At 38.5% G+C, this 72,089-nt stretch overlaps 3 protein-coding genes and 1 long non-coding RNA gene across 4 annotated transcripts; 1 reads left to right on the forward strand and 3 right to left on the reverse strand.

Annotated features, from left to right (window-relative positions):
- Nucleotides 1–300: 300 nt before the first annotated feature.
- LOC115920001 lies at nucleotides 301–2,603 on the reverse strand. Its single transcript, XR_004062111.1, has 3 exons — nucleotides 2,471–2,603; nucleotides 1,475–1,511; nucleotides 301–797 (listed from the first exon to the last, which is right to left on the reverse strand). It is a non-coding gene; the product is annotated as an uncharacterized LOC115920001 (long non-coding RNA).
- A 1,630-nt stretch (nucleotides 2,604–4,233) lies between these two features.
- LOC115918172 lies at nucleotides 4,234–14,869 on the reverse strand. The gene is made up of 3 exons (XM_030974063.1): nucleotides 14,630–14,869; nucleotides 4,787–4,843; nucleotides 4,234–4,395 (listed from the first exon to the last, which is right to left on the reverse strand). Exons 1-3 carry the CDS (start codon nucleotides 14,858–14,860, stop codon nucleotides 4,234–4,236), a joined length of 450 nt encoding a protein of 149 aa, XP_030829923.1. The 5' UTR covers nucleotides 14,861–14,869.
- A 7,354-nt stretch (nucleotides 14,870–22,223) lies between these two features.
- LOC583168 lies at nucleotides 22,224–37,431 on the reverse strand. Its single transcript, XM_030974865.1, has 7 exons — nucleotides 37,295–37,431; nucleotides 29,593–29,886; nucleotides 28,896–28,952; nucleotides 27,389–27,529; nucleotides 26,576–26,710; nucleotides 25,648–25,684; nucleotides 22,224–24,743 (listed from the first exon to the last, which is right to left on the reverse strand). Exons 2-7 carry the CDS (start codon nucleotides 29,869–29,871, stop codon nucleotides 24,451–24,453), a joined length of 942 nt encoding a protein of 313 aa, XP_030830725.1. The 5' UTR covers nucleotides 29,872–29,886; nucleotides 37,295–37,431; the 3' UTR covers nucleotides 22,224–24,450.
- A 23,553-nt stretch (nucleotides 37,432–60,984) lies between these two features.
- Nucleotides 60,985–61,674, forward strand: LOC115919807 (plasminogen-like). The gene has a single exon (XM_030974064.1). The coding sequence runs from the start codon at nucleotides 60,985–60,987 to the stop codon at nucleotides 61,672–61,674; it is 690 nt and encodes a 229-aa protein (XP_030829924.1).
- Nucleotides 61,675–72,089: the final 10,415 nt, after the last annotated feature.

The following is a 72,089-nucleotide window of genomic DNA, read 5'->3' on the forward strand; positions in this document are numbered from 1 at the left end:
CTTTACGTAATGAATAGAGGACACTTATTTTACTTCCATACCACATGTTTTTTTTAATGTAGTTTGCTATCATGTAAGCCACCCCCTTCCTAGAATAATTAGTAATTTATTGTTTTCATCATTAGTTTGACGTGGCTTTAATTTAATGATCCTGTCAGGATAACATTTTTCCTGACTTTATGCGTATCTATCATAATACATCAGCCATCATTTTAGTATATTTAAATTGTTTTCATCTGCTATCTTTTAATTACCAATTGCAGAGATTAAAAATAAAATGATTTTAAATTATAATCACTGTATCACGGCTAACAATCGAAACCACTCTCTTCAGAATATTTAAAAGTTTGTGAGGATGAACTACTTTTTCTCTAAATATTCGTGTGTCTCAGAGTAGGCTTGCATTTTATTTATCAAACATATAGCTATGGCTTGTTATTCCCAATATAAGCATTTACATATCCGGGTAGTTTCATTAATAAGACCCATTTTCTGAACGCATTTAAGTCACCACTTCGCCAGATTTGATGGGTGCAGCAGCTGCTTGTTAGTTGTGCGAGTAAGAAGGAGCCTAGTTTGACAGAGCAGCAGGAGCTTGGTTGTACGGGGCAGCAGGAGCCTGGTTGTCAGGACACCAGGAGCCTGGTTGTACGGGGCACCAGGAGCCTGGTTGTACGGGGCAGCAGGAGCTTGGTTGTAGGGAGCTGGAGCAACAGGCTGGCCAGCAGGGGGATACGCCTGCTGAACGTTGTATGCGGGAGGGGGCTAAACGATTCCAGCCGGCTGAGTGTACTGGTCTGCGTAGAAACAATGAAAATTCAAGGAATTAGTAGTACAATTTCCCTTTTTTACATTAATAAATCCGATAAATAAACTGATTGTATAGTGCAGAGTAACATTAAAATTCAAAGAAAGTGAACGGAAGTTCAATCAAGTTAACGATAATGAAGCGTATTCATAAAAAATAATCACATTCATTTCAGAATATTAACCATAACTGTGAAGTATTATAATATTATCATTCAAACTTGAAAACTTTGTGTAGATGTATGTGGACAAGTCCGAGGTTTTGTTTCCGATACGCTACCGACCACATTTCAACGATTGTAGTATACCTCAAGTTTGTCACACGTTGAACAATATTCTAGTTAGGATCTGACAAGAAATCAAGTAGAATTAATAATTTATGTGTTTATTACGGGGTTTTGTTAATACCATAAAGCTTAATGAAAAATGGAACAGAGAATTACACTTGCTAACATTTCACAAAAAATCTAGCATTTAAAGATAATAAGATGTACCAATTTAGGTATAATATCACATCCCCCACTCCTTAGCTCTGATATTCCTAGTATCACAGTCTATACTTCCTACCGTTTCCTTTCTATATGAACTAATGGAAATACCATGTTTGTTACCAAGTAACTATAGATTGAAGTTGAAACAAAAACACAAACAATCGTTATATACATACCGGTTGTCACAACCATCGGAATGTTCTGGTGGGTGTACTGCAAAGGAAATTGATACAAGTAAAAATAAATGTTAGATACAAAACAAATGAAATAAACAATGATAATAGCAATAGACCTGTTCTACTTTTGTATAGTTTACAATACATGTGATCAACTAATACTCTATTGGACAGCATTATTCTGGCTTCGCATCCTGTTGCTGTAGTGTATATCATATAATCATGGCAATGAATACATTCCATCAGGTACCCATTACTTCAGCTTGATTTAGAGTAGCAAATGTATATTGCCACATGCCATTGGTGCCATATAGGGGTAATCATATCAATTTGCAAATGATGTCCTTTGACAGTATTAAATGTCTGTTGTGCCATGCGAGGGATCGTTCCTACGACCTTCGAGGGTTCGTAGTTCCAGTGAAGTCATACTACTTGTCTGACTGCTATACTAAAGCCAATCATATTGTACTGATAACTGGAAACAAAACAAAAAACAGTCGGACATTATTGTTTTAATCAATCTTCCTGTCTATCTTTTTAATAAGGTCTTGTTGAATATCTGGTTAAAGGAGCGTCTCTGCAAAGTTTTAGACGGAACGGGTTTTAAGGGGATGATGTTGACTAAAGTTGAAAAATTGATGGAATATACTGACATGCAGAGCAAAACAACGACATCAACAAATCCCGGCCATTCAAAGTCTTTTGCAATTGGCATACAGCCCTAAATAAATTTAGAAGGGGTGGCAACACCCCCGTGCCACCTCGACATTCGCTCATGATTGATATTTCTTCCTATATAGGGAGCTTCTGTTAAACCAAAGGTGCTGAAATTCACATGTAATGGAAATAAACTGGAATCAGCTACAAATATAAGTGGTTGTATTTCTCTTGTGACATTGGATTCCAACATGTAAGCGTGGATTTTCCACTCTAAAGGAAACCTGACTCTCCACAAAAGTGGCTGTCCACCCTGTATATTTAGGGGTATTAACTCACCACAGTGGTGGTTGTTGGTGAAGACGAGTGACAACAGGCCATGCCACAACAGCAGAAGGCTGAAGCCATAATGGCTATCACCATTTCTATCAGGCCAAGGATGTTCAACAGATAGGCGGATGCGATGCCTCCTTCCTGTTAATCGAATTCGAATAGTTTAAAGATAAACTCCAGTACTGGTAAAAAAAAATAAAAAAAAAATTCTCACAGAATCAAACGAAACTTACACTGAATGTTCAAGATTACAAATAAATGACATGTGCCAAACAATTTTGGAAGAAAATGTATACTGGCTGAGTAATGAACATAGAAAGACAAGGAAATCAAGGTAGTACTAGCCCCGACACCATGTGTGTTGTCCCATATATAGCTTTCTATGTGAGTGCTTGTTACTTTACCAAGACTCGGTCAAATTTATTATGATTTTGATGACTCCAGAACCTTGCAGTGCACACCGATACTTACATGCTACATGATCAACTGTTTCTGATCCTTTCCACACCTTTTCTTTTACAATGCAATCGCATTACCAGTACTAAAGTTTATCTTTAATTCTTTATTTCATTTATCTCTTTATCTTTCCATTCATTTATTAATTCATGCATCATTTATCTATTTATTAACTTACATTTTCATTGTTTCGTTTATCTATTCTTTCATTCATCCATTCATTCATTCATTCATCCATACAGTATATATATATATATATATATATATATTCATATATAAATAATTATTTATGAATATATTTATTCATCCATGTATTGAAATATTAATTATTTTCCGTCATGGGCTTGATTAAGGACATGCCTGATTAAAAAAAGTTAGAAAACTAGAAATTTAAGAAAATCTATGAATGAAAATCATGATAAAGCTTAATAGATTATAATACTGAAAAGTGGATAGAAGGATGATGACAGAAATGATTTTAAAAAACCTGGACAAAGAAAAACGAATGTTTTTATGCAAAAATATTTATTTAGTTAATGATAATACTGTTTCAAAATATTGATTAGCATTATTGGTAAGTTCTGCAATCGACACAAATATTTCCAGCCGGACCAATATGTATTTCCATAAACACATTGATGTCATTAAGTTCCCCTATTTTAAAAAGTGAATGAAGATCAGAACAATCAGTAAATCATCGATAGAATAATTTCTATGAATTATTAATCACTAAGCCAACCATCCAATATTTATCGGGGAAAGCTTTTCTAAAAAATATCCGAAATCAACTCTTTGCGTGGGATTTTGGATCAAGAGAAAAGTCATAGCAAAGTTTGTAAAGCTAAATTTCTTGATCTGTGTTTAATCATCGTAGGGATATTTAAACTTGTAAAACAATAGTCGATCAACATTTCAGAGACCATTCAAATTTTAGCAACACTATGTTTAAGCTTTGAACAATACGAGATCTCGCACGATTTCGTCAAAGAGAATTTTTTTACTGGTAATACAATATCGTTGAAAAAATGTTACAGGCAGCAGTTTTCTTAAACATTGAATATAAGGTAGAACGAACCGTTGTCAGTTTGTAGATTATCAGTTTTGAAAATCGTCGAAATCAATACAATACGGACTGGAAAGCGCAAAAAACAAAAAGTATTCGACACTGATGGGATACCAGGCACTTGAAACATTTCATCTAAAGAATCGTAGAGATAGATCAATAATGTTCTGAGAGGATAACAACTTTATCTATCAAGAATAAACCATATTGCAACAATCATTTCATGGAAGGTCGTAAGGGAAATGCATTTTTAACATGTAGCCTGTATACATACCACTATTCCTTGATAACTGTAGCCATAGGCATCGTCATTGAGATAGGCACCGGTGAGTGATGCCCCAATGGCACCAACAATCATTTGAGCAAAGGCAACATTTGCCGAGATGATACACATCGTAAGATAGCCAATGATCTAAGAAAACAACATTTTTAGAAATAAATTGTTGAAGAAAAAACAACAGCAAAACAACTGAATAAAATATATATTAGCGGAGCCGATGTATTATTTCATGGTTCTAACATATGTAGTTGCCTATGGTTGAGTGACACTATTATTTCCTCAGCTAAAATCGATTTAACAAGTCTTTAACTGGCCTTGGAATACATTGAGTGCGTGGGTGCGCTGCGCTTGGGTACGCGTGTGCGCGTGTGTATGTGTGTGCGGTATGTGTTTGTTCGCTGTATACATAATTATTATGATTCCTCTAATTTACCCGAGAAACGCGTATATATATAAAGGGGTTATGGGTACTGAATACATATTTCTAAAAGAGAATAAACTAAGAATACAAAAATAAACATACCACGCAAGTGTTCTTCTGCATCGAAAATATTCCTAAGATACCGGTAGGAATGTAGAACTAGGTGAGGAAAATAATTAACAGCCATGAAAATCAAAATTACAAAAGTCAACTGAATTTTGATATATCTCAATATATGCAAAACAACACATGGTTTTTCTCTCTCAAATATTTGCTCTTACATTAAAAAGTATTAATAACAGTAAACAAATTTGTGTGGCCTCCGTCACTTTGTATGCCTCTCCACAATAACAGTTTAAATTTAAACAAAAATGCAAACCATTTTTTTTGTAGCGTGCACTGTGTAGTTTTCTCTAAACAGACACCAACACAATTACACTTTAATACTGATTCGAAAATTAGCTAAATGAAATATAGTGTTACAGAAATTGGATGCTCGAACGATTAAAAGGGAGGTCTGAATTGGAGACTAGCTTTAATTTGGGCGAGGTTTTTGGGAGTGTGTAAAAGTTTGGAGCTGAGGCCGAGGTAGTTTTGAGACAGACAGATTTTGGAGAACTTAGAGTTAGGAGCTGGGAGGATGTTGCTCGGGAGCATCATCAATTAGCCAAAGGGCAAGAACTAGTATAAATGTGAGTTAAGTGTAACTGTTATTAGGTTGTGGCAAGTAAATATATTGGATATCACCACCATGTTTCTTGTGAATAAACATCAGTTACTTAAAAATCATTGTTCGATAACTCCTTTCTCTCAGAGACTGTAGTTACTAATTGTATGTGTGTATGACTTAGCCCTGGCCTTGCGTGAGCATTAATTTAGGCTAGACTAAACATCTACCCCTGCAGTCTTTAAATTCCCCATTTTCTTATAAAAGAATTCCCAAAAGTTATTACACTGGTGTCAGAAGTGGGATTTGAAAGGTGGAATTTTAGAAGATTGTTAGGTCTAGTTAGGGTCTAGGGAATAAGTCATATTTTGATTGTAGTATAAAGTTAAGATAGGTCAATGGCAGTAGCCTACGTTCATTGTCATTGGCATCGTTATGGTGGCCCTGAAGGGACATCGCGAATAGACTAAATCGTGAAAAATATGCGATAAAATTCACGATATCGTCAATTTTATCGCATATTTTTCACGAAGAAATTCACGAAATTGACGATATCGTGAACTTTATCGTGAACTTTTCACGATGAAATTGACGATATCGTGAATTTTATCGTGAAAAGTTCACGATATAAAGTTCACGATATCGTCAATTTTATCGTGTACTCTATCGTGTACTCTCCTGACGGGCGCTTCGTAAACAAAACCAGCCCTAGCTGGGGGAGACAGAGAGAAGGAAAAAAGGGAAAGGGAAAGAAAAGATAAAAGGAAAGAAAGAATAAGAAGAAGAAAAGAGGGAAACGGGGGGGGGGGCGAAGGGCTCTTGCCTCCTCCTCACTCCCCCCCCCCCGCCAAAAAATAAGTAAGGAGAAAGAGAAGGGAAAGGGAAAGGGAAAGAAAATATAAAAGGAAAGAAAGAAGAGGAAGAAGGAAAGAGGGAAACGGGGGAAGGGCGAAAGGCTCTTACCTCCCCCCCCCCCTCCCGCCAAAAAAATAAATAAGAGAGAGAGAGAGAGAAGGGAAAGGGAAAGAGAATAAAAGGAAAGGAAGAAGAATAAGAAGAAAAGAGGGGCTCTTGCCTCCTCCGCCCTCCCGCGCCAACAAATAAATAGGAGAGAGAGAGAGAGATAGAGAGAAGGGAAAGGGAAAGGGAAAGAAAATATAAAAGGAAAGAAAGAAGAAGAAGACGGAAAGAGGGAAACGGGGGAAGGGCGAAAGGCTCTTACCTCCCCCTCCCCCCTCCCGCCATAAAGGGAAAGAGAAGGGAGAGGGAAAGAAAATATAAAAGGAAAGAAAGAAGAGGAAAAAGAATAAGAAAAGAGGGAAACAGGGGCGAAGGGCTCTTGCCTCCTTTCTTTTCTTTCTTTTCCTTTCTTTCCTATTCTCCCTCTTTTTCGTTTTTCTCTTTCTTTCTTCTCTTTCCCTTTCCTTCTCTCTCTCTCTCTCTCTCTCTTATTTATTTTTTGGCGGGGGGCGGGGGGACGAGGCAAAAGCCCTTTGCCCCCGTTTCCCTCTTTTCTTTTTCTTCCTCTTCTTTCTTTCCTTTTATCTTCTCTTTCCCTTTCCCTTTCCCTTCTCTCTCTCTCTCTCTCTCTGATTTATTTTTTGGCGGGGGGGGGGGAGGGGGGGGGGCAAGAGTCCTTCGCCCTTCCCCCGTTTTCCTCTTTTCTTCTTCTTCCTCTTCTTTCTTTCCTTTTATCTTCTCTTTCCCTTTCCCTTTCCCTTCTCTCTCTCTCTCTGATTTATTTTTTGGCGGGGAGGGGGGGGGGGGGGGGAGTGAGGAGGAGGCAAGAGCCCTTCGCCCCCCCCCCCGTTTCCCTCTTTTATTCTTATTATTCTTTCTTTCCTTTTATCTTCTCTTTCCCTTTCCCTTTTTTCCTTCTCTCTGTCTCCCCCAGCTAGGGCTGGTTTTGTTTACGAAGCGCCCGTCTGGAGAGTACACGATAGAGTACACGATAGAGTACACGATAAAATTGACGATATCGTGAACTTTATATCGTGAACTTTACACGATAAAATTCACGATATCGTCAATTTCATCGTGAAAAGTTCACGATAAAGTTCACGATATCGTCAATTTCGTGAATTTCTTCGTGAAAAATATGCGATAAAATTGACGATATCGTGAATTTTATCGCATATTTTTCACGATTTAGTCTATTCGCGATGTCCCTTCAGGGCCACCATACATCGTACACCACTGCACTGCAAAAGCTCTGTGTGTATACGGGGAGCAACGCGTTGTATTGGTGTGTGTGTGTGTAGTAATGTTTTAGGATCGGTGCAGTGCATGTGCTGAGCAAAGGTAAAGTTGGTAGTCCCGCAGGCTAGATACAGCTAGTCTTGCTTTGCAGACCCGATAAGCTACTTTTGTTTGGGGAAGTTAAGATATAACTTAGTAGTAAATTTAGTCACTTTAAGTAACTTATTTTGATGGGATTGTTTTATTTGCCATTTAACTAATTAAATAATTTTAATCCCCTTTAGGATTATATTTTTCTTCATTGGATTTTATTGTGGAAAAGTTTAAACTATACTGAACCTGACGTGAAATTTGTATAGGGATTTTAAATACAGTAGCCTTATAGTTTCCATTTATAAAACTTCTAAATAAAGCAAGAGTAGGCTCATGAAAGTAACAGGGGTTTAGGGTGATACACAGTTGTTGAAGTGACTATCCACTCTCAACCATGCATCGCTCACGGATCTCGTCACGTACGCGTACAAGAGGGAGGGGTCGCCTTTCGAGTCCTCTAGGAGTTGGCGCCCACCTACAAGCGTTTGAGAAGTTTGCGGAAAGTGCCGTCAGTAACCAGGCTGAAATTATAGCGCACCTTGACAGATCTTCCACAGCACAGCAGGGTATTGAAAGGCGTCTGCAGGTGCTGGAAGCCAGAGTTGGAGACCAGAGCCCAGTGACATCACCAAGTGTTCAGAGAAAGCAAGTAGAGGCCTCAATGATGGCAGAGGGAAACGGCAACTAGTCGTGTTCGAGGAGCGGAACACGGCTAGAAATGGCAAGGCTCCTGTCATTACATCCCTGGGTGGAGAAGCAGAAGGACTCTTCCTCAGAGGGGTGATGGTTGGCAGGACACTTTTGAATCAGCATACCCAATCTTCACAAGAAGGTAATTGTGTAGGTGAATGTGAGCGAGTTGATGTTGTCATTGATGTTGAATCTCAAGAGGAAAATGTTGGAGAAGCAGGAGAAGTCACAGGCGAGTTCGCTCCGCGTTTAAGGTCGCTGCCTGAAAGAAGCAGCGTAGGATTGTCTGAGGGACAACCAGAAGAAAAGCGGGAGTTGTTACTGAGACGACAAGACCTGTTCTCCAAGGGATCCATGGACTTGGGACAGACAAGCATAGTCGCACACAAGATAGAGACGGGTGATGCTGAACCTAGTTTACCCCTAGCTAAGAGGGAGGAGGCTGTCAGAGCTATTGATGAGATGAAGTCTCAAGGAGTGATAGAGCCAGCATCAGGAGAATGGGGTTCAATGATTGTACTCGTTAAGAAAGATGGCAGTATGCGTTTTTGCGTGGAATATCGATGTTTGAATCGGGTGACAAAGAAAGATTCTTACCCGCTTCCTCGTATTGACGACATCTTAGATGCATTGACGGGCTCCCAGTGGTTTTGCGCCCTTGACCTGTATTCCGGATATTGGCATCCTCGAAGGAAGAAAGGTGTATCACCTAAATTGATGTCAGACTTGTGAGACCCTTACTCTGTTCTAAAGAAGATAAACGATGTAGTCTACAGGATCCAGTTGACGAAAAGGAGTAAACCAAGAGTGGTTCACAGAGAACGTCTTTGCAAGTACAAGGGACAGAAGGAGCCCTGGCTCCATGTAAGTGATGATAATTGTTCTTTCATTACCGTAGCAACTAGCAACACAAATTAGTACTGAGGAGCATTCCAAGCTCAGCGAGAGACATCAAGTGTGACAACCTGATGATGCTCTGGATGAAGAACCCTCGAGAGAAAACAGTCACGAGCATCAGCATCGTCAAAGGAAGTCTCCCAATAGATATGGTTGGGATTAGCTGGTAACTTTGACAGCTGTGTATCACGGTTATCACATTGTCTATAATTGTAGTGGATTACATTTACACATAGTTATGGATTATTATTTTAAATCAAGGATATTGTTATGGTTAAGGACTTGGTTTTCATTAAATTCCTTGTTTGTTAGGTTTTAATGGTTATGCTTACGACTAGCTGGTTCTTTTCACATTAGCAGAGCTAGAGTGCTTGAAAGTCAGTACCTGTTTCCAGCAGGGATACAGCACAGTTCTGTGTGGGAAGTTTTCAGTGAAGTTGCTGTGTAACTGCTTATAAAACAAATATGGCAGAATTCTTTTTTTTTTTGTATATTGAGATTATAATAAGTTTTTATAATAATATTGCCACAACCTAGTTAGTTGCATTTTCTCTTATTACGGCTATTTATATGAAAGCCAATTTTCTGCATGTGTATACCTAATATACGCATATATGGTTTTACCACTCTGGTACACCTTTTTCTGCAAAAGATGTTATTTTGTTGCAGAAATATCTACTTGGAAGCCAGAATTGGATGGCAGATTTTCTCCATCACGTAGCTGAGGCCTGACGAGCAGATAGTGAGGTACCTTACCGAGGAAGCTTCAAGCCAGGACGCGAGATGCCAGTACCGCAAGACGCCGGGATGCGACTTTGCGTTTTACACCCTGGCCTGGACCTTTTCCCAATAAATTTCAAGGAACCGACTGGGAAAAGTCTATCCATGACAAGATATTGCGCGCGCACGTAGCTCTTCTGCAATGCTCAACGTACGTCCTATATGTCCAGTGTCGCGGTACGCGGTACATGTACTTTTGTATCGAGACGTACGAGTGAGAGAAAAACAACGAATAACAACAGAAGGAAATAGAGAAAAACAATAAATAATTAAAGAACAGAGAGGAAACAAAGAATGTCATAAGCAGAGAGAGAAAACAAAAACTAACTTGAAAGAAAGAGAGAAATTAGAGAAGGAATTAATCAAAGTAAGGAAAGAGAGAAACCAAATAATATTATGGTTTTTGTGGTTTAATTCCGCCTTCTTCAGGGTCTCAATTTTTGACGTGTAGCCTACTTTCAAACCATTTGCTGATTCGGACCCCCCCCCCTCCTAACACACGTGTACACATATCGACACATACACAAACTACACTCGACATAATATGTGTAATGGTAATGTAATACATAAACTGTGATTTAAATATTGCACTCGTACCATTTTCTATTATTGTGGGATCACGTCTTTCATTTTTTAAATTCATGTCATTTGTTTCTAAGACCTAATTTCTCTAATTCTCTTGACCCCTCTCCCTTCATATTTGTTTTCTAAGACCTCCCCCCCCCCCCCTCATCTCTCTTCATATTTGTTTTCTAAGACCCATTTCTCCCCTGCCCCCCCCCCCCCATCTCTATTCATATTTGTTTTCTAAGACCTCTCTCTCTCGACCCACTCTCTCTCTCGTATGTAGCATGTACGATTCGATTTGGAACTGGCGCGCCCGATCGAGGAGCGTAGACTAGACTCATTCAAGCAGTTTCATTGCTATTTACCGGGAAAATGTCCAGGCCAGGGTGTAAAACGCAAAGTCGCCGCCGGGATGCCGTCCCAAAGTATCTTCACGCGTGTTGGATGAGCGAATCTGGTCTCCATGGCAACGCGTGTCGGATGAGCGTATCTGGTCTCTATGGCAACACGTGTCGGATGAGCGTATCTGGTCTCCATGGCAACGCGGTTCGTGTTTATAATGGTGAACAATTTTGATAATGCCATGCAATTTTATGCAGCCTTACGAAATCCATCAAACTTTGAAAACTTTTATAGTGAACACTTGCATGGACTATAAGTGGAATTTCATCTATTGCATTGATCAGAGGAACAAATAATTGGTGACAGGACTTCATTTAGCTGAAGCAACTTTGGAGACGCAAATGAACTTAAGGAGTCAAACACTTATTCCATTGTGCTGCTGAACTTTACGAATAAACCAGTCGAATGCATAACTGAGGGACCAACAATTTGGTGTTATTAGCATTCCTCGATATCGAACTTGTGAAGAGAAACACAAATATTGTTAAGTGTTCTTATACAGGAGGATTTGTAGGAATCACATTACTATGATGTATCAAAGAGAGTAGAAAGAATGAGAAAACTGAAGTGGCTTTCTCGCATTAGGTGTAATCACAGATGAGCGATTAACTCATCTGAACTCGAAATGTAGAATTGATTTGTGCCGTTCTGTAATAACAGATAATAGCAAATGGACGCTTTGCCTTTTTTTTTTCTTCTAAATGACTTAAAGTCATTTTGAAATCTATGGACAATCATGCATGATCATGTTTTTACAAGATCAGGTTATTTTGTAAAAACAATTTTGTTTTGTATAAATTCTTCTATATTGGCAGTTGAAATGAGCGTTTCCGCTTTGGCATATAAATTCAGAGTATTGTTATGTTTTTTTTTTCCAGGGTTGTACTTATGTGTTGTTGGCAACTCTAATTTTGCTAACCAAACCAGTTTAAAATGAACCGAGATATCCCATTTGTTGTTACCAAAGAGGACGAATACCAAACTTGATGGTTATACCAGAATAACCTTTAACTTTTGCCATATTTAAAGGTGATATTGAAAAGAAAAAAAAAAGTGTTTTTGTTTATATCCAGTTTTGTTTGTTCTATAGTGATTATTACTTAAGTGTGCAACAGGCTGAACATGTTGACCAGAGTCACCAGACTGATGTGGAACAACAATTATATTCACGTATGATGTATTTTGTTCTGGTATACTGAGAGTTGAAGTCCAGTTTATTGTATTGATATTTGAAATTTACGATCAATGATATCAGGTAAGATGCATATGCTGCATGCTTTGTCTCATTTTGCATGTGCTTTTATGTATGCATTCGCCACAACCTAAGAATTGTTTTGTGAGGCTGAAACAAAGGTAAGTTATGTATGTTTATAAATGACTGTGCCATGCTAATGTGCTACTTTAGAAATTATGATGATTTCTTTCAGGTTTTCCTATTCTGCGTTTTCCATGCTTCACATTTTTAATGATGTTGTTATTTTTTTAGATTTAGTATTTTACATTTCTTGTTATCTTTATTGTTGTTTTACTGACAGGTTCCTGTTTTGAAGTTCCTAGTGTTGAACGAGACGTTCAAAGTTAAGGAGGGGGCAGTGTTACAGAAATTGGATGCTCGAACGATTAAAAAGGGAGGTCTGAATAGGATACTAGCTTTAATTTGGGCGAGGTTTTTGGGAGTGTGTAAAAGTTTGGAGCTGAGGCCGAGGTAGTTTTGAGACAGACAGATTTTGGAGAACTTAGAGTTAGGAGCTGGGAGGATGTTGCTCGGGAGCATCATCAATTAGCCAAAGGGCAAGAACTAGTATAAATGTGAGTTAAGTGTAACTGTTATTAGGTTGTGGCAAGTAAATATATTGGATATCACCACCATGTTTCTTGTGAATAAACATCAGTTACTTAAAAATCATTGTTCGATAACTCCTTTCTCTCAGAGACTGTAGTTACTAATTGTATGTGTGTATGACTTGGCCCTGGCCTTGCGTGAGCATTAATTTAGGCTAGACTAAACATCTACCCCTGCAGTCTTTAAATTCCCCATTTTCTTATAAAAGAATTCCCAAAAGTTATTACAATAGTTTAGTTTTAATATTTGTTTCTCTTCTCAAACCAACCATTTCTAAAGGTATTGCATAGTTATCGAATCTGTCTGTGTAAAACCTCATGCCAAATGAAGTAAATTCTCCTAATCAGAATCGAATGGTTCGAAAGCGTTTTAGGCCTTAAAAGTGTTCAAGCAAATTTTCATTCAGTTTATTAGAAAATGTATTTGAAATAATTTCAGGAAATATGAAAGATTATTACCCGTATCAGACATCTGAGCTGGTCATTTACAAAACCGTATTGCCCTAGTTTTCACTAGCAGTGGGAACGTAGGGGTATATTCTTTGTATTTTCCTTGGTCTCCCTGCGCGTATTGACTTTACGTGTAGAGACGAGTGAAAATATACCTTGGTATTTTCCACGGTCTCGCATCTTGTATTGACCGCGCCGTATTTTGTCATTTTCATTGCGCATCTATTATGCGTACGAGAACCTGCGCACTTTGCGCGCACTCTATTGTGACGTAATAATCACACCAAATGCACACTGTTTGCAGTGTATCGAAAATGTTGTCAAGTACTGGATGCACAGTGCTGGTTTGACAAAGTTTGTTTAGTTCTTGAGATTGTCATGGTGGATTTCTGTATTTGCTCTAGATGTCTGATTTGGATAACAATAAAAATATTGACTGGCTTTACTTTCAGGGTATATCAGAAATATTGACCGCGCTAAGACCATATTGCCCTCGTCTTTCGACTCGGGGCAATATGATCTGAGCTTGGTCAATATTTCTGATATACCCCTCAAGGCCAGTCAATATTATATAATTACAGAATTGTCAAATGTGGTAAATGTATACAATGACACAATATAAACAAAAACGAAGGAGTTTCGACAGGGTTATTAGGAACATTTACTAATTTCATCAAATTTTGGTAACACTTTTAAATTTCATTTTCAGAAGAACATTTTCTTTTCTTAGACCTTAACTGAACGAAATTTGTGGAGCAGGAGGCGAAGGTGCAAGGAAGCACATGCCTGTGCTGAATGTGGATAATATAGGCCTAAAATATATTACAGTAAACCTCATACATGTATACTTAGAAACACATGCAATAGAAATATCAGGAAAGAGAGAAGAAAACAAAGAAATATATATATACATATTGCAGGAGACGCTTAAATTCGACTAAATGACGAAATGCATGCTCATACAATGTGGATTTGAATACCCTTTTGTACAGTGGGTATAAAAAAAGTGTACCGAAATTCGTTAAATCTATTTCATGATAAATAGTATTTTTGTTATGTAATTCATAATATTTCTGCCACGAGTGATTGAGCACCATGGTCTTTAAAAAGTTTGACTCATTACGCGTGACTGTGAAATGGCGCAGCGGACAAGTAAGCACCTTTCTTAATACGCACTGTTTATCCCATAGCAATCATGCGTGATGGTAGGATTATGCAATCAGTCGTTGAAATTAATGTTCGCACATTTTACAGGGTAAGTTTCTTATGTTGATTTTTCTTGAGTTCTTGCGAAAATGTTAATCATGTATGGAAACAATGGCATACTCTGAAGAAGAAAAATTAAAATGGCGACATACCAGAACACTTGCCCAAATTCCCAGTGCGACATAGCCTAGCCCGGTGCCGAGGAGCAATTCGAAAATGGCGACGGCGGCGCTCCCGATACCAAGGGAGAGCTGCAGCCAACCAGTCACTCTCCCGGTGGCTCCGTTAAAGTTCGGCGACACACCGCTCGACGAGTTAGGGTTCTGCACCGTGGTGGCATAGCTTGCTGGAGCGGGCTGGGTGGGATCAAACGTGGCCTGCATATCAGAGGTAACTTGCTGTGTAAGGTAAGAAAGTTTTGTAAAAACCAAAATGTAAACAATTTTTAAACCGAAAACCTTAGCGGTTTTAGGAGCTAAATTATACAATAAATTAACCTATCATATTAAAAATTGTAAGTCGCTGCAAAGTTTTAAAAGAATGTCAAAACTTTTCAGTTTCCCTTGTAAACATCTTTTCACGTTAATTTAACCTTTATTAATTACATTTCCTTCATTTAGTTTTCTCAATGTGATAGTTGTATTTTTCCCCTTATAATTGTTAATGTGTGTGTTTTGTTACCTATGTTTAATCTTTCTTTGTTTTCCTTTGTCTTATCTATATGAATTTTAGTTGAATTGTTGTATATGCCATGTATATTTTACCTTTGTATGTATGTTTTGAATCCATGTTGTTATTGTACATGTTTTGATGTGAATGCAGGGCTCTCTGGGAGAGCAGGTCCAGAAATGGACTTGAATGAGACCACCCTGTTGAAATAAAACTATAATAAAATAAAAAAATAAAATGAAATAAAGACTGAACATAAGTTTAGAAGACCAATAATAGGGTTAAAAATACACATATAATAATAATAATCATATTCTTTTAAAGTCCACTCCAAATTGTATTAAGTTAAAACCGAAAATGGATTTTTTTTTTTTTTTTTTTTTTTTTTTGGCCAATTGATCGTGAGCCCGGCAGCCACTGAGCAGCGCCAGATCGACTTTGCTCTAACCCTTTATTGTTGAACTCCAACCAAGGTAGCAGCACCTCCCGTCTTTTAACGTCTTTAGGTATGACGCGGCCGGGGTTCGAAACCACGACCTTCCCGATTGTGCGGCGGACGCTCTACTGACTGAGCCAACACACCGGTACTTGTATTTGCCATTTGAGGACTGTAGGATAGTTTTCCCTGTGAACTACCACCTCCTCACAATCTTGACAAGGAAGAAAAGAGGCGAGAATTCCAGAAGGTACAGGTTTCTGATGGGTACTCCTTATGCGCTATGAGATTTTGTTTAATGAATTAAAAATAGCAGTCAAAGGCAAAAATGAAATCGAATTTACAAAAGATTAAACATCGACATTAGAATACAATATATTGAAAACTGGTGAGATAGAATACCGCAATAGGCTTAGAAATATACATAGGAGGTATAACATTGCACACAACAAAATAAACAAGGAAATGGAAAAGACTGGGTAATGAAAAGGACATATGAGGACAAGATAAAGCTTGAAACAGAAGAATAGGGAGAAATTAAAAACATCTTTGTTTGATTAAAATCAGTAGAGAGACGGCTGAAATATTTATAAATATAGTTATTTCATGAAGTGCCTCAAAAAAGTAAAAATCCTTGAGTGAATTATTTTTCCATACTCATTTTTCCCAATGTTCTGTAAGTCGCGGGCGCGCGAGCGTGCGTGAAGTTATCGACTGTAAAATCGACTTCACGCACGCTCGCGCGCCCGCAACCTGTCCCTTCGTCGGTATATGCACTATGAACATGTCTGACAAAGAAAGCGGACAAAATAAACAGTTCCTCAGGTAGACAAAGAAACATCCCTTCACTGCTATTATGTAAAAATGTGTAGAACAGGTGTCACATGCATATTCACCTGTTCTTCACATTTTTACATAATAGCAGTGAAGGGGTGTTCCTTTGTCTACCTGAGGAACTGTATATTTTGTCCGCTTTCTTTGTCAGTCATATTCATAGTGATGGTACACGTACATGCAATTGATTTGTTGTACGTTTTAGTAGGCTCCACGCCGGTTTTATATGTAAAAAATAGATACGAAAGTACACTAGCGCCAAAACCGTTAGGAAAACTAACAATGAAGTTTCGATTTCCCATCATAAATATCTTGATAATCTGACAGCGATCGGCTTGTAAAAGTCGTGGGATTCCTGACTGACCTAAAGGTTTATAATTATGATTGCAGCATGAGCTGAACCCAGGATTTTGTTTCAGAATTTGAGGAAAAGGTCAACCTAAAACACAACTGCAATAAAAGGACCACAATTGATTATTTGACTTGTTGATTTATATTTTCCCTTAGATATTTCACTAGCCTCGAAAAGAAAAGAAAACATCGCCTACGGATCAACCATGAAAAGTGTTCAAACATAAAACAGTGGTAACAATAGATCATTTATAATGCGTCAGCCATTTTTACCACTGTGTGGGAAGTACAGAAAGGGGAGCTGTGTGACACAAATATGTGGCGTACGTTTTAACAACAAAAGATGAAATGTAAATATCACTAATTATAGCATATGGCGTCAAAGCGCATTGCCATCGTAGTATGACGTATGCATTCATTGGCGACAAGAAATATGGTGCATATTTACTTGCATGCAATGTGTACCCTTAGGTTTGTGAGGCGATGGAGATTTTTGCCACCGCCATATATCAAGTAAAAATAAATAGAAAAATGTGTTCTTTTCATGTTCTTTCCTCTATTGCAATTTTCTTGTTTTTGTATTTATTTTAATTTTATTATTCTTGTTTTTTCTGTGATTTCCTTTAATAAATTTTGGTTTAATGTATCGTCTTATTTGATCGTCTATTCACGGCCTTCAATGCTGAAAAGCAGCTAATTTCTCGGTGAAAAACAGTAACAATAAATTTAACCCCGTGAAAACATCATAAAATTGATCGGTTATAAACATGCCAGTGCTCTTATTATTGTTATTGTACCCCTTTTCTTTGTACATTTTAGAATGTCCAACGTCTTGCTCTGGTGAATAAATGATAGTTAAATGATATAAATATGTAAAGCGCTGTTTTTCCCCCAAAAATGCCTTTAGTTAAACATTCATATATTAAAACCAGTGGCGGATCTACGGGGGGGGGGGGGTAGGAGGTTTAACGCCACTCCATATGGAAACGTTGTATCATCCGCTCAATCTGATTTGCGTGCATAGAACAAATAAGCATTTTTCCTTGAGAAAGTGAAGTTTTCTAAAATGTGCGTTTCTTTCCAGCTTTGGGGCGCCTTGGGTAGCATTTCATAAAGTATAATATAAAACGACCATATACAAATTTTCTGTACTTTTGTCGGAAAAATACATTTATCCAGCACAATGTCGTCTCTTTTTGCACTGGAGAAGAGCAAATAGCGAGTTTCAATCACACTTTGAACGCTCTCGCAAGCTCTCACTCGTATCACTGTGGTCAAGCGACTTTGGGGCAAGCGGTTAATGAAAATAGTAATCGTTAGCTTTCTTCTGGTATTAAACTTGTTTTGATTGATTGTATAATTTTGTCGGAATAAAGGAAACAAAAAGGCTTGACCAATAATTTATCAGCGTCTGAATTGACCTTTTGACCTTGAATTCCCTGATGCAAGCGCACTAATGACGTCAACTTCGCTAAATCGGTGTCTTTCATCGTAAAATGCTACACTTTCACAATGTTTATACATCTGTTTTAATTATTAGTAAGATATATCATATTTTGTCTGATATCACTGAAGTTTTGGGTTTTATTAAATGAGTAATTTTTAAATAAGAGCCATTTTACTGTTTTAATTTACTGGATCGTACCATTAAAGTCGCAGGGTAGAAAGATGCATTTTCCAACCGCGCCAAATTTAATTTACGTTCCGGCATTCTGTTAAATGGGTTCGTGTTGTAAGAATCCACTGCTTTCTGCTCCACCAAACGTGCACATGCGGAGTCGTTTATCAACTAAATTATTCAAATTTATGGATGCTTCCCTCCCAGGTGTTTGTTGTTGAAGCATTTCATTCACCTGTTATCATTCTTTGTACTCCAATTGCCAGAACGCAAATTACATTTTGGTTTTAGTTTCATCGGAGTCGTTTATAAACTAAATTATTCAAATTTATGAATGCTTCCTCCCCAGGTGTTTGTGATGTTTATGCATTTCATTCACCTGTTATTATTCTTTGTACTCCAATTGATAGAATACAAAATGCATTTTGGTTTTATAGTTTCATGCAATAAGTAAGTCAATAAAAGAGTATGTTCGGCACATTAAAAACAATGTGTGTCCCTATTGTACAATGTAATGTGTCCCCTCATTTTGTAATAGTTAATTTACCCATTCACATAATGGAACTACCTGCCCGATGAAGCCAGTGGCCCGTGACCCCTGAGCACTCAACATCGTGTGGGAGTCAGTTTGTGGTTAACTTCTTTTATGAGACAAATACAAGCAAACGTTTCCATATGCCCCTTCGGGCTGCCAAGTGAAAATGTGATGTGCATAGAAAAACGCTATCATATGTCCAGACCCACACAGAATTAGTAGATGTTAGTAGATGCTAGGAAAACATCACTTGGTCAACCCCCCCCCCCCCCAGCAAAAAGATAGATCCGCCCCTGAAAACTAATATTTTACATGCTATACAGTACCGGTCAAGTCTTTGGTAATTGAAATATTTATATATGTGCCTAATTACACAAAATTTGTAGGTCTGAGTTAACAGAAGCTACTTTAGAGTAAGCATGGTTGAGGATGGAGGATATTGTGTAAAAATGGAAGGAAAATTCCAGAGACCAAGATGTCAACAAATTCCCACAATTCTCCTTATCTGAACCACGGGGAGATGACTACCATTCATACACCGAAATCGATATATTTGTTAACATACATTCATCTCCAAATAATATAACCAACATATTTTTTTTTAATGAGTTGAAACGTAAGCGGAGCAAGCAAGAGATTTATCGTGTACAGTACGGAATATTGAAAATGCTCAATGCTAAAAAGAAATTTCTTGTACAAAACTAAACCCAAGTTACCCTACACAATGAAACGATGAACGAAATGGTGCTGATATGATTCTGTACAGAATAATTTAAATGAAAAGTCATAAAACGGATTATCATTCATTCTAGCACCAATATTCTAAACAGCTGCAATGGAGTGAGTATTATTTTCGGCACAGTTTAATGCTTATTTTGTCCCAAATTTTCATAATGATCTGGAATACATGAGGTCACCTATATCATTCAGTAATTACAGAGGTGTCGAGATGTACAAGCCTACCTACACCATGACCCTTCTGAATTTTCCAATTATAAAAAAAATACAAAAATTCGCGACCTTTAATAGTACTTATACAATAAGATTTCTAAAACTCATTGGAAGCACATTTACTATACAAGAACAGAATAAGTATTGTTTAGTATAACAAATTTGATGATTTTTATTCATGATCAACAAAATATCAAATACTTAATACGCGTTCTCTATCATCTCTTGCTAACGGTTATTATGATATATTTTGTACCTTCTGAGGATTCTCCTTCATCAGAGCCGTATCATGGGGAGAACTACACCAGATGTTAAATTCGCATCCTTACCATTGACATAACTGTGTACCTAATATTTCCAATAAGCCTACATAAATGTTCCCATCAACAAAATGGAGACTAAAAGTAGATTAACAAATGATAATGATCTCATAATTTAAATTATATCAGCAGTAAGATGATACTTCACAACATTCATTAATACTATTTCAGTCAAAACACCCGCACTAAATTTTGCTGGGATTATTGCGCCAATATATATTTTTAAAAACAGATAAGACTTACCTTGGGTGTCTCTTCAAAATTTCTGCCTCAAACCAAGTCCTTTAATGATGCTGTATAATCACACAAAATGCAGTAAAAATTATATATTATTATTTATATAAGGCTTCCAAGTGGTACAATAAATCACTGAATTCAATGTCGTTTGCGCACTACTCGGATGACTGACTAATATCGTTTTCGTATTGCTCAGTCATCCGGAAACTTCATCTAACGATATCGGTATCGATATCACACACAAAAAAGACATATTACCGAGGTAAGTCAAATTTCGTTATTTCGCTAATCAGCCTGATATAGATAATAATAATAATAATAATAATATATTGCTTTGTTTGCGCATGATACAAGAATATATTTCTCTCGCTTTGACATTATTGGATCGTCTGCGACTCGTTCTATATTGTCATAGCTCGAGCAATTTATTCTTGTATCACACTCAAAGCCATGCAATATTATATGAATAATACTGCGAGCGATATTTACAGAAGAAAAATGGACCCGGTTGTGGATGGAGTGAGTGATTTTATACTGACGTATTCGAGCAAATATTTTGATGAAATGGAATGCATTGGGTAATGACGAATAAACATTGGACGGATGATCAGTGTAGTGGGCGACAGACCTGCGGTAAATTCATCTTTAATAACATATTGATATATGATTCTGGATGTATCATATTCATTCCCATTTGGTTCGATTTCAAAATTCTATAGAAGAGGTTAATTTAATTGTTTACCCAGGGAGTTTCCACTCCGAACTCTCTGATTTACCACTACCTCGGATTCGTGTATGTATGAAATGTTGCAATCTCCAGAACCCTCCCGGCTCACCCTCTTTCTCTCTCTATCTCTCTCCCTCCCGCTTTCTTGTCTACATTTCTATGTCTTCATTGGTCTCTCTCTCTCTCTCTCTCTCTTTTCGTCCCTCTCATTTTCGTATCCTCTATTGCCACCCTACACTTCCTTTTCTTTCTAGGTCCCTTCATGTCAGAGATTCCTGGTCTCTCTCTCTCTCTATCTCTTTCCCTTCTCCCTGTCTCTCTGTCTTTCCCTCAATCGCTCTGTCTTTCTTGGTCTCGACCCCCCTCTCTCTCTCACTCTCATCCCCCCTCTCTCTCTCTTTCTCCCTATCTTTCTCCCTCTAATCCCTCATCCTATTTTTTTTCTTGCAATTAATCTGCCTTCCTATGTGTGTGTGTCTCTCTCTCTCATTCTTTATTGATTTCTCCCTCTCTTTTCCTTGATTCCCCTGTCTCTCTTAGTGTCCCTATTTCTCTCTTTCTGTCTTTCTCTTCATTCCTCAGTCTGTTTCGGCCTCTCTCTCTCTATCTCTATCTTTGTCCCTCTCTTTATCTTATCCTCTAGTTTTAGCTTTAATTCCTTTTTTTTTCTTTTCTTGTTTTGTGAGCATGTCTCTGTCCCTCTCCTTCTCTCATCCTCTTTTCTTCCCTCCATTTAGCGGCGGATCCGGGGGCTCGGCTCCCTACCGTGGGAAAAACATGTAAATTATTTGTTAATAAAGAAAGACCCCCTCGACTGGTGCTCAAGGGGAGAGGGGCGATTTTCAAATTTTGGGGGCAAAAATAAATAAATTAGTGCTCCCCCCCTTATTACCGGCTGGCTGTTTCGTCGCTCATTAATTTCTCACGAAGTGGGCCCTCTCTTTAGCTCCCTCCCCTGTCGTCGACTGGATCCGCCCCTGCCTCCATTCCCCTCTCTTCAAAGATGTCTACTCTCTCTCTCTCTCTCTCCGTGGTCAAGTTAGTGATGACTGGTTGATACGAAATGATCAAAATCGAAAAGTTTATTGTACAGATGACACGTTTACCGCAGGCTGTACCTCAGTGAATGATACACCAAGCATTAAAAGTTATATCAGATATGTTGCATTAAGCTCGAGAATATTACACGAGTCGAAGACGAGTTCAAATATTGACAAGCTGAATACAATATCTGATATACCACGAAACCAAGCCATTATTATTATTATTATTATTATTATTATTATTATACATTAAAAATTGAACTACAGTGAAACTAAAAGGAATGAAAAGATCACTTTTTTTCATAAATGTTTATATTCTAAAAACAGTTCTATAAAATAAAGATTTAAAATAGTGAAGCTTCGAATTTTACAGCTGCTCCAATATTTCATCTACAAAAAACATAGAAAAACAAATATGAAATGTGTCTCTTACAATACGCGCCTTGTACGATTTGAGAATTTAAGTAAATATAAAAAGTCTCAAAAATGATATTTCAGAAAGTAGAAGTTTCAGCTGAAGGTATTTCGTGTGCCCCGGGAACCTAAGCATATAATACGACTTCGGATATAGCAAGAGTCATTTAACAAAAATTAAAAGATGATAAGAATGAGCACGGAAGAAGGCAAGATGTAAGGTGTTGTATTGTTCAATGCATCGTTTATGTAATGTCAACGAATCTAAAGTTCAGATTGTTTTAAAATAACATATACTAATTTTAATCGATGTGATTTTTGAGTTCTTCTTTTTGTTCATTTCTGTCTGTTGTACTTTTGTATAATTCGCCTTATTAAATTCTAAATTCAAACAGAAAAATACAGTAAACACAGTACACAACTTAAATTACCCACCTTTTTATTTGTAAAAGGAATCTTTTCCCTTTTCATTAGTTTTCTTGTTTTAACATTTGTCATGTTAATGGCACTTTGTTTTGCGTTTCAGACACTGAACAACGATAATTCCGAAAGACAACGATTCTAAAAGAAATTGATATTCTACAGAATAGAGTTGTAGACTTACATAATGGCGCGTTTATTATCATTCTAAATAAACTACTTCATTAATTCACTACACGCAGGATTATGAACTTATTTGAAATTTCATGCCACGTACGCATTGATTTCTCTTATGTTTAGAATCCAGCAAAGACCAATTTCACACAATTATCTGAAATTCTTTTGACTTCAAAGCATCTTTTGTCTTAAATTCTCATCGATCTTCGTCAACTTAATTAATTGACGAATTGATTACTTCCAAAATGACAGTCAAAAGATCGAAAGGCACAACATTAATATATCATCAGGTAAAAAACCCTAAGGCTACTTATTTCCAAGGTTATAGCGTTACAGAATTAACATAAAAACAAACGGTTTCAATCTATATCGAAGTTAAATTAATATTTCTTCAATATTTTTTTTACAATTTCTAATGCTCTTGTTTGGTCCTCTGAATTAACATTTTGATGATTTATAAAGCACTTGGGGGGATATCAGCCCATTTATTTTAAATGCAGTATGCATAACTTTTCGTCTACAAGTTGGCTGGTTACATATTTTTCGCACTGTGACATTCAGTTGTTTTATGCTGTTAATGTTGTTTGTTGTTGATATTTTTGTTATTTTAGCAGATCTTTCTGTGCAGTCATCAAGAGTAGTCAATTGAAGCCCAGCCGCCTAATAAATAGTAACAAAAGGGTTCTCTATTTCTCACGTTGGGTGGAATGATGGGGGGGGGGGGGGATTTCAGCTTCACGTAATGAATAGAGGACACTTATTTTACTTCCATACCACATACTTTTGTTTAATATAGTTTGCAATGATATATCATTTAAGCCACCCCCTTGCTAGAATAATTAGTAATTTATTATTTTCATCATCAAGCATTAGTTTGACGTGGCTTTAATTTAATGATCCTGTCAGGATAACATTTTTTGTATTAACTTTATCTATCAAAAAAGATCAGCCATTATTTTAGTTTTTTCCCCATCATCTGCTATCTTTTATTTACCAATTGGAGAAATTAGATAAAAAATGATGTAAAATTATGATCACTGTATCACAGCTAACAATCAAAACAACTCTCTTCAGAAAATTAAAAAATTGTGAGGATGATCTACTTTTTCTCTGAATATCCGTGCGTCTCAGAATAGGCTTGCATTTTATTTATCAAAAAGTTAGCTATTGCTTGTTATTCCCAATGTAAGCATTTAGATATCAGGGTAGTTTTATTATTAAGACCAATTTTCTGAACGCATTTAAGCCACCACTTCGCCAGGTTTGATGGATGCAGCAGCTGCTTGTTGGTTGTACGGGGCACCCAGAGCTTGGTAATGTGGGGCACTAGCCTGGTTGTACGGGGCACCAGGAGCTTGGTTGTACGGGGCAGTAGGAGCCTGGTTGTACGGGGCAGCAGGAGCCTGGTTGTACGGGGCACCAGGAGCTTGGTTGTAGGGAGCTGGAGCAACAGGCTGGCCAGCAGGGGGATAAGCCTGCTGAACGTTGTATCCGGGAGGGAGCTGAACGATTCCCGCCGGCTGAGTGTACTGGCCTGCGTAGAGACAATGGGAATTTAAGGAATTAGTATTATACTTTCCCTTTTTACATTAATAAATCGCGATTAATAAACTGATTGTATAGTGCAGAGTAACATTGAAATTCAAAGAAACTGAACGGAAGTTCAATCAAGTTATCGATAATGAAGCGTATTCATAAACAATTAAGCACATTCATTTCAGAATATTAACCATAACTGTGAAGTATTATAACTTGCAAAACTTGTTAACTTTTTGTACATGTATGTGGACAAGTTCAAGGTTTTGTTTCCGATACGTTACCGGCCATATTTCAAAGATTGTCGTATACCTTAAGTTTGTCACCAGTTTATAAAATTTTTAGTTGGCATCTGACAATAAATCAGGTATAATTAATAATTTCAGTGTTTATCATGGGTATATTCTAAATACCATGAAGCTTAATGACAAATGGGATAGAGAATTACACTTGCTAACATTTCACACAGAATCTAGCATTTAATGATAAAAAGGTGCATCAAATAAGGTATTATGAAACATTTTTCCCAACCCTCAAAAAAAAAAAAAAAAAAATGGAAACATAACTGTTTAGTACATTCTTCTATGTCTAAACTCATAATGAGTGTTCTTTGATTCTTTGTACTACCGATAACCTTAATTTCTTTTCAGGACAGATTCAGTGGATCGCTATATACATGTATCAGTGTGTTTGAAATATTGTATTAATCATTTCCGCTTGTGGACCATTTCAAAAATCACATGGTTTAAACTCTATTTGATTAGGCTCTGATATTGCTAGTATCACAGCCTATACTTCCTACCGTTTCCTTTCTATATGAACTAATGGAAATACCATGTTTGTTACAAAGTAACTATAGATTGGAGTTGAAACAAGAACACAAACAATTGATATTTACATACCGGTTGTCACAACCATCGGAATGTTCTGGTGGGTGTACTGCAAAGGAAATTGAAACAAGTACAAATAAATGTAAGATACAAACCAAATGAAATAAACAATGATAATAGCAATAGACCTATTCTTCTTTTGTATATTTTACAATACATGTGATCAACTAATACTCTGTTGGACATCATTATTCTGACTTCACATCTTGTTGCTGTAGCGTATAGCATGTGATCATGGCAATGAATACATTTATCAGAAACCATTACTTCCGCTTGATTAAGAGTAGCAAATGTATATTTATGTCTTGCCACATGCCATTGGTGCCATGTAGGGGCAATCATATCAATTGGCAAATCATGTCCTTTGGCAGTATAAAATGTCCGTTGTGCAATGCGGGAGCTCAAACCCGCGACCTTCGTAGGTTCGTAGTTCCAGTGAAGTCATACTACTTGATTGCTATTATACTAAAAAATGGAAACAAAAAATATGATATTTTTTGATTTAATCAATCTACCCGTTTTATCTTTTTAAATAGGGTCTTGTTAAATATCTGGTTAAAGGAGCGTCTCTGCAAAGTTGAAAAATTCCTGAAATCTACTGACAAGCAGAGCAAAACGACAACAACAAATCCCGGCCATTCAAAGCCTTTTGCAAATGGCATACAGCCTTAAATAAATTTAGTAGGGATGGCAACACCGCGTGCCATCTCGACCTTTGCTCCCTATAGGGAGCTTCTGTTAAACCAAAGGTGCTGAAATTCACCTGTAATGGAAATAAACAGCTACAAATATAAGTGGTTGTATTTCTCTTGTGACAATGGATTCCAACATTTTAGCGTGGATTTTCCACTTTAAAGAAAAGGAAAATAACCTGACTCTCCACACAAGAGAGTGTTTGTCTACCCCTGTATATTTAGGGGTTATAGGACAAATAACTCACCATAGTGGTGGTAGTTGGTGAAGACGAGTGACAACAGGCCATGCCACCACAGCAGTAGGCTGAAGCCACAATGGCTACCACCATTTCGATCAGGCCAAGGATGGCCAACAGAGATTCAGATGCGATGCCTCCTTCCTGTTAATCGAATTCGAATAGTTTAATTATTTATTAATTTATCTATTTATCTACCCATACATTTATTGATTTATTTATCATTTACCTATTCATTAACTTATATTTTCATTGTTTCATTTATCTATTCTTTAATTCATCCATTCATTCATTCATTCATCCATTCAGTATATATATTCATATATTCATAGTTATTTATTTATATATTGATTCATTCATGTATTGAATCATTTATTCATAATAAAAAATTCAAATAAAGTAATTTGAAACACTATAAATTTAAGAAAATCCATAAATGCATATGGAAACATAAACAATAGCCAATGGAAATCATAATAAAACTTAATTTCGATTATAATACTGAAAAGTGGAGAGAAGGATGATGGATGAAATGATTTTAAAAAACCGGGCCAATAAAAACCGAACGTTTTTATGTAGAAGCATTTATTCAGTTAATGATAATACTATTTCAAAATATTGATTAGAATTGAAAACGACAAAAAGCATTTGACACTGATGGGGTAACAGGGGCATAAAACATTTCATCTAAAGAATCATAGAGATAGATCAATAATGTTCTGAGAGGATAGCAAGCTATATATCAAGAATAAACCATATTGTAACAGTCATTTTATGGAAGGGCGTAAGGTTTAATGGGCAACATGCAGTCTGTATACGTACCGCTATTCCTTGTTCGGCAATGCCGGCATAGTGAAAGTAACTTAGATGAATACCGGTGATTACTGCCCCAATGGCACCAATAATTATTTGAGCGAAGGCAACATTTGCCGAGATGATACACATCGTAAGATAGCCGATGATCTAAGAAAACAACGTTTTAGAAATAATTTTTTTTTTGAAGTAAAAAAAAAAAGCAAAACAAATGAATAGAGTATATATTAGCGGAACCGATGTATTATTTCATGGTTGTAACGTATGTAGTTGCCTACTGTTGAGTAACACTACACAGTAAAAACGCTGCTTAAAAAAAGTGATGTTCACTTACAGTTGTACACTATCTTAAACAACAGTTGAACAAATTGCAAACAATGTTGCTCGAAACGAAAGTAATTTTGTTAAACATTCGCTGTTTAAAATTTAATGACTGCTATATTTGCTATACGAGAGCTTTTCGACAGTGTTGTTTACATATGACGTCATGTGTCACGTGCCAGTAAAGTGCGTGTTGGCTAAACGATTTATTTCACATCATGGCCGACATTCGACCAAGCTACCGACGCGCTTCTAAATGGCTTATTGAAATCACTTTTCTATTAACCAATTTGAAGTTTTTAACTTATAGCGTAAGTTCACAGTTAAAATGTTCAGTATCTGTACGCAAATGTCAGAATATAGGTAGACTTCAAATCGTCGCGTCATGCAGTGCGGCACTGATCGCGCACTCGGTTATAACGTGTGCTAAATTCCTTGCCATAGAGATTGCATGCATCCCTATATGCAGTTTATACGTGCGTGCATGCGCTCTCATGCAAAATGGGCACTGTTTTGGCGCTAATTCATACATTGCAGAATTACCCTACTATATTGTTAGTCTTCATATACCCATATAGAGACAAGAAATAGTGGTGCACTTATTCAGAGTATCAAACCCAAATTATACCCATTATACAAACCTTTTGTTGTAAACAACCCCCACTGAACAACAGCTCCTCAGTTTTAAACAACTTTCTTTAAACAACCCAGTTGGTGTAAACAACCCCCACTGAACAACAGCTCCTTTTTAAACAACCGTCTTTAAACAACACTGGTTGTTTAAATTGTGATTTTAAACAAGTTGTTCAAAATGTTGATCTACTAAGTGTTTAAACTTTAAACAACTCGAGATGCTTAACATTTTAAACAACTCTCAGATCAGATCACCCGTTAATCCGAGGTTGTTTAAACTTTTAAACAACTTGTTCACAAAAATGTTAACTGTGTATCATTTCCTCAGCTGCAATCGATTATACAAGTTTGTAACTGGCCTTGGAATACATTGAGAGTGTGGATGCGCTGGGCTCGGATGCGCGCGTGTGCGTGTGTATGTGTGTGTGTGCGGTATATGTTGGTTTGTTGTATACATAGAATGAGCCCTCGATTAACACAAGAAACGCGTATATGAAATGGGGTGATGGGTAATGAGTACATATTTCTAAATGAGACTAAAGGAAAACAAAAACATACATACCACACAAGTGTTCTTCTGCATCGAACATATTCCTAGGATACCGGTAGGAATGTAGAACTAGGAGAGGAGAATAAATAACAGCCATTAAAAATCACAATTACAAAATTCAACTAAATTTGTATATATCTCCATGTATGCTAAACAACCCATGGTTTTTTTTCTCTTAAAAAATTGCTAATATGGCCTCTGTCATCTTTTATTCCTCTCACAATTACAATTTGCTGAAATAAGATAAATATTTTAAAAAGTTCAAACCATTTCTTTTTAGCGTGTACCGTGTATTTATCTCTAGACAGACACAATTACAGTTTGATACTGATTTGGGAATTAGTTTTAACAAATTTTCAAATCATGGTCATGATTTAAAAGTCGTTATCTTTCGTGCCTGTTTCGTGACAATTTTCTTATATTTTGGGGAGTATTTTTCCTAACAACGAAGACATTAGTGAACATGCACTTTCTCACAGGTTTCACGGCAAACAGCTGCAGAATACAAGCGCATGCCGACGATGGGGTGCGGGCGCGCGCGTGTGTGAAGTTAGCGACTGTAATCTCAGATCCTCATCCATTTCATGCAGGTAATTCACATTGTGAATTGAAAATAATCATTTAAAAAAAGGGTTCTTGCCAAAGTGTTAATCACGTATGGAAACAATTGCATGCTCCAAAGAAGAACAAAACAAAAATGGCGACTTACCAGAACACTTGCCCAAATTCCAATGGCGACAAAGCCTAGTCCGGAATAGATGCGGGAAAAGATGACTAACTGGGCAATGGCGACGACGATGCTCCCGATGCCGATGGAGAGCTGCAGCCAACCAGTCGCTCTCCCGGCAGCTCCGTTAAAGTTCTGCGACACACCACTCGATGAGTTAGGGTTCTGCACCGTATTGGCATAGCTAACTGGAGCGGGCTGGTGGACGAAAACAGTCTGGCCCGGGACTCCGGGCTCGGTGGGATAAGACGTGGCCTGCATATCAGAGGTAACTTGCTGTGTAGGGTAAGAAGGTTTCGTAAAGACCGAACATGAGTTTTGAAGACCAATAATGTTTGCAATTTGAGGACTGTAGGACAGTGTTCCCTCTGGACTACCACCTCCTCACAACATTGACAAGTGAGAAAGGAGGCGAGAATTGAGTGATTGATTAATTGAACTTTGATTATTACTTTTTTTAAACATGCATTTAAAATAGCAGCCAAAGGCTGAAACAAATTCAATTTACAAAAGATTATTAATTACATTAGAATACAATACATTGAAAATTGAAATACAGTTATATGCATAGTAACGTATTAAGTAGGAATAACATTGCACCTCAAAATTAACACGGGAAGGGAAACACACTGAGAAATGAAAAGGACAGACGAGATAAGCTTGAGATAGAAGAAGAGGGAGAAATTTAGGTGAAGTAATCAAAAGAATTTAACCCGGAACAATTATAATTTAGATTCATTGGCAGTAAGGTTTTGAGACATTATTGAATCAACATTGGTATTTTGAATAACGACATAATTTCAACAAATGATGAGACATACTAATTGGAACACAAAGATATTGCAAGATAGCGAATACAAGTATTAATCGATAAGTATTGCAATATATGAGTCCTATATTCATTCGGCGTTTGATATAAATAATTTCGAAACCACATCCGACCCGTGGCTGTATATGCATGAATGAAAAACACACAGAAATCGGATTCATTTCAACAGAGCGCATCAATAATACATTAGTATAATTACGTGGGCAGAAATCGGCCATCACTACTACATACAACAAACTACGCCCTCATTGCTCCAGTAAACTACCTCAGACAACTACTCCTAGCACGAGTACCTTAAGATCATTAACTCCCTGCATGGTCACTGTTGGCTATGTAAAGGGCGCAAGTAGCTGCATGTAGTGCAGTCCCGCTTTAAGATATATCACAATGTTCTCCTTGGACAAACAAGAAGGTAGTGATCCGGGGATAAACTTATTAAGATGATTAAATCAATTATCCTAGAGGTAGGTCTATTGTTTTTTGGGGGGTAGTTGCACGTTATTGTTTAAGTTATTAGTTGTCCTACTGGAAGTAGATCGGGGGGGGGGAGGAGTAACCAGAGGACGATTAACGGAATGTTACTAATCCCAGGGTTACTAATCCCTCCTGGTCAAACTAGTGTAGATCAAACTAGTGTAGATGGGCTTTAATGGGATAGTACTAGAGGTAAATCATTTAAAGGCTTCTTAGGTGATTCGCTACATTTAAGGTGGTGTACCTACTGTCAATCAACACTATTTAAACGCTTTCGTTTGCCATTTATTTTTACGAATGATAGCCTATGATAACAAGTTAGTTTTCTAGAAAGTCCAATTTATATTTAAGTAATAGAGAGACTACATTTGTTAAAGAACATGTCTACACTCAGTCACTCACACTCGTTTCATAGGTACTATTACTCGATGTAAATTAATTTCCCTTTCTGTCTCTGTCTTTGTCTATTCTTCTCTTTCGTTTTGATATTCATTGTGGATTTTCTATACGGCGTATTCGGAAAACAAGACTCATTTTAATTCATGCCTGCTTGTGTTACTGTTGTGTTACTGTTAACATTTTCTTGAAATTAACTATGTCATTAAATAAGTAGGCTTTACAAATGTTTTACTTCAGTATTTTGTTAATATAAAACAAGATTTGAAAGAAAATTAATAGAATGATTTTGAAAGATTGTTGATATCCCCGCTATCTGTGAAGTGACCTATTTTAATAAATGATAAGTAACAGCATATATCTGCAACATAAAAAAAGAATATCAAATCATCACTACCACACAAAGCTCCTATGCGGAAATGTCGACGAAAACTGAAATGGTACATCATCTGTAATTAAAGCATATGGCGTCATAGCGACCTGCCATAGTAGGATGACATATGTATGCATTAATAATGGCGTGCACAAGTGCATTCGAGTGTACTACGACGAGAAATGTACATTAAATGCATTGTTTGTTCAACAGGTTGAATCAAAAATATTGTGCATAAGCAGTATAGAAAGAGATAAGGGGGGGGGGGGGCAATAGTAGACTGGCAAGAATAACATTGTTTGATCATCATAACCTTCATTTTAATAACCATAACTTTTTTTTGTTACCGTTCAAGGTAATAATCTCGTTCGTTTATCTGTCCGTTTAAAAAAACAATACATATATTTCAGTAGCCTACTAAAAAATAACACCCATGGCCTAGGGAATAGTATTTATTTGCATGTGCACCCAATTATCGTACAATAGGAGGTAAAATATCATTATAGCATGATTTTTCTACTCTATGATTTGCATGAGCTATGAAATCATCCTTTGATCATAGTAAAATAACGCGTGAGAGCCATTTTTGTTTGTGTGCAAATGTGGCGGCCTCGCAGACTTTAGTTCTCCTATACCGTGTGAGTAAAAAAAAAAGTTTACACCTAGAAAATTGCTAATTAATTTAAAAATCATCCATGAACATTAAATTATTATGCATCTTATGAAAGAGTATTTTATCCCAAATAATTTGGTATCATTTCTTGTGGTATGTGTTCACGCTTGGATGAACAGGAGGCAGGCGCGGATCCAGAATTTCTTGGGGGGGGGCCCACTTTTTTTTTTTGGGGGGGGGGGTCCGAAAAAAATCGTAACGACTCAGCCAGCCGCTAAATAAGCGGGGGGGGGGGGGGGGGGGTGGAGGGAGAGGACACTTTTTTTTTTTGGTCTCGAAATTTGAAAATTTGACATTTTGTTCCGTTGGGGGGGGGTGAGGTCACCTTTTTTAGGTCAGCCATTGGCATATTTTTTTTTTTTTTTTTTTTAATTAAAAAAAAAAAAAAAAAAAAAATCACAGAAAAGGGGTGGGGGTTTCTCCAAAATACACACATAAAAAACCGAAGGGAGGGTCAACCCCCTAACCCCCTCCCCCCCCCCCCCCTTCCGTACGTGCCTACTCGTCTGAAAATAGTTTTTCCCGTCCCGCGCAAAGCGCGGAAGCTTTTACGTTTCATTAAATCATTAGAAAAAGAAGACGATTCGTTGTACAGTTTTTATGCCTCCGTTACGAAGTAGCCAGAGGCATTATGTTTTCGGGTTGTCCGTCCGTACGTACGTTCTTGTGATCGCGTTATCTGAAGAACCGATCGATGGATAACTGCCAAACTTTGGTCATGTATGTATCTTGCAGAGCCGATGAACTGATTAGATTTTGGAGTCACGAGGTCAAAGGTCAAAGGTCACAGGGCTCATTAGGTATGCAAAAACAGCTCGTGATCGCGTTATCTAAAGAACCGATTGATGGATTCCTGCCAAACTTTGGTCATGTATGTTACTTGCAGAGCCGATGAACTGATTAGATTTAGGGGTCATGAGGTCAAAGGTCAAAGGCCACAGCACACATTATGTATGCAAAAACAGCTTGTGATCGTGTTATCTCAAGAACCGATTGATGGATTCCTGCCAAAATTAGGTCATGTATGTTACTTGCAGAGCCAATGAACTGAGTAGATTCTTGGTTCATAAGGTCAAAGGTCAAAGATCATGGGCTCATTATGTATGCAAAAATAGCTTGTGAACGCATTCTCATTAGAACTGACAGATGGATTACTATTTAACTCAGGACATCTTGCAGAGCCAATAAACTGAGTAGATTTTAGGGTCATGAGGTCAAAGATCAAAGGATCATATATGTATATGAGAAATTGCTTGTAATCACGATATTCTGAGAACCTGTCAATGGATTACAATTGAACTTGAATTCGAAAAATGTCTTCTGTTTTGGTTTGTAAAATTGCTCTATGACGGAGGCATCATTTTCGACTGCGCGCAGTCGAATTCCATCTAGTTTACTCTTAATCCTCGTCTTAATTCATCCCCCTCTCCCGCGCAAAGCTCGGAAGCTTTTACGTTTCATTAAATCATTAGAGACAGAAGACGATTCGTTGTACCGTTCTTGACTCTTAATCCTCATCTGAATTCAGTTTTCCCCTCCTCCCTCCCGCGCGAAGCGCGGAAGCTTGTACGTTTCATTAAATCAATAGAGAAAAAAGACGATTCGTTGTACCGTTCTCGAAAATAATCCTCGTCTGAATACAGCTTTTACGTTTCATTAAATCATTAGCGAAATAAAACGATTCGTAGTACCGTTCCCGAAAATTATCCTCGTCTGAATTAATTCCCCCCTGCCCTCCCCCGCGCGTAGCGCGGAAGCTTTGACGTTTCATTAATTCATTAGAGAAAGAAGACGATTTGTTGTACCGTTCTCGACTTTTAATTCTTGTCTGAATTTCAAATATGTTCTTTGTCTATTCCCTTTTCTTCCTACGTCCTCTTCCTTTACACTCCTCTCTTTTTTGGCCGGTGTTTATTGGGGGAACACCCCACCGCCCCCCTGGCTACGCGCCTGCTGTCAGATGAACATATGTTGATACCTTGTCCGCCCCGGAAGCTCAGGGGTTTAAGGTTTTAATTTATGGTCAGATTAGCATTCAGGGGTCCGCCTTAGCGCCCTAGACGGGGTCCAGGGGAAGAGACCCGGAAGTTCAGGAGTTTAGGCATTTAATTACGGTCAGATGAGCATTATTTTGATACCTAATTGTTACAATGGCAGGTCACTAATTGGCTTGGGGTTCAGGGGGCGGAGCCCCGTAATCTCAAGGGTTTTAGACACTCAATTACTGTCAGATGAGTATCGAGGGGCCCGCCTAAGGGCTCTTGGTTGGGTCCAGGGGGCAGAGCCCCAGAAGCTCAGGGGTTATAGGCGTTTAATTACGGTCAGATGAAAATTGTTGATACCTTATAATTTGTGACACTAGCAGGACACTATTTTGCGTGGGGTCCAGGGGGCAGAGCCCCCAGAAATCAGGGGTTTTAGGCATTAAATGACCGTCATATGAGCATCTAAGGGCCCGCCTTAGGGCCCTAGGTGGAATCCAGGGGGAGAGCCCTTAGGATTTTAGGCATTAATTTTAATCATGGTCAGATGAGCATATTTTGATATCCCATTATAATGTGACACTGGCAGTTAACTTTTTTTTTCTTTCTCGCTCTCTTTCTTTCTATTTCTCTTTAATATACTTTTCCAAAGAAAGTGTGGGGAGGGGCTCGAGGATCCCGATACCCGCCGTTCCGCGGGCCCTGATATGTAGGCATCTCAAGAAGCATTTTCTTGGCCGTAAATTAAGGAATTTGTCTTTTTCCAACAAACGCATGAAGTGAGGAAAAATTATCTCATTTCAACATTATTTGTTAACCACCGTTATGGAATTATAAATAAACCACGTTTGAAGTCTATTTCTCCAACCCCCCCCCTCCCCTATCAGTATGCCAGTGCCCCCCGCCCCCCCCCCCCCCCCTCCGATCTACACCTTGTTGGCGGGAAAATTGCAACTGATATCCCTTACCTTTCTTCATTCTCTTTTTTTTCCTTTCCCTTTCTCTCCTCTTTCACTTTCCCTTCCTTATCTCTCTTTTGGGTTTGCTGGGGGGGGGGGGGAGGGGCACGGTCATTTTGGTCCCCAACCCGCTCCACACATTGTTGGCGGGATTAACCGCAACTGATCTCCGCTTCTTTTGTCCCTTTTCTTTTTTCTTCCTCTTTTTGTTCCCTTTTAGCTCTCCTCTTTTTCTTCTCCTTCCTTCTCTCTTTTTTTAGCGGGGATGGGGGGAGAGGGGAGGTTAGGGTCTTTCCCCCCCCCCCTCGATCCACAACTTGTTGGCGGGAAAATTGCAACTGATATCCCCCTTCTTTTCTTTTCTTCTTCCTATTTTGTCCTTCCCTTTATCTCCTCTTTATCTTTTTTCTTACCTTTTCCTTTCCTTTCTCTTTTATTTTTTTATTTGGGGGGGGGAAGGGGGGAGGCAAGTCCTTCCCCCCCCCCCGATCTCCTTCCCTCTTTTCTTTTCTTCTTCCTCTTCCTTTTTTTACCTTTCTTTCCTCTTTCCCTTCTTTTCCTTCTCTCTCTCTCCTTTTTTTTTGCGGGGGGGGGGGGGGCCAAGGCACGCTCGGACCCCCCTGGATCCGCGCCTGACAGGAGGCATTGTTTGCGAGAGTGCAAAAATCGACTTGCGCCAAAGTGATGCCTACAGCATGTTTTATATTGGGATTAGCGGATTGAGAAAATGAATTGAATGTATCAAATGAGATGCATATGCACTTTGCAGAAGCAAAGTCACACACGCAAACACACACACACACACACGCTTAAATGTTCGTTGATATTGGATATTTGATATGTGTGGTATAACCAATTTTGTTAGGGATTTTATTTGGATCTGCAAAGACCGAATTAATACCCAAATCCCACTTGTTTTATTCAAGCATCACATAAGCAATTTTGGCGCAAGTCGATTTTTGCTAACATGAAAGATGAATTTCAAATGCCAAAGATGTCGACAAATCCCCATAATTCTCCTTTTCTGTAACCAATGTGAAGTGACTAGCATTCATACACCGATATCGATATATATTTAACAAACATTGATTTCCAATCAATATAAACAACATATTTTCTTTTTTATGAGTTGAAAGGTTAACGGAGCAAGCAAAGAATTCATTCGTGTACAGTACGAAAAATGCGAAATGCCTAAAATAGAAATCTCTAGTAGAAAAATAAGCCAAACCCTACACAATTAAAAGATTGCCGAAATGGTGCTGATATGACTCTGTACTGAATAATTTTAATGAAAAGTCACACAGCAGATTATCATTCAGAATAGCACCAGTATTTTAATCAGTTATAATGGAGTGAGCATTGTTTTCGGCACAATGTAATGCTTATATTGTCCCAAATCTACATAATGGAATACATGAGTATACCTATTTTAATTTGTAATTTCATAGGTTTCAAGATTTACAAGCTTACCCTACAACATGACCCTTTTGAACTTTCCCATCAAAAAATATTACAGATAAATCACGACGACCTTTGAAAAGTACTATAAAAGGGAAGTAATCATTTTGTTTTAACTCATTGGAAGTGTATATACTGTACGAGAACGGAATAAGTATGGTTGTATATTATATCATAAATTGGATGATTTTCATTCACAACCAACAAAAATATTCAATACGTAATTCACATTCCGGCTCTATCCTCTTTTGCTTATGTTATTTATGACTCCCTGATCGATATTGCGTATTTTCTGAAAATGGATACAACCACACAAGCTGGATCCTCACCATTAACACCTCTGTGTACCGAATATGCACCCATCAACAAAATGGCGACTTCAAGTACAATTAGAAATGATAATGATCTCATGATTTGAATCATATCAGCAGTAAGAACATGCTACACAGCATTCAATAATACTATTCCTGTCCAAACAAACCCCAATTTAAATTGTGCTGGAACTATCGCGCTAATGAATGAAAAACAAATTAGACTTACCTTGATTGTCTGTTTAAAATGTCTGCCTCAAACCAAGTTCTTTAATGATGCTGTATAATCGCACGCACTACTTTTATCTTACTGCGGGTGGTAATTACAATAGAAAAATGGATCTGGGTTGGGTATCGAGTGACATATCCTGCGGAGTGAGTGGTTTTATTCTGACTCATTCAAGTTTCGTGTATATGTATGATCGAAGTGTAGTCCAGCCTCTGTACCGTTTCCGTTTAGCATACCCATCAGCTGATAAAATTACACCCTCAACGTTGAAAGTAGGCCTAGCCATTCCTCTAAATCTGGACCTCGAATACGTGTAGACGGAAATTTGGGGATTGCGCGATCAGTGGTCAGATACCGCGCTGTGTGTGCATATAGATGCATGTGATAGAAGAATAAAAACAAAGAACGCCTGAATCTGGACTATATGAAGTGTTGCAATCGATGATCTTCTCCACACCCACCAACCCCCTCCCCCCCCCCACTCTCTCTCTCTCTCTTTCTCTCCCCTCTCTATCTATCCCTCTCTTTCTCTCTCCTTCTTTCTTGTCTCTATTCCTCTGTCTTTATTGGTCTCTCACTCTATCTTTTTCTCTCTTATTCTCTTGTACTCTATTTCTACATACCATTCCTCTATTTCTCTTGACATGTGTGTGTTTGTGTGTGTGTGTGTGTGTGTGTGTGTGTGCGTGCGTGCGTGCACCCATGGTGGAAAACGCGACCACATATAGGACCTTCATGGCGAGGACAGACAGCGAAGTGCGGACGTCCTCGTTTCTCCGAGGACGTCCTCGTCCAGGGGCGTAAATCCCGGGGATGGGGGCTGCATCCCCCCTGGTTTGAAGTAGGGGGGATGGCCTCTACAATCATCCCCCCTGATATTACAACAACAAAAAAGAGGGAAAAAAGGAAGAAGAAGAAGAAGAAAAAATGTGATTATTTCAATTGCAGCATAATGCATGAGAAATGAGTTATTTTGTTTATGTATAGCTTACACGTATACATTATGTCACGATAAGGAAACGTCAAGGCTTCCGCGCTTCGCGCGAGAGGGGGAAACTGAATTCAGATAAATAGGGCTTATTAAAAGTCGAAAACGGTGCAACGAATCGTCTTCTTTCTATAATAATTAAATCAAACGTCTAAGCTTTTCGCGCTTCGCGCGGGAAGGGGAAACTGAATTCAGACGAGAATTAAGAGTCGAAAACAGTACACTCAATCGTCTGCTTTCTCTAATAGTTTAAGGAAACGTCAAGGCTTCCGCGCTTCGCGCGAGAGGGGGAAACTGAATTCAGATAAATATGGCTTATTAAGAGTCGAAAACAGTGCAACAAATGGTCTTCTTTCTATAATAATTAAATCAAACGTCTAAGCTTTTCGCGCGGGAAGGGGAAACTGAATTCAGAAGAGAATTAAGAGTCGAGAACAGTACACCCAATCGTCTGCTTTCTCTAATAATTTAATGAAACGTCATAACTTCCGCGCTTTGCGCGGGAGGGGTTAACCGAATTCAGACAAAGATTAAGAGTCGTGCACGGTTTAACAAATCGTCTACTTTCTCTTATAATTTAATGAAACGCCAAAACTTCCGCGCGGGAAGGGGGGGCCGGAGGGGGGGGGCCGGAGGGGGAACTGAATTCAGACAAAGATTTACAGTCGAAAACAGTACACTCAATCGTCTGCTTTCTCTAATAGTTTAAGGAAACGTCAAGGCTTCCGCGCTTCGCGCGAGAGGGGGAAACTGAATTCAGATAAATAGGGCTTATTAAGAGTCGAAAACGGTGCAACGAATCGTCTTCTTCCTATGATAATTAAATCGAACGTATAAGCTTTTCGCGCTTCGCGCGGAAAAGGGAAACAGAATTCAGACGGGAATTAAGAGTCGAGAACAGTACACCCAATCGTCTGCTTTCTCTAATAATTTAAGGAAACGTCAAGGCTTCCGCGCTTCGCACGAGAGGGGGAAACTGAATGCAGATAAATATGGCTTATTATTGAGTCGAAAACGGTGCAACGAATCGTCTTCTTTCTATAATAATTAAATCAAACGTCTAAGCTTTTCGCGCTTCGCGCGGGAAAGGGAAACTGAATTCAGACGAGAATTAAGAGTCAACAGTTCACCCAATCGTCTGCTTTCTCTAATAATTTAAGGAAACGTCAAGGCTTCCGCGCTTCGCGCGAGAGGGGGAAACTGAATTCAGATAAATAGGGCTTATTAAGAGTCGAAAACGGTACAACGAATCGTCTGCTTTCTCTAATAATTTAATGAAACGTCATAACTTCCGCGCTTTGTGCGGGAGGGGTAAACCGAATTCAGACAAAGATTAAGAGTCGAGCACGGTTTAACAAATCGTCTACTTTCTCTTATAATTTAATAAAACGCCAAAACTTCCGCGCGGGAGGGGGGGGGGAGGGGGGAAACTGAATTCAGACAAGGATTTACAGTCGAGAACGGTACAGCAAATCGTCTCCTTTTTATAATAATTTAATGAAACACCAAAGCTTTCGCGCTTCGCGCGGGAGTAGGGGGGGATTCATTCAGACAAGGGTTAACAGTAGAGAACGGTACAATAAATCGTCTTCTTTTACTAATAATTTAAGGAAACGTCTAAGCTTAGGTAGGCCTATCACCCACATACCCCTAATGAGCGAGTGCGTGTGTGTGTGTGTGTGTGTGTGTGTTTGTGCGTACGCGATCGCGCGCGCTTGCGTAAATTAGTGTGGGCGTGTGCTCCTGCTAGTATGTGATGGCTATCGCCGATCATCCCCCCCCCCCCCCACTCCTCGGTACGGATTTACGCCCCTGTCCTCGTCGGTCCCAAAATTCAAAGAGAGTACTCAAGGATCATTTTTTATGACTTGTATAATCCTAATACACTGAAAAGAGAAAAGTCATCAATTAAGTGGTTTAGTTCCTACGGAGCGTGTTACTTATACACAATCTGCAAGGACTTCAAGTTTCGCCAAAAAAAATGTGTGTGTGAACCTCGGGGCCCTAGTCCCAAGTTGTGCACTGCCCTGCACATTACATGAAACACAAGTCCCAGCATGCAGCATGTTACGCGCCATCACTGCGCGCTACTCTAGTGCAACAGGCAAGCCCACTGCCGGTCCTGACGTGGTCTGCTTGAAATAAGTAGGGACTTTTAGATTTGCACGTCGACAGCTTTGACTGCAACGTGTGGCGTCATTTTAAAGCACTGCGCATGCGTCACGTCGTCTCAGTCGGCGATCGAGAATGCGTCAACCTTGATTTTCCTAAATCTAGTACCGCGTGCGCATAAAATGTACAGTTCCTCAGGCAGACAAAGAAAAATCCCTTCCCTGCTATTATCTAAACATGTGTAGAACAGGTGTCACATACATATTCACCTGTTCTAAACATTTTTACATAATAGCAGTGAAGAAATGTTCTTTTGTCTACCACAGCAATTGTTGAGGGTAGAATGAGGAACTGTATATTTTATCCTCTTTCTTTGTCCGTCATGTTCATGTTCATTTACTTCCTGCATGCATGTATATCGTCAAGTGCAATTTAAAAGATGTATAATTGTAGTCAACATGGGCAGTTGAGTACGTTGACACGCATGATCAGTCGGCGTTCGTCGTGTTCTCGTCCACTCAATCTAAAGGTCCCTAGTGTCTCACACCCCTGGGCTTGCCATGGCGACGAGGATGTTGAAGAGGAGGTTGGAAGGCAATCACAGCAATGTAAGTACCATGTTATAACGTCATGCGAATAGATGATATTATGTGGTTAAGCTTGTTTTCCTAAACTTTGTTTTGCCGATCGAGTTTTTCATCTCCGGCCAAGTTGAAGGTAGCTCCCTTTTAAGTGGTCCCAAAAACCCTAATTCATGTAATACATAGTCATGGAGTCTAAATAAATTCTTAAGACTATAAGTATATGAAGGGAAGTTATAAGACCATCATGAACTGTTTTTTCTCGGGTATTTATTGGTTTGAAGAGAATAGCAGATATAGCCTTATTAATTAAGTACATGTTTTGTTTTGTTTCATTTTGATTAACTGCACTAGATCTATCTTTAATCAAACTGCATGAGCCCATATTTGTTGCTTATTGTTTCTTGATACACATGAAATTTTTGTCATTTGTAATGAATATCTGTAAGACAGTGACATCAATTTCCTTCGAAAGTGTCTACTTTGCAGTTCACACACAAGCTTACTTTTTCCCTTTGATTAATTTATCAGATAAAAGTTTTCCAAAGGGTCTATTTTTTGTCTCAAAGAACCTACAAATATAAGTTTTGTTGCCATCACATGCGCATAACGATAAATTCATTTTTATTTTATTTTAAGTGTTAAAGGTAAAATATTTATTCTTTTATATTCATAATTGTAATGGATTATATTACGGTGGCGTGGTTGTTGACATCAGGGATGGTAAGTTCATACTTAAGGATGTTTATCTTAGAAGGTAGCGATTAATGCCAACTATCAACAGTTAATTCGGTTGTTTATTAGTACCTGCAAAAAGAATACCCTAGCTTGAATAGTGCAATAATTAAATTAGAGCAAACGTGTGTGTTCATGAGTTCAAGAGTGATTTTTAATCTATATATCAAAATATGTATTGTTATCAGAAGTTTTTGTCCCCCTCCCCCCTTCCCCGTTATTTTTGTATTATTTATATTTTTCAGCTGATCAATGTAAAACATTGCATAACATTTAAATTGAGGAGGATGTGTTTTGAGTACTGCTACTTTTGAAACATATTTATTTCTGTTGATTTAATGAACAGGCTGAGAAGCTTCAAAGGCAAATAGAGGTACATATTCCACCGATTGTAATTAATATTCTTATATAAAAGCGGAATAATTAAACGGCTTTTTATGATTGATGTGGTGAGAAAGAAACTAACAGATTTCTTCATATAAAGATTGCTATGTTTGTAATAGGATCCATATATGTATGGCAGTCCAATCATTCATTCACGTTTTTCCATAAACATAAAGAAAAACAAGGCTTTTGAAGTCAAGCGCTTAATAAGTAATCACTAGGTACATTGCATAATGTTGCCCAGATATGACTTGGTTCACTAGCCCTGGAAACTGCTTTTGTTTGAGGGGGGATTCAGAACCAATAAAGACGCATCCCTCTGTCATAAAGCTTAGCACATGTATGTATATACATGTTTATGAAGATTATACAATTAAATTTTGAGGTCAAAGGTCAGAGGTAATACCTCGAGGTGCTTTAGAATGAAACTTGTTCTTGTATATATCTGCATGAATAACTAAATGTATGTGAATATCACCTGACTAGGCTTATTGGTCTTAACCGGTCGAAGTTCATATATCCTTGGTCAGTGAATTGTCCTTTATAGATAAAGCAAAATAATGTGCAAAAAATAAAGATGGGGAACTCAAAATGTAAGGTGGATGAATAATGTTCAACTGTCAGTAGTTAAAAGAAACCTCCCCCAACTTGATGAGATGTATGCCTGCCCTTTGATGTACAGTATTCCTTACGAAATTGTACAAAAGATAAATGAAGATATTCTTGGCATGACGTGATGCCTTTTAGAATGACATGGGAGCAGTCATTTTCTTGAAAATTTGACGTACCAGGTGAAGTTGTACATGTTTAATTCAACAAGCTTTAGTTGGAAAGACTTTTTAAATCATTAACAAAACCTTTTCTTTTCAATGAGGAAAATCATAGCTGAGAAGAGAATATATAACAGGGGAACAATTGTAACTACCAGTAGTTCATTTTAAAATAGTAAAATATGGCAGTTGACAAATCTATTTCATTTATGAGAAACCTTCACCCCGGAAGAGCACAAACTTATTTATGCGTTCTGGCAATTGAAGTACAAAGGATAATAGCAGGTGAATGAAATGCTTCCTCGCGTACGCAGGATTTTTTCAAGGGGGGGGGGGGTTAACATTGATAAATCGGGCCGAAAATTTCGCAACAACTCAGCCAGCCGCTGAAAAAGCGGGGGGGGGGGGGGGGAGAGAGGACACTTTTTTTTGGGGGGGGGGGCCTCGAAATTTGATAATTTAACATTTGGCTCCGTTTGGGGGGGGGGGTAAGGGGGGGGGGTAAGGGAATAATTTTTTTTGTTTTTGTTTTGTTTTAATAATTTTAAAAAAAAATCCAAAGGGGAGTGATGGGGGGGGGGTTTACACACAAAAAATACCAAAGGGGGGTTAACCTCCTCCCCCCCCCCCCTGTGTACGCGCCTGCTCACCACACACACCTGGGAAAAGCATTCATAAATTTGAATACATTTAATTGATAAATGACCTCAGATGGTTTATCACGTTATCAAGAAAATAGCGATGCCCATGTCATGTACATTTTTTTACTTTTTGCCTCTCTTATACACTTTGGTAGGGATCCTTGTAGATTAATGGGCAAGAATATAATAAATCTCTAAGAATAAAAAAGTCATTTCCTGAGGTGAAGTTTCACGTAAGGTTGTTGAGTAATAATGGAACGAGTCCGATAAATAAACAAAACGAAATAACACGGATCTAAGCTTCGAGTAAATGTATGTATCTATACAATATAAATATCTGAACTTCATTGCTACAATTTTCACAATATCACAAGTATTCTAAGCTCAAGATCTAATCTGTTAGGGATTTTAAATATTATTTCTCAATTTTTAATTTGCACAATTATTTACTTTTGCTTTTAAAAGGGACAAGTCACCTTTAGGGATTCCCAATTTAACAATTTACATGCCTCTGTTGGTCACCTAAATAAATCTCAGATGGCTTAAGGTGATACTATCTTGGGTCGAGGCAGCTAGAGGCCAATTATTATCTGTGGACTGCTTAACAAGCAGATAAAATGTGGTTTTTGTGTGTTTTAAAGATATTTCAAGTATTAAGTATGCAGATAATATGTTTACCTGTCATATGTGAAAACATCTACCTGTTAAGATGAAACGTCTAATTAAATTAGATTTTATTGTTGTCTTGTTTTCCTACTCTTTGTTATATTTAGGTTAGAGCTGATTCTACTGAGTCTCCTAAAGAAGGCAAGATGGCCAAGGAAAATTATGTTGGTCTGTCCGCACAAGGCATGCTGGCCAAAGGCGATGCTGTCGATCAGTATACAGAGGTCATGACGGTAAAGGGCGATGCTGTTAAGCGGTCTACAGAGGTCATGTTGGTCACAGGCGATGCTGTTGAGCAGTTTACAGAGGTCATAACGATCAAGGGCGGTGCTGCTGAGCAGTCTACAGAGGACATGCTGGCCAAGGGTGATGCTGTTGAGCTGTCTACAGAGGTCATAACCAGCATTGAAGATTCCGTTGAGACATTTGCAGAGGGCATGATTGCTATGGGTGATGTTGTTCAGTCATCTACAGACGGCATGGCAGTCAAGGATGATGCTGATAACTTTTCTGATGGATATGATGGTGTCGAGTCTTCCTCAGTTTGGGTACCTAATAACTATGTCACTCTAGGCAGTCCCATTCCGATTCCAGGGAACTTCCATGCATTATCTCTCCGTAGCACTGGTAGCAACAGTGACAGCGAGTATGCACCTTTGTCAACAATGAGACAGACAGTAGCAGTGATTATACACCTCAGTCCGACAGCGTAACAGACAGCAAGACAGACAGTGAGACAGACAACGAGACAGACAGGGAGACAGACAGCGAGACAGACAGGGAGACAGACAGCCAGACAGACAGTGACAGTGAGTCTGAGAGTGACAGTGAGCATTTGCTACTTTCCAAGCATTTGCCAAGAAATCCAGTTGGTTCCACCTACTCAGAAAAGAAGACACCAGTGATTTCAAGGGGTGATGTGTCTCAAACTGTAACAAAAACAAATAATTATGACACAAGAGAGAACATACCAACATCAAGTGATAATGTTACATCTACTAGTACTTTATTTGATAGGGCTAAGTCACGTGATATAACAGTAATGCCAAATTTGAATGGAGGGCATAAAAATAAATGGGACAAAAAGCAATGTTGTTACTACTGTTGAGGCCAGCTCTTCTCCAAACTTCCAAGACACTTGGAGAATATAGGCATGCATACGAGAATGAAGTCAATAAAGTTATGTCACTCACAGGAACAGCTAGACAGCAACATCTCAAGAGGCTTCGTAATATGGGAAATCATCGTCACAATTGTGAAGTGTTCAGAAAAAGGAGTGTCAGTCTCATAGTTGTATATCGTCCATCAAACCATGCAGATCCTAACATATACGGCCCCTGCCCATATTGTTTTGGATACTATCTTCGCCGAGATCTATGGAGGCATGAGTGTCAAGAAAAGCCGGTCAAGGTAGAAGGGAAAAGGAACGGAATGTTGCGACATAGTGATCTCTTGAAGGCACCCCAAACGGAATAAGTCAGGCTGTGAATGAATTATTCAATGACATGAAGAGAGACCAAGTGTTTCAAGTTTGCAAAAGTGACCAACTGCTCCAGGAATTTGCAAAGCGAGAGTACATGAAAGTTGGCCGTGACAAGGTCTTGAAGGACCAGCATAAATTACATCCGTGCAAACTTACGAGGATTAGGGAGGCTCTTATTGCAGCTTAGAAAGCAAGTTGGCAAACCGAATGCATCTCTTCAAGATTTCCTCTGTCCCAGCAAGTTCCAAGAAGTTTGCAAAGCAGTGCATGGTGTTGCTGAGTTTGATGAAAAGACACATTTCTACAAGACTCCATCTTTGGCCCTCAAACTTCGGCATTCTTTGACGAAATTGGCAGTCATCTTGAAAAGCGTCGCCATCGAGGGAGGAGACAAATCTGTTGTCAGTGAAGCAGTTGACTTCCTGTTCCTGTGCGTTTCCAACTGGAATGTTTTTGTATCAAAACATACCCTACGCACACTTTATGAAGCGAAGAAGATCGACCTAGAGGTTCTGCCCACAAATGAGGATGTTGTGAAAATGGGGAACTACCTAGAAGCCAAAGGAAGTGAGCAAATATACACACTGAATATGTGCCAAGATGAGACCATTAGTAACAAAGCCTGGGACAATTTGAATGAGGTTATGATGTTCAACCGCAGAAAGGCCGGACAAATCTCAAAGATGAAAATAGCAGAGTACAGGCGAAGCTGTAAGGCCACGGAACAGAGGCAGTACGAGGAGTACGAACAGCTCTCAAAGATGGAACAAAGCCTATGTAAAATGATAGATGTTGTGGAAGTGACAGGGAAAGAAGGGAGGCATGTGCCTATCTTGCTCACACCAACATTGAAGGAGAGATTGGAAATCCATATTGTAGCCAGAGAAAAACTTGTAACAGAAACCAATAAGTATGTGTTTGCTAGGGCAAATTACCAGAGTAATGGGCACATCAGAGGATCAGACTGTGTGAGGAAAATATCTACCGAAGCTGGGCTGAAGAACCCACATTCCCCCTGCTCAAAAGAGTTGAGGAAACAGGTCGCTTATGCAGCACAGCTTTTGGCTCTGAGACCAAATCAGGTTGACCTTCTTGCAGGTTTCATGGGGTACAATATAACAGTGCACAAAGAATATAACCAACTACCAGACCCAGTACTGCAGGTTACCCTGTTGTCCAGAATCTTTCTTCTCATGGAAAGGGACAAACTTGCAGCACAAAGGGAAAATCGCTAGAAGCCTTGGGTGTGTTCATCAAAGAGATCAATGACCCTGCGGCAGCTGTTGGTGTATCAGCTACTGTTGGTGATGAGGCCACTTCCAGCTCTGATAATGATGAGGCTGCCTCAAGCTCTGATGATGTTGGTAGGTGAACATCTATGCTGCTGTTTTTGTTAATGTTATGGATCAGATGTCAACAATGACAATGCCTTCTTTTTTATTTCAATTATGCCTCTCTAAATAGTGGTGTCACTGAGGTTACTTTAGTCACCAAAGTTTACTCATTTTGTACGTTATACATTTAAATGTACATGTATTTGACATTTAACCAATACAGTCTGAAAGATTTGTGGGAGTTTCATTGGCTGACTTCCATTTCTCCTGAAACAGTTCACTAGTAAACCCTCCATGTGTCTTGTGCATAATTGTTAATTAGATATATTTAAAATCTATCTTGATGTCTGTATATTAATCTTGTCTTATTGGAGTGTTGCCAATTCGATACTTCTACAGCAATGAACAAGAAGAAAAAATCGAATAGCAAATCATTATAGAGTAACTTCTGGGTTTCACTCTCATTGTAAACTTTTTGCATTTACTTTGAGAGCATCTATGATTTTAGGTTTAATTTTCTCATAACTAATAAAAAAAAGATAATAATACTGTATCATACATGGATTGATAATTTCGTGCTTTCTTTAATTACACCATTGAATGACATGTTTTTTGCAGACTTCATTGCGGAAACTACACAGAGACATCAGACGAGGCAACTTGCAGTGAAACGAAATAAACCAAAACGTCAAAAATCTCGTGAGTTTATTTCCCATTTTAAAGAAGTAAAACACCATTACATTATTTTCCAAGGTCGTCAAAGTTTGCAAACAATTGTATCAAACTAATGGGGCCATTTTGGGCTTGCTGCCCAGGTAAGCTAAAAGAGCATATTTTATCATTGTTAATTTTACAGCATTCTCTACTTAGAACTCTTACAAAGACGGTATACACATATGTTTTCCCACGAAAAGCTTCTTGTGTTAGCTGTTTTGTTTTTGTCTACACGTCTAGTGCTTTTAAACTATTTGCTTTTTTGCTTTTTTTAATTTTAGAAAGACAAATAAAATCAGTAGAGAACCTAGAAAACGCATCAAATATGGGAGAGAAAATTGTCAAGTGTCATGTAATCACATATATTAACCATCATTATATTGTGCAAAGCCTTTGGCCTGAGGTTGATGATGTGCTTCAGGCGAAATTTAAAAAAAAAATCGTGCACACTTAAATTCCATATATTTCGCCTTTAAGCTAATTTCAGTTTAAAAATCTTCTGTTTCTTTTTGTATCTGTTATGCTCATGTTTCATTCAGATGCCGTTTCATCCTGCACAAAACGAAGTACCTCCCATACATCAAAGCGCAAGTGGAATGAAGTTGAGATCAGAGCTATAAGAACCTTAAGTTGTGTCCTAGCACTTCGCCTACCAGGAAAGTTGGAAATCGAAGAATTGAAGAGCAAGTATCCTATACTTAATGACCGTACATGGCGCAACATCAAAGATTATATGCAAAATAATAAGAAAACTCTTCTTAAATATGTAAAGTAATACAATTTGCGATTTTCATTATTTGTGACATGTTCATTTAATCATTGAACTCCCAGAAACTGACATTTATCTCACCTTGTCACCTTGTCAGCATGTCTTGTAGAATGTGTGTATTCCATTAGTACCCTTCTTTAAGTAGTACATACATAATTAAACAAATGTTGATGGCATTGTTAGAGACAATTCCTTTTAGGTCTCATAAAGCATTGGGATAATAATTTGATTGTCTTACAAGTATTTTGTTGCCCTTTTTTCAAACTGGAATTGAATGTACTCACTCAGAACCTTTTGAAAGAATCTCTCTGTTTTGCAAATGACTTCCTTTCTTCTTATCTTTCACTGGATGCAGTTATTTGTACCAGTTCCCCTCCCTCACAACAAGAACAAACAAAAACAAATCCTTAAGAAGTTTTTGATACCTTATCTACAAATGAAACTCTAATAATTGTTACAGTTGTACAGATTATTTTCTAAATTTTGTTTTTAAAAGTTATTTGTTTGATTAGGTAGTTATGTAGAAAATAAGCGATTATGTTGTAAAAGTCAAAGAATGGTTGCTTTCAAGTTTATTTCCATGAAAAGGAACTATATCAATGCAGCATGGGTTTGTTGACCTAGTAAGCATTTAATATATATATATGTATTCTCTCGTCAAAGCCAATGACTCAAATCAAATGCCGCTTACACCAAAATGTAGAAGAATGGAGCATCAAGTTTATATCATAATTGTACAGTACATGTATAATGATACAGATAAATAGCCTAGACATACCACATGGTCACTTGCTTTTAATATTATTCACATGGTTGCAATAACAATCCTAGGAAATATTCTTTTTATGACGTTGCTTATTAATTTTCCTACTCACCTGTAAGGCTTTAAGACAACAGGCTCCTTCCTATATTCAGGATTTAATGCACCCTTATACGTATACCTTTCTACTTGCCTTGAGATCCCAACAGCACAATCTTCTTCAACTCCCGAAATCCCAGACTAAGTACTGTACTATGGTAACTGCATATTCAGTGTAATGGCTATTTCCCTTTGGAACAGTCTCCTACAATAAAGCCGGGATGCCGGTTCTCTCTAATCGCTTAAAAATCTTCTAAAATATACGTTTTTCAGTAAATGTTATTATTTAATTATTCAATATAATTTCAGCTATGACGTTTGTTATACAGTGCGTCCCATAAAAAAATGAAACCGAGAATTATCGATGCTTTATCACAACTTAGTCACATTATAATTAATAAATTACACATGTTTGGAAAGCTTAGATCCTCCTTTTTCATTTGATGCAACTCATATAATGCATATTTCACGCATGAGTGATTAAAAGCTATTTGAAGGAAGGAAACCAAAAAGTCATTTGGCGGGCGCTATCTGAATTTCAAAGAGAAAATCACAATTCTAGAAAGTTGAGTTTCTGCCCTTTCATATGACACCTCTGTCAGGAAAAATAAGCAAGGAATGACAAAGTTCTGTTTGTTTGAAGTAGTGCTTGCATTTCCATAATTTTATTAAACGAATTCGTTTTTACTGGCTGTCTGCCGTAGCAAGAAACGGAATTAACAAAAGACTTAACTCCGTTTCGTTGAAAGGTAAATAGAGCATGCAAGAAATTAATAAGTGTTCAGTATGGAAAATGGAAATGGTTATTGCTAAATAGAAATCTCTCTTATAAAACTAAACCTAACCCTACACAATGAAAGGCTGACTTAAATGATGCTGATATGACTCGGTACTGAATATTTTTAATGAAAATGTCATACAACGGATTATCATTCAGTCTAGCACCGGCATTTTAAACAGACATAATGGAGTGTTGTTTTCGGCACAATTTAATGCTTATATTTTCCCAAATCTTCATAATGATCTGGAATACATAAATATACCTATTTCAATTTGTAATTGTATAGGTTTCAACATTTGCAAGCCTACTCTACAACATGACCCTTCTGAAGTTTCCCATCACAAAATATTACAATAATTCACGACGACCTTTGAAAAGTGCTATAATAGGGAAGTAATCTATATTTTTAAAACTTATTTGAAGTGCATATACTATAATACAAGAACGGAATAAGTATGGTTGTTTATATATCACAAATTTGATGATTTTCATTCACAATCAACAAAAATATTCAATGCGTAATTCACATTCCGGCTCTATCCTCTTTTGCTCATGTTAGTTATGACTCCCTGATCGATATTGCGTATTTTCTGAAAATGGATACAACCACACAAGCTGCATCCTCACCATTAACACATCTGTATATCTATTATGTACCCAGCAACAAAATGGCGACTTGAAATAGAATTAGAAATGATAATGACCAGCAGTAATAAAATACTACACAGCATTCAATAATACTATTCCTGTCAAAACAAACCCCAACATAAATGTTGCTGGGACTATCGCGCTAACGGATGAAAAACAGATTAGATTTACCTTGATTATCTGTTTAAAGTGTCTGCCTCAAACCAAGTCCTTTAATGATGCTGTATAATCGCACACACTACAGCAGGTATTATCATACTACGAGCGGTAATTACAATAGAAAAATGGATCCCGGTTTTGTAAGGAGTGAGTGGTTTCATTCCGACTCATTCAAGGAAATATGTGATGAAATGAAATGAATTGGGGTAATGACAAATAAACATTGGACGGATGATCAGTGTAGCGGGCGCTCCACTTAATAACATATTGAAATATGGTTCCAATATATCATAACAATCCCCATTTGGTTAGATTTCAAAATTCGAAGGTAGAGGTAATTGAATTGTATACCACTTTATCAAGGTTCGTGTATATATATGAAGTGTTGCAATCGACGATCTTCTCCACACCCCACCCCCCCCCTCTCTCTCTCTCTCTCTCTCTCTTTCTCTCTCCTTCTCCTTCTTTCTTGTCTCTATTCTTTTTTCTTGGTCTCTCTCTATCTTTGTCTCTCGTGTTCTTTTATTTGCTGGCAACTCTGACTACCATTTAAATAGGTGTTTTAAGACACCTAATAATTACTAATTTTTCAAACCTAAAAATCACGGATGCTCAGCTTAGATTAATAATCCGTTTGAGTCACGAGATCATCACCGCGGAACTGCTGGCAACTTTGACAACCATTTAAATAGGTGGTTTATGGGCGCGTTCATGCTTGATTTTGACGGCCAGAATCAGGCATCTGTTACGCGTTTAGTTTAAAACACGATTGCGTTCATGCTCACTTTTGTAGAATCACCGAAAAACGGTGATCACGATCGCCGATCGTAAACTCACAAAAAGATGCGTTTACAAATTGTAAACGCGTTTAAATGGGGTCAACGCACTGACCTTAAGTGGGTCTACGTAGCATGCACAGTGAAGGTTTGCGAATCAAGCTGGAAGACCAATTAAGGCCACACAAGGAGAATTGCCTGGGGGAGCCAGAGAAGTAAGCATGAACAGTACATCGTGGAACTGCGATCACGATGAGCGTTTACGATGAGCGTTTCAGATCGCTTATTCTGCCTTCAAAATCAAGCATGAACGCGCCCTAAGACACCTAATAATTATTTATTTTTCACACCTAAATATCACGGATTCACAGCTTAGATAAGTAATCAGTTTAAGTCACGTGATCATCACCAAGAAAGTTATGGTAACTTTGAAACCATTTTAAAAGGTGTTTTAAGACACCTAATAATTACTAATTTTTCACACCTAAAAATCACGGATGCCAAGCTTAGATTAATAATCCGTTCGATTCACGAGACCATTACCGCGGAACTTATGGCAACCTTCACTGGCGTACTGGTGGGGGGGGGGGCTTGGGGGGCGCCAGCCCCCCCCCCCCCCCCCCAATAAAATTGAACCATGACTTATTTTCACAAGTGATATATAAATGTTCCTGATATCACATGATTTTCAACAAAATGCTAGTATCTCCATTATTTCTTGCAAACTGACCCATTCCCAAACAGCCAGGAAGAGCATATGTTTTGTTATAGTCACAAAGGGCCTTTTGTGGCCACTAACAGTAACACTAGTAAACAAATTCCTTTCCAGAAGCTACTGTGCAAAGCATGCCGGGATATAACATGATACCCACCTCTCGGGCTGAGCATGCACATATTTGCGAACGAACGTTCGATACTTACATCGTGTAACACATAGGCGCCGGAAGTGGGGTGGCAGCGGCAAAAACGCCCCCCCCCCCTTCCAAAAAAAAAAAGTAGTAGAGGAATAAAGATGGTTGTATTTTTAACCCAAAAGAACATAACATTAATAAAAACCTGAATTAAATCACAAATAAAATTCCATTCAAAGAAAAGGAAAGTTTAACAGGAATTATATCTCTAAACATTGCGCATGCCACCTACATTATTTTATCAATGGATCAAATGAATTTTGTAACAGCGATAGGCGCATATCGTGGACATATTGTGAGAGAATGGGAAAGCGTGTCTGTTTTTTGTTAAAGGGGTGAGAAGACATGAGCCCCCGTACACTGGTGTACAGTCTAATGGGGGGGGGGGTATTTCTTATTCGATACCAGTGATTTACATATGTTGCTGAAATGACATGATTTTCTGGTATTTTTCTCAATGTTGGACCCACCAAGGGCCCTCAGGCGGCCCCTGGATGCTCATCTGACCGTAGTTGAATATTAAAACCTCTGAGCCTTTGGGGGCTTAGCCCCTTGACCCCCTGCCAAGGCCCAGGCCCTGGACCCCACGCCAATTTACGCTCTACCTGATTGTTAATACTCCACTTTGAAAAACGTTCCGCGGGGCCTGCATGTAACGTGTAAGAGTGGTGGTGATGCAGATTTTTCTTCTGCCCCCTTCCAAACGTGTTTGCTCAGTACGTCACTGCCCCTGGAAGGTGAGCCCCCTCGAATGTTTGCCCCCCCCCCCATCCCAAACTGCTTCCGGTGCGTCTGATGTAACACTGCAAATATACCGTTAAGGGGCCCAGTGGGGGGAATTGAATTCAGACAGGATTAAGAGTAGAGAACGGTACAACGAATCGTCTTTTTTCTCTAATAATTTAATGAAACCGCGAAGCTTCCGCGCTTTGCGCGGGAGGGGGAGGGGAGCAACTGAATTCAGACTAGGACTAAGAGTCGAGAACGGTACAACGAATCGTCTTCTTTCTCTAATAATTTAATGAAACGCGAAAATGATTTCAGACAAGGATTAAGAGTAATAATTAAATGAAACGACAAAGCTTCCGCACTTCGCGTGGGAGGGGGGGGGGGGTGACTGAATTGATACAAAGACACGATAAAACGAATCGTCTTCTTTCTCTAATAATTTAATCGCGCGGAATGGGGGAAAATGAGTTCAGACAAGGATTAATAGTAATAATTTATTGAAACGTCAAAGCTTCCGCGGGGGAGGGGGGGGGGTACTGAATTCAAAAAAGGATTAAGAGTCGAGAACGATTCAACGGTACAATGAATCATCTTCTTTCACTATACTTTATTGAAACGTCAAAGCTTCCGCATTTTGCGCGGGAGGGGGGGGGGCTGAATTCAGACAAGGATTAAGAGTCGAGACAGGTAAAATGAATCGTTCTCTTTCTCTAATAATTTAATGAAACGTGAAAGCTTCAGCGCTTCGCGAGGGATGGGCGAAAAAGAATTCAGACAAGGATTAAGAGTAATAAATTTATTAGAACGTCAAAGCTTCCGCGCTTCGCGCAGGAGGGAGGGGGAACTGAATTCAAACAAGGATTAAGAGTTATAATTTATTAGAACGTCAAAGCTTCCGCGCTTCGCGCAGGAGGGAGGGGGGAAACTGATTTCAAACAAGGATTAAGAGTCGGGACCGGTACAATGAATCGTCTTCTTTGTCTAATAATTAAATGAAACGTCAGAGCTTCCGCGCTTTGCGCGGGAGGGGCGAAACAAGGATTAAAAGTCGAGAACGGTACAACGGATCGTCTTCTTTCTCTAATAATGTAATGAAGTGTCAAAGGTTCCGCGCTTCTCGCGGTAGGGGAAAACTGAAAAATAACTTAGTTCCTGGCCCCGGGTTTTATAGGCTTAAATTTGTAGACATTTGGACATTGGCACTTTTATATTTGTCGGTAATTGGTGGCTCGTTTTGTCGGTAATCGGTGGCCTCTACACCCCCCCCCCCCCTCCTCCCCACTGAAAAGGATCTAGCCACGCCCCTGATATCGACACAGATTATACACTCGAGATAACTTTTGCAAGTTCTACTGGTGAAGTACCGGACCACCGTCTTGGTGCATTGTGCCGCATCAAAGCATAATCTATACAACGTCTCACGACATGACAGATCACTTTTCTCTAACTTTTAACCAATCAAAAGGCCTCTTTTTTCCAGGAATTGCAAATTGCAAAAGATCCCTAATCTTGGAAGGGGTAGGAGAAAGCATTTTTACGTCATATTACTCCAGGAAGTGCCTGAAAATGTGTCTAATTTGGTTCTAAAATTGCGAATGCTTCTTACTCGGAACCCCCTCCCAGACCCATCCCCTGTTTGGTCGCTCCGCTCCCTCGCCGTTAAAGCCTCGTTCTGTTGCTTCACCGTTTTACATATATTTCACCCCATGCCATTTTGTGACCCCCCCCCCCCCCCCCACACACCTGGTAAGAAATCACTGGATTCGCCACTGATGCCCATACCCTTTAAGCTGCTGGGGCTCCGCCCCTTGACCGCAGCCGGGGCTTTGACCCTACACCCCACTTTGAGAAACGTTCAACGGGGCCTGCATGTTAGAGTGGGGTGATTCAGATTTTTTTCGTCAGCCCCCCCCCCCCTTCCCCCCCCCCCCCCAACCGTTTTTGCTCATTACGCCACTGGCAACCTTGACTACCATTTTAAAAGGTGTTTTAAGACACCTAATAATGACTAGTTTTTCACACCGAAATATCACGGATTCAATGCTTAGATTAGTAATCAGTTTTAGCCACGTGATCATCACCAAGAAAGTTATGGTAACTTTGAAACCATTTAAAAAGGTGTTTTAAGACACCTAATAATTACTAATTTTTCACACCTAAAAATCCCTGATGCCCAGCTTAAATTAATGATCCGTTTGAGTCACGAGACCATTACCGCGGAACTTTTGGCAACCTTGACTACCATTTTAAAAGGTGTTTTAAGACACCTAATAATTACTAACTTTTCACACCTAAATATCACGGATTCACAGCTTAGATTACACTGTTAGAACGGTGTTTAAAATATCACTGTTAAAAAGAATGTTGTTTAAAAAAGTAAACAACGTTGTTCAAAATCGAAAAATCAGTGCTCGATTGACTTAAACAACTATGTATTAAAAGACAAAAATATTTAATTAAACAGAGTAGTTTAAAAAGTCCGGGGGGCGTCGTTGATATTTTCTCGATACGCGATTGCTATTTGCGCACACACATGCGATATGCACAAAGTACGTACATAATACATGCATGCAAGCATGCAGTGCTAGTGTGTGCACTGCAAGTGCTAGTGCAGTGCAGTGCAGACGAAAATGGCGGAACAAGGGCAAGGCGACGACTTGGTTCTTCTCGGCTTCGCCGATGGGGTTTAGGTGAAGTTATAGAGACAAATAATAATGTTGTCTGTCACTGCCATGAATATGATGAACAAATGTTGAAGTAAATTGGCAACAAGCTCTGCATGTTGCAGTGTATAAATCGTTGTGATTATTGCAGGAGTGGTTCCAGTAGGTCATTTCACAAATTCAAACAACCAGATAATAACCATTAAACAGTTCTGTTTAAAATTTAAGCAACTTCTTTTTAAACAACCCAGTTGTGCAGTAATACTGAATAAACAACAGTTGCTTAGTAATTTAAACATTATTGTTTAAAATTTAAACAACTTGCTTTAAACAACCGAGTTGTGCAATTTTATTACTAAACAACTGTTGTTTAAAAGGTTTCCTAATTTTTAAACAACTAAGTGTTCAAAATGTAAACAACCTTAATTTGTTTAATTTTTAAACAACGTTGAGCGATTCACCGGTTAACTCGGGGTTGTTTAAAATTTTAAACAACTTGTTTAATTTTTTTCTAACAGTGTAGTAATCAGCTTGAGCCACGTGATCATAACCAAGAAAGATATGATATTTTTGAAACCATTTAAAAAGGTGTGTAGGACACCTCAGAATTACTAGTTTGATATAACCAGAGATTCACGGACAGAGCAATAAGACGATTAGCTGGTGTAAGTAACGTGATTATTACCATCAACCTTGGATAACCTGTGAAACCAATCGTGCTTAAAAGACCAAATAATTACTTATTTATCACCACCATCGGTTAACGGACAAAAAACTCGTTGCTTGGTCAAGTGGTTATTTGGTCATAAACACTTGATTTACAGAGGTAAGTGGAATCACGTTACTCCAGTCGCGTGATAAATTGGTGGTTTTAAGGTAAGATGAAAACGTCAACAGGAGTACCTTTTTTGTTTAAATGAAGGCACCTGTCGATAACGTTTTAATCTATTTTAAAATGCACCATACTTTAAAATCCCTTAATAAAATACACTCCCAAAAGAGGTTACTTTTTAGTGTTTTGTTTATTGGGCGGGGCACCCAGAGCTTGATAATGCGGGTCAGCAGGATCCTGGTTGTCCGGGGCAGCAGGAGCCTGGTTGTACGGGGCACCAGGAGCCTGGTTGTACGGGGCACCAGAAGCCTGGTTGTACGGGGCACCAGAAGCCTGATTGTACGGGGCAGCAGGAGCTTGGGTGTAGGGAGCTGGAGCAAAAGGCCGGCCAGCAGGGGAATACGCCTGCTGAACGCTGTATCCGGGAGGGAGCTGAGCGATTCCCGCCGGCTGAGTGTACTGGCCTGTGTAGAGACAATGGGAATTTAAGGAATTAGTAGTATAATTTCCCTTTTTACATCAATAAATTGCGATTAATAAACTGATTGTATAGTGCAGAGTAACATTGAAATTCAAAGAAAGTAAACGGAAGTTTAATCAAGTTATCGATAATGAAGCGTATTCATTAAAAATTAAGCACATTCATTCAGAATATTAACCATAACTGTGAAGTATTATAATATTATCACTCAAACTTGCAAAAATTGCCAACTTTTTGTACATGTATGTGGACAAGTTCACAGTTTTGTTTCCGACACGTTACCGACCACATTGCAAAGATTGTAGTATACCTAAAGTTTGTCATCAGTTTACAAAATTATTAGTCGAGATCTGACAAGTAATCAAGTAGAATTAATCATTTCAGTATTTATTATGTGGTTTTTTCTAAATACCACAAAGCTTTATGACAAATGGGACAGAGAATTACACTTGCTAACATTTCACACAGAATCTAGCATTTAATGATAAAAAGGTATAATGAAACATTTTCCCCACCCCCCCCCCAAAAAAAAAAAAAAAATACCGAAAACTGGAAACAAAACTATTTAGTACGTTCTTCTATATCTAAATTCATAATAAGTGTTCTTTGATTCTTAATACTACCGATAACTACCGATAACCATAATTTCTTTTCAGAACAGTTTCAGTGGATCGCTATATACATGTATCAGTGTGTTTGAAATATATTGTATTAATCATTTCAGCTAGTGGACCACTTCAAAAATCGCATGGTTTAAACACTATTTAATTAGGCTCTGATATTGCTAGTATCACATTCTATACTTCCTTCCATTCCCTTTCTATATGAACTAATTAATGGAAATACCATGTTTGTTACCAAGTAACTATAGATTGAAGTTGAAACAAAAACACAAACAATTGATATTTACATACCGGTTGTCACAACCATCGGAATGTTCTGGTGGGTGTACTGCAAAGGAAATTGAAACAAGTACAAATAAATGTAAGATACAAACCAAATAAAATAAACAATGATAATAGCAATAGACCTGTTCTTCTTTTGTATAGTTAACAATACATGTGATCAACTAATACTCTGTTGGACATCATTATTCTGACTTCACATCCTGTTGCTGTAGCGTATATTATGTGATCATGGCAATGAATACATTTATCAGAAACCCATTACTTCAGCTTGATTAATAGTAGCAAATGTATATTCATGTCTTGCCACATGCCATTGGTGCCATGTAGGGGCAATCATATCAATTTGCAAATGATGTCATTTGGCAGTATAAAATGTCCGTTGTGCAATGCGGGGGCTCGAACCCGCGACCTTCGTAGGTTCGTAGTTCCAGTGAAGTCATACTACTTGATTGCTATTATACTAAAAAAATGGAAACAAAACATATGATATTTTTGTTTTAATCAATCTACCGATCTATCTTTTTAAATAGGGTCTTGTTAAATATCTGTTTAAAGGAGCGTCTCTGCAAAGTTTTAGACGGAACGGGTTTTAAGGGGATGATGTTGACTAAAGTTTAACAATTCCTGAAATCTACTGACAAGCAGAGCAAAACGACAACAACAAATCCCGGCCATTCAAAGCCTTTTTGCAATTGGCATACAGCCTTAAATAAATTTAGAAGGGGTGGCAACACCCCCGTGCCATCTCGACCTTTGCTCCCTATAGGGAGCTTCTGTTAAACCAAAGGAGCTGAAATTCACATGTAATGGAAATAAACTGAGATCAGCTACAAATATAAGTGGTTGTTTTTCTCTTGTGACAATGGATTCCAACATTATGAGGGTTGAGTTTCCACTGTAAAGGAAATGAAAAATAACATGACTCTCCACAAAAGAGAGTCGCTGTCCACCCCTGTATATTTAGGGGTTATAGAACAAAATAACTCGCCATAGTGGTGGTTGTTGGTGAAGACGAGTGACAACAGGCCATGCCACCACAGCAGTAGGCTGAAGCCACAATGGCTACCACCATCTCGATCAGGCCAAGGATGGCCAACAGAGAGTCAGATGCGATGCCTCCATCCTGTTAATCGAATTCGAATAGTTTAATTATTTATTAATTTATCTATTTATTTACCCATACATTTATTGATTTATTCATCATTTACCTATTTATTAACTTATATTTTCATTGTTTCATTTATTTATACTTTCTTTCATCCGTTCATTCATTCATCCATTCAGTATATATATTCATATACGAATAATTATTTATTTATATATTTATTCATTCATGTATTGAAACATTTATTCATAATAAAAAATCAAATAAGAAAAAGTTGAAGCACTAGAAATTTAAGAAAGTCTATAAATGCATATGGAAACAAATACAATAGCCAATGGAAATCATAATAAAACTTAATTTAGATTATAATACTGAAAAGTGGAGAGAAGGATGATGGAAGAAATGATTAACAAAAACCTGGTTAAAAAAACGAACCTTTTTTTATGTAAAAACATTTATTCATTTAATGATAATACTGTTTCCAAATATTGGTTAGAATTATTGATTAGTTCTGCAATCTACACAAATATGTTCAGCCAGACAAATATGTATTCCCTTAAACAGATTGTTGTCATTTTAAAACTTTAAGATCCTCTTTGTTTTTAAAAATTGAATAAAGATCAGATCAATCAGTAAATTATCGGCAAAATAATTTCTATGAAATATTAATCACTAAACTAACTATCCAATATTTATGGGGTAAAGCTTTTCAAAAAATATCCAAACACAACGCTTTGCGTGGGATTTCTGATCAGAAGAAAATTCATAGCAAAGTTTGTAAAGCTAAATTTCTTGATCTGTGTTTAACCATCGTAGGGATATCCAAACTGGGAAAATATAATAGATCAACATTTCAGTGATCAATCGACTTTTAGCAACACTATTTTAAATTTTTGAACAATACGGGATCTGGCACGATTTCATAAAAGAAAACTTCGTACTGGTAATGCAATATCGTTGAAAAAACTGTTACAAGCAGCAGTTTTCTTAAAGATTGAATATGATGTAAAAACGGACCGTTGTCAGTTTGTAGATTATCAGTTTTGAAAATCGTCGAAATCAAAACAATACGGACTGAAAAGCACGAAAATCGATCGACACTGATGGGGGTAACAGGGACATAAAACATTTCATCTAAAGAATCATAGAGATAGATCAATAATGTTCTGAGAAGATAACAAGTTATATATCAAGAATAAAGGCATATTGTAACAATCATTTTATGGAAGGACGTAAGGTTTAATGGGCAACATGCAGTCTGTATACGTACCACTATTCCTCGTCTACGGAAGCCATAGTAATAGCGATATTCACTGGTGATTATTGCCCCAATGGCACCAACAATTATTTGAGCGAAGGCAACATTTGCCGTGATGATACTCATCGTAAGATAGCCGATGATCTAAGAAAACAACGTTTTAGAAATAAATTGTTGAAGAAAACAAAAACTGCAAACAAATGAATAAAGTATATATTAGCGGAACCGATGTATTATTTCATGGTTGTAACATAATGTAGTTGGCTATTGTTGGGTGACACTATCATTTCCTCAGCTAAAATCGATTTACAAGTTTTGAACTGGCCTTGGAATACGTGGGTGCGCTGGGCTCAGATGCGCGCGTATGCGTGTGTATGTGTGTGTGTGTATGTGTGTGCGCGGTATGTTTGAACCTCTCGAAACAACAACTGCCCCACCAGGAACAACTACTCAACCTCTTGAAACAACAACTATTCAAGAGCCAACCACATCCCATCCACCAACAACCGCCATACCTGCATGCCTGGAAGATCCTACAGGAGTGAAATACAGAGGAAACTTATCTCAGACAATCAACGGTCATACTTGTCAAGCGTGGACCTCTCAGGATCCCCATCAACACACTAGGACTCCAGCTAACTACCCTAACGCGGGACTAGATAAAAACTATTGCAGAAACCCCGATAATGAGGACACTGCTTGGTGTTACACCACCAATCCTGAGATAAGATGGAAGTATTGTGCCGTAGGTGATCTTGACCCCAGATGCCAAGATTATGAGTCAACTACTCAACCTCCTGAAACAACAACTGCTCCACCGGGATCAACCACTCAACCTCCTGAGACAACAACTGCCCCACCAGGATCAACTACTCAACCTCCTGAAACAACAACTTCTCCGCCGGGATCAACTACTCAACCTCCTGAAACAACCACTGCCCCACCAGGATCCACAACTCAACCTCTCGAAACAACAACTGCCCCACCAGGAACAACTACTCAACCTCTTGAAACAACAACTATTCAAGAGCCAACCTCATCCCATCCACCAACAACCGATAAGATGGAAGTATTGTGCCGTAGGTTATCTTGACCCCAGATGCCAAGATTATGAGTCAACTACTCAACCTCCTGAAACAACAACTGCTCCACCGGGATCAACCACTCAACCTCCTGAGACAACAACTGCCCCACCAGGATCAACTACTCAACCTCCTGAAACAACAACTTCTCCGCCGGGATCAACTACTCAACCTCCTGAAACAACCACTGCCCCACCAGGATCCACAACTCAACCTCTCGAAACAACAACTGCCCCACCAGGAACAACTACTCAAACTCTTGAAACAACAACTATTCAAGAGCCAACCTCATCCCATCCACCAACAACCGGTAATCATAGGCATTTAAGTATTTCCAATCACTTTTTTCCTATCCGTTTCCTTTTTTCAAGGATCACATTCTCATACTAATGTTATAACATGTAATCCTTGCATAATAAAAAGCAAGTATTTGAAGTGTTCTTTTCCAAAACAAAGACAAAAGAAACATTGCCGTTTTTCTGGGCTGTCGCCACGGCAAACCTTAACTTTGCCTTATATATTACCTTTGCCTTATTTGTTACCGTTTTGGCACGAAAGATAGTTTGAGAAATAGATTGGGATCTATCGGTGTTAACTAGCATATTTCTCCCCTGTGCATCGTTTCAACGTGTACAAAATTGTAAAATCCACTCAGACTAATACTGGATACATGCTCACGAAAGTTATGTAATATTATACAACAATTTTACCTAAGATACATTCTATTGAACACAGCTTCATGAACATGAGTTTCATTACTTGTTTGTATGCCCTACCTTTCGTTCAGAAAGAAAATTTTTCATCGATAAATATTTTATTGAAAGACCAAATACACTAAAAATGGGTCAGCTTTTTAACTCCAATAATGTACATACACGTTTAAACTTAGTAAAATTCTGTCGAAAAATAATGCTTCGTTTTCATTAATTTAAGTATGTGCAAAAACATGTTAAGAGTTCAATACTAACTTCATGTTTCTCTTTTTTTGTCTTATATCAATTTATTAAATTGATATCAAGAATATTTTCAGTAATTCATTAATTCAGATATCAATTTACTGGTGCCAGTAAATCTCTTTTTCAATTGCTTCCATTAATTTCGTCATTAATTAGCGTTTTAATTAATATTATCGTTTTGTTTTTGATTATTATTATTATTATCATCATCAATATTGTTATCATTATCATCATAATTTTTCTCACTATTGTCGATAGTGTTATTTTGTATCGATTAATATTAATTCTATTTGTATTGTACTGTATATTTCACAGTGTTTAATTGACAAATTCAAACTGATTGTAACCTTCTCCAATACCCCAATGTGGGTGACATGAGAATAAATTGTCATTGTCATTGTCATTGTCATAAGGTTCGTTGTATACCAGGAATCGAGCTCTCGAATTTACACAAGAAACGCGTATATGTAATGGGGTTATGGGTAATGAATACATATTTATGTCTAAATGAGACTAAAGGAAAACAACAACATACATACCACACAAGTGTTCTTCTGCATCGAACATATTCCTAAGATTCCGGTAGGAATGTAGAACTAGGGGAGGAGAATAAATAACAGCCATTAAAATCAAAATTTAAAAAATTCAACTGAATTTTGATATATCTCCATGTATGCTAAACAACTCATGGTTTTTCTCACTTAAAGATTTGCCAGTCTTTTGTAGCGTGCACCGCGTATTTATCTCTAGACAGACAGACAGACGGACAGCTAGAAACAGAAGAGAATGGAAATGTTATGATGAGGGCTTTGTCCAACGTCTGGATAAATTAATAGCCTGATAGATAGATAGATAGACCAGTTACAGTTTAATACTGATTTGGGAATTAGCTAAATGAAATATAGTCTAGTTTTAACAAATTTTCAAATCATGGTCATGATTTAAAAGTCGTTTCTTACCTGTTTAGTTTCAATTTTCTTATATTTTGGGGAGTATTTTTCCTAAGAACGAAGACATTTGTGAACATGCACTTTCTCACAGGTTTCACGGCAAACAGCTGCGGAATACAAGTGCATACCGACGATGGGTGCGGGCGCGCGCGTGCGTGAAATTATCGACTGTAATCTCAGATCCTCATTAATTTCATGCAAGTAATTCACATTGTGAATTGAAAATAATCATTTAAACAAAAATAAATCTTGCGAAAGTGTTAATCCCTTATGGAAACAATTGCATGCTCTTATGCTATAGTCACATTACCCAAAAGTAGCCTACTCGGCGGCCGAGCGGCGAGTTTTTAACCAATTCTAGGGCATCGCTCGGTCGCCGCTGAAGTTTTAGCGCGGAGTTAAAATTTGGGCGGCGCCTGCTCACTTTTCACTCGCCGCCCAAAATACGCTCGGTGCCTGGGCGGTCGCCGCTCGGGCACCAACCTAATCGCTGGGCGATGCCTTAATTCCAGCAGCGACCGAGCAGGCTACTTATCGGTCGGTCGTTGCTCTGATCTGTGACCATAGCTTAAAGAAGAAAAAATAAAAAAGGCGACTTACCAGAACACTTGCCCAAATTCCAATGGAGACATAGCATAGTCCGGTCCCGAGGACGAACTCGGCAATGGCGACGACGATGCTCCCAATGCCGAGGGAGAGCTGCAGCCAACCAGTCACTCTCCCGGCAGCTCCGTTGAATTTCTGCGACACGCCACTCGATGAGTTAGGGTTCTGCACCGGAGTGGCATAGCTGACTGGAGCGGGCTGGTGGACGTAGACAGTCTGGCCCGGGACTCCGGGCTGGGTGGGATAAGACGTGGCCTGCATATTGCTGTGTAGGGTAAGAAAGTTTCGTAAAGACCGAACATGAGTTTTGAAGACCAATAATAAGGATAAAACTTCACTTATGTTTGCAATTTGAGGACTGTAGGACAGTGTTCCCTCTGGACTGCCACCTCCTCACAACATTGACAAGTGAGAAAGGAGGCGAGAATTGAGTGATTGATTAATTAAACTTTGTTCATTACTTTTTTGAAACATGCATTCAAAATAGCAGCCAAAGGCTGAAGCAAATTGAATTTACAAAAGATTATTAATCACATTAGAATACAATACATTGAACATTGAAAGTACAGTTATATGCATAGTAACATATAAAGTAGTAATAACATTTAACTTCAAAAATAAACACGGGAAGGGACAAACACTGGGAAATGAAAAGGACAGACGAGATAAGCTTGAAATGGAAGAAGAGGGAGAAGTTTAGGTGAAGTAATCAAAAGAATTTAACACAGAACAATTATAATTTAAATTCATTGGCAGTAAGGTTTTTAGACATTATTGGATCAACATTGGGCATTTTGAATAACGAAATAAATTCCACAAACGATAAGACATACTAATTGGAACACAAAGATATTGACAGATAGTGAATACAAGTATTAAAGGGATAGTTGAGTTCTGTTTTCAGACCGCAAATGCCTTCGAAGTGCATGCACTGCAAAAACCAGGGTGTTAAATTTCTAACACCAGTATGGTATTGAATTTTATTGACACCATTGGTGTTATTTTAACACTGGTCACTTGGTGTTAAGTAACATGGTGTTGTTTTATGCTCGGTGTTGAAAGTATCATCACATGATTTCGTTTAAGGTGGTTGATTAGTCGAATAAGTTTTCACAAAGTGTACGCGCGCTTAATGATTACTTTACACGTGTTCACAGAAGAATACATTTATCATGATTTGTTAAGCAAATTATGACAATGCTTCATCAATTTTGTGATTTGTATTTTCCTTTGGCAATTATTGACCAATAGATTATTTGTCCGATCTTGTTACAATTACATTAACGTTTTAGCAATAGATATATTGATTATAAGATTACTAACCAAGAAACAACATGCATATTTATTATATATTCGTGTACCAGCCTGTATCATTTAAATGTTAATCTTGAAATTACTTCAAATGATCTATGTGATGGATTTAATGCAATGGAGATTACAATATACCTATTAGTGGACAGTTGCCAACATCGATTATGAATTATCAGTTTACAATTGGTTCTTCTACCCTGGTAGATAATGGTCGATAATAGGAAATATGGAATGTAGGACCATTGGATCAACAAGAATATAAACACCAAAAGTGGAATTGAATTTGATATGATTCCAGATATTGTTGTTAATCTACACCAGTAGGAGTTGTCAAATATTACCACCAAGAGTGGAATTGAATTTGTTATGATTCTAGATATTGGTGTTAATCCAAACCAGTAGGAGTTGTCAAATATTAACACCAAAAGTGGAATTGAAATTATCTAATTCCAGAAAATGGTGTTAAGTAACACCAGAGGAGTTTTCCGATATAGATACCAAGAAAGTGTTAAATTGAACACCCTTGGTGTTAATTTTAATACTCTGGTTTTTGCAGTGTGGTTATTGCTCTTACTCTTATCTATGACATTTCTAGTGCCCTTTTAGAACCTAAAATTGCTATGAAGGTAATTTTAGAACCCAAATTGTGTGCAATTTAGCCAATACGATCATACCAATTCAGCTCCACTTTCAAAAAATACGGTGACTGTTAATTAATTATTTAATTAAAAATAACAAAACATGGGCCGACTGGCTGTGCGTAATATAACCAACACGAAAATGCCAACAAAAAGCCAACATCGACATTGGCTGAATTACGACGTAAAAGGCGCTATTTCATTTTTTTCAATGGTTTTTTCAAATTATTTCATATTTGTGGTGGTACACAAGTATTAGAAAGCGTTATATTTATAGATATTTCAGCCGTCTCTGAACCGATTTTGACCAAACAAAGATGATTTTGTCATTTACATTGTATGGTCTTTTAAATTTGACACTCAGTTTGTCATTATCTCACAACAAAATGTATTTTGTGTAGCGCCCTCTGCAACAGAACTCAACTATCCCTTTAAGATATCGATTAGTATTGCAATATGTGAGTCCTATATTTATCCAGCGTTTGATAGAAATAATTTCGAAACCACATCCGACACAGAAATCGGATTCATTTCAACAGGGCGTATCAGTAATTCATGAGTATAATTATGTGGGCAGAAATCGGCCATCACTACTACATACAACAAACTACGCCCTAATTAATTGCTCCAGTAAACTTCCTCAGACAACTACTCCTAGCACGAGTACCTTTAGATCATTAACTCCCTGCATGGTCACTGCCATTTGGTTATCTCATCAAATCAGCTCTCAATTAACATAAGAAAAAGTGGACCATGGGGGATCACCGGGCACCGCCTAGGCGCTGTTGGCTATGTAGAGGGCGCAAGCAGGGGCGTCGTCAAAGGGGGGTGTGGGGGGGGGTGCGACACTCCTCCACCTGTCAGGATACTGTCGGTAAAATTGCGCTGCCGTCGGGAAAAAAAGAGAAAAGGGGGAGGGAAAAACGAGAGGGAAAGGGAAAGAAAAGAAAAAAGAAAAGGAAAAAAAGAAAGAAAGGAAAAGAAAGGAAAGAAAAGCGAAAGGAAAGAAAGAGAAAAAAAAGAGGGAGAAGAGGAAAGAAAGGAAAAGAAAGAAAAGGAAAAAAAAGAAGAAAAAAGAGAAAAGGGAAACAAAAGAAACGGGGGGGGTGAAGAGATGAGAGAGGGGGAGGTAAGAGCCTGAGAAAGGAGGAGTGGGAGTAAAAGAAAGGGGGGGTTGTGGGTGGAGTCGTCTCGTCAAGGAAACAAATATACATGGGTAAAAATGTTGCTGTGTCGGGTAAGCTGTTTCGGTATTCTTGCTCGATCCTCGTGTACTATATCAATGCAGAAGTTTGAAGTCGGTGAGATGTATATTGGCGGTCGGCCGACAAGTTTTTATTCCCTACGAACTGTGACTTTTTATCCGCTGTGACGACTTCGAGAGTGACTACAACTACAATACTTGTATTTTCTCAAAGTTCCACTTTCCTATAATATCAGCTAAAGAAATCAAAGGTTTAACATTTTCGGGGAAACTAATTCTAACAAGGATTAAGAGTCAACAACGGTACGACGAATCGTCTTCCTTTCTCTTTATTTTGATGAAACGCCAAAATTTCCGCGCTTCGCACGGGTGGGGAAAACTTCATTTAGACGAGTCGAGAACGGTAAACCGAATCGTTTTCTTTCTCTAATAATTTGAAGAATCGTCTAAGCTTCCGCGATTCGCGCAGAAAGGGGGGGGAACTGAATTCAAATAAGGATTAAGAGTCGAGAACAGTACAACGAATCGTTTTTCTTTCTCTATATTTTGATGAAACGCAAAAATTCCCGCGCTTCGCGCGGTAGACGAGTCGAGAACGGTTCAATGAATCGTCTTCTTTCTCTTGTAATTTAAGGAAACGTCAAAGCTTCCCCACTTCGAGCAAGAGGGGGGATACTGAATTCAGATAAATAGAGCTTAATAAGAGTCGAAAACAGTGCAACGAATCGTCTTCTTATTCTAATAATTGAATGAAACGTCAAAACTTCCGCGCTTTGCGCGGGAGGGGGAAATTTCATTCAGACAAGGATTAAGACTCCAGCACGATTCAACGAATCGTCTACTTTCTCTAATAATTTAATGAAACGTAAAAACTTCCGCGGGAGGGGGGAAACTGAATTCAGATACGGATTAAGCGTCGAGAACAGTAGGCCAACACCGAATCATCTGCTTTTTCTCATAAGTTAATGATACGTCAAAGCTTCCGCGCTTCGCTCGGGAGGGGGAGAAACTGAATTCAGACAAGGATTAAGAGTCGAGCTCTGTTCAACGAATCGTCTACTTTCTCTAATAATTTAATGAAACGCCATAACTTCCGCGCTTCGCGCGGGAGGGGGAAATCTGAATTCAGATAAGGATTAAGATGAATTCGAGAACAGTACACCGAATCGTCTGCTTTTTCGCATAATTTATGAAACGTCTAAAGCTTCCGCGCTTCGCGCAGGAGGGGGAGAAACTGAATTCAGACAAGGATTAAGAGTCGAGCTCTGTTCAACGAATCGTCTACTTTCTAATAATTTAATGAAACGCCAAAACTTCCGAGCTTCGCGCGGGAGGTGCAGAACTGAATTCAGATAAGGATTAAGAGTCGAGAACAGAACACCGAATCGTCTGCTTTTTCTCATAATTTAATGAAACGTCAAAGCTTCCGCGCTTTGCGCGGGAGGGGAAAAACTGAATTTAGACAAGGATTAACATCGAGAACGGTACAGCAAATCGTCTACATTTTATAATAATTTAATGAAACGTCAAAGCTTTTGCGCTTCGCGCGGGAGGGGGAGGGGGAAACCTCATTCAGACAAGGATTAACAGTCGAGATCGGTACAATAAATTGTCTTCTTTTCCTAATAATTTAAGGAAACGTCGAAGCTTCCACGCTTCATGCGGGAGGCCTAACACCGACACCCCCCTAATGAGCCCGCTTCGCTGGCTCACTACCGCCCCTCCCTAAAAAAGGATCCTAGCTCCGCACCTGCATTGAAATATACAGCTTTGATGTTGACTAAGTTAACGAAATAATTCGTATATTTATGTCGTCGAGGAAAATGATCATCTGCGCATACGCAATTAATATAGATAGTCCATAGGAAAAACAATTTAGCCTTCGGCCCCGGGTTTATAGGGTTAAATTTGTAGATATCGGGATATTTAATTTTGTCGGTAATTGGTGGCTAGTTTTGTCGGTAATCGTTGGCCTCTAACCCCCCCCCCCCCCCCCCACTGAAAAAGGTCTAGCGACGCCCCTGGGCGCAAGTAGCTACATGTAGTGCAGTACCGCTTTAAGATATATCACATGTCCTCCTTGGACGAACAAGAAGGTAGTGATCCGGGGATAAACTTCCTAGGGTGATTAAATCAATTATCCTAGAGGTAGGTCTATTGTGTTTGGGGGTAGTTGCACGTAGAGTTATCGTTTAAAGGCAGGCTTTACTACTTCAGCTAGAGGGGATTAGACCACCCAGCGAGCCAGCGAGAACACTGTGGCAGGTGGCTATCTCATTAACTCAGCTCTCATTTAACATAAGAAAAAGAGGATCATGGGGGACCAACGTGAACCGATTGGGGAAGTTTTCTATATAGAGGGAGCAAGTAGCTACGAGTAGGACAGTGTGCCTTTAAAGATGAAGTTGAGTTCTGGTCATGCGATTGCATTGTGAAAGAAACGGTGTGGAATCGACCAGAAAAGGTTGATCATCTAGCATATAAGAATTTGTGTGTATTGCAAGGTTCTGGAATCATCAAAATGATAAGAAATTTGGCCAAGTCTTGGTAAAGTTACAAACACTGTACACAGAAAGATGTATATGGGACCACACGAACACGTGGCCTAAAAAACCTACCCCCAAGTTTTACGATGTTACATGACATATTTAGAATATGAAGGCATTTGAAGAGCCATGCTTTTCAGGGAACATGTCTTATCTGATGTTCTTCCACACTTGCATAATAAGAATGATAAAGTTCACAAATTATTTTTCACCTCTTCCCAGAACTTAACCTTCTCTGTTATTGGTTGTCCTACTGGTTGATCGGGGGAGTAACCAGAGGACGATTAACGAAATGTTACTAATCTCAGGGTTACTAATCCCTCCTGGTCCAACTAGTGCAGATCAAGCTAGTGTAGATGGGCTTTAATGGGATTGTACTCTGAGGTAATCATTTAAAGGCTTATTAGGTGATTCGCTACATTTAAGGTGGTGGACTTACTGTCAATCAACAATATTTAAACGCTTTCGTTTGCCATTAATTTTTCCGAATGATAGCCTATGATAACAAGTTAGTTTTCTAGAAATCCAATTAATATTTAAGTAATAGAGAGACTACATTTGTTAAGGAACATGTCTATACTGACAGTCATTTCATAGGTATTGACTTACTTGACTTAAGCCGTCAACACCATCACTGGGATGTATGATGGCTTCTGTTTCACTATGGCTTCCACACCTTCCTGTCTTATGTTAGCCTAGTGGCTTTAATCAGGGAGTCAACTTGTCTGTTTTTGCAGTCCGCCTTCATGCAGTCTGTCCATCTCTTAGCTGGTCTTCCCCTTGGGCGTTTGCCATGTACATTTCCGTTGAGAAGGATGTGGGGGTATCTTTTTGAATTCATTCGGTTGATATGTCCAAAGTATCTCAGTCTTTTTGTGGCAACCCTGTCGATGATAGTTTCTTCCATATTCAGTTGTGTTCGTATGTGTGTGTTCCTTAGCCTGTCAAATCTGGTCACACCAATGATTCTCCTGAGGCATGCCATCTCAAAAGTGTGAAGTCTATTTTCATCGACCTTCTTTAATGTCCATGTTTCTGCACCATATAACAGAATAGACAACACCAGGACTTTGTACAGTTCTACCTTTGTTGAGCAGCGTATATCTTTTGATGCCCAGATTTTCTTGAGTGCCTGGAATGCTCCTATTGCCTTCCGAATGCGGTGCTTTACCTCTTCCGAGCAGGATCCTGTCTGGCTTATTTTCCCTCCCAGGTACGTGAACTTATCTACTTGTTTTAGCTGTTCTCCTCCAACGTTTATATTCAATATTTGTGGCTGTTTGCTTATGTCTTGTACTTCTGTTTTGGTAATGTTTATTTTCAGTCCAAAGTTTGAGCTGCTCTGATGTACTAGACCAACTATTGTTTGGAGGTCTCTGTCATTGTCAGCTATAAGGACTATGTCATCAGCAAATCTTAGGTTGTTGATCAGCTGTCCCTGTACTCTTACGCCGATATTGGTGTCATGTATTGCGTAAAGCAGCACAGCTTCGAGTAAGATGTTAAAAAGTTGTGGGGACAGGGCACATCCTTGGCGTACCCCAACTGTGGTTTTAAACCAGTCGGTCAGTTCACCATTCACTCTGACTGCACTGTTTGATTGTTGGTAGAGTGCTTGAGGTAGGTGTATGTATTTTGATGAATATCCAAAGAAGTTCATTGCTTTCCACTGCCCTTCCTGCCAGACTGAGTCAAATGCTTTTTCGTAATCGATGAAGCAGCATAGGAGACTTTGATTTCTTTCAAGGCGCTTTTCCATTATTTGTCTGGGGGTGAACAATTGATCCATAGTGGAACGTCCTGGTCGGAATCCAGCTTGTGCTTCGGACTTCTTCTGTTTTCTTCATGATCCTTTGCTGGGGAATGATACTGAACACTTTCCCTGCATGGCTTAGCAGGCTAATACCCCTGTAGTTTCTACAGTTGAGTTTGTCTTTTTTTTCTTGTAGATTGGTGTTATTATGGCTTTTCCCCAGTCAGCCGGAAATTCAGCCATATTTTGTTGCACAATTTGTGGAGTATGGTGATTCCTGTTGACCCAGCAGCTTTGAGTTCCTCTCCTGTGATGCTGTCAAATCCAGGTGCTTTCTCTTCTGCGAGTTTTCGTACAGCAAATTCTACTTCATCTCGCAGAATGTCTGGAACCGGTTCGAGGCTGGCCATCTGAGGTATGTTAGTAGCTTCTCCATTTGTTTGGTTCTGGTGATTGTACAGT

This window comes from Strongylocentrotus purpuratus, unplaced genomic scaffold (assembly GCF_000002235.5).
Source record: "Strongylocentrotus purpuratus isolate Spur 01 unplaced genomic scaffold, Spur_5.0 spur5_scaffold_7, whole genome shotgun sequence".
NCBI classification, from domain to species: domain Eukaryota; kingdom Metazoa; phylum Echinodermata; class Echinoidea; order Camarodonta; family Strongylocentrotidae; genus Strongylocentrotus; species Strongylocentrotus purpuratus.

Coding starts and splice junctions, on each gene's coding strand:
- LOC115918172 (XM_030974063.1), bottom strand. CDS start 14,860: ATGCAGGCCACGTTTGATCCCACCCAGCCCGCTCCAGCAAGCTATGCC. Junction 4,844..14,629: donor GAATTTGGGCAAGTGTTCTG/GTATGTCGCCAT, acceptor TTCCTCACCTAG/TTCTACATTCCTACCGGTAT. Junction 4,396..4,786: donor TGCAGAAGAACACTTGCGTG/GTATGTTTATTT, acceptor TTGTTTTCTTAG/ATCATTGGCTATCTTACGAT.
- LOC583168 (XM_030974865.1), bottom strand. CDS start 29,871: ATGCAGGCCACGTCTTATCCCACCGAGCCCGGAGTCCCGGGCCAGACT. Junction 28,953..29,592: donor GAATTTGGGCAAGTGTTCTG/GTAAGTCGCCAT, acceptor CTCCTCTCCTAG/TTCTACATTCCTACCGGTAT. Junction 26,711..27,388: donor TTGCCGAACAAGGAATAGCG/GTACGTATACAG, acceptor TTCGATTAACAG/GAAGGAGGCATCGCATCTGA.
- LOC115919807 (XM_030974064.1), top strand. CDS start 60,985: ATGTTTGAACCTCTCGAAACAACAACTGCCCCACCAGGAACAACTACT.